The sequence below is a fragment of the Lytechinus pictus genome, chromosome 11, assembly GCF_037042905.1.
Source record: "Lytechinus pictus isolate F3 Inbred chromosome 11, Lp3.0, whole genome shotgun sequence".
Classification (NCBI taxonomy): Eukaryota; Metazoa; Echinodermata; class Echinoidea; order Temnopleuroida; family Toxopneustidae; genus Lytechinus; species Lytechinus pictus.
The window spans coordinates 15987907-16059995 of NC_087255.1; the positions used below are offsets into that span (position 1 = coordinate 15987907).

Below are 72089 nucleotides of genomic sequence, written 5' to 3' on the forward strand. Positions count from 1 at the left end.
TTGCGGCAATGAATATCCAATGCACTAAATCAGTTGTCAATCCAATAATTTTACTTCTTGGAGGAAAAAAAATAAACATTAAAAATTATATATAGAAGCTCCGGCTTTGCTGGCTCCCAGCAAGCTCGTCACCGCCTGGCATTTCAAGAACACTCACTCCAGAATGAATGATGATATTTATTAAGGTTTATTTTCAATAAACTTGTTACATCATCATACTTCGGTAACATGTATAAAATATCATGAATATTCATGATGATGTGCATAGAGCTGTTTTCACAGAATAATGCTAAACTTTTAAATTCAATATAACTTAATGAATAACGCTAAACTTTAAAATTGAATATAACTTCTATATTTGTGATTGAAATGCTCAAATTAACAGTGTGAATGGTGTGAGTGTGCTCAACATTGTGAACCCACCGTGGGACACTGCGTTCTTTCCAGTCGGAAAATTAAAATTATATATATTTGATTTTTATTTGATTTTATTTATTTCTGCATTCACATCAGTATCAGAATTACAAAATACATTGAATATACAAAGGTAATACATATAACAAATTAATAATAGTCGTATAGTGTAAATAAATATCAACAAGATGTAATTTATATTTAAAAAAAAAAGATTATTTAAAGGAATGCAGGAGACCGCCATCGTGAGCGATTAGGCTTGATGATGATGTAAAAGGTACATATGTAGTTCTTCATTGATCAAGTGGGTGCGGTGCAGGTGTAGGTGCGGTAGAGAGCTGTTGAGATATTAGCCGCCTTTCGCAATCCTCACGGACGCTAATATTAGGGTCCCCTAACACAAAAGTTAACGCTTAATCATACACTTTGTTTTTTAAGATTGATTGTACATTATGGTCAATAGAATCAAAAGTAGTTATAGGTGAGACCTCATCCTATTTGACCTTTGACCCATGCCCTTTGACATTTAGCCCGGTCAGCCTTTGACCTTTGGCCCGGTCAGCCATGACCTTTAGCCCGGTCAGCCATGACCTTTAGTCCAGTCAGCCTTTGACCACATGACCTTTAGGCGGTCAGCCTTTGACCTTTGGCCCGGTCAGCCGTGACCTTTAGTCCGGTCAGCCATGACCACATGACTTTTAGCCGGTCAGCCTTTGACCACATGACTTTTAGCCGGTCAGCCTTTGACCGCATGACCTTTACCCCGTTCAGCCTTTGACCACACGACCCAATGGTTGACCCAGACTTCCGGTCAGCCATGTCACCGTGAAATGGTATTACGACGCAGTTATGCAACCACCGTGATGTCATCCCAGGGAATTACCCTCATCGCACCGTCGGTATTGCACCACCGTTGCGTCATCGCCACGTATGGGTGACTTTCGGTCGACCTTATCACACGATGCAGCGACGTTGCACGGGCATACGATACGATGCACACAAAAAAACATTTGTACAGTTTCCTATATTGAAAAAGTTATCTTTCTCCGCCTACCAGCAGATATTTCAAGTGCCTCGCGGTTCACGAATCGATCACCCCATGCACGGCCAACGCGCGTCATTGAACTTGGGATATCCTATTGGAAAGGTGAAAGCCGACTCTCTCTCTGCCTCTTATTTCAACAATTATTGGTAATCCAACGTGTGATTATAATCATGATAATAGTGACATCTCAGGCTCTACTCCAGACTTTTCCCCATCAAAACTCTCTGACTTTTTCATACTGTTTTGTTCATACTTCCATACTTTTCATTTTAACTCACACGACCTGCCAGGCTCTCTGACTCGCAAAAAGTATATTAAAACCAGTAGATATGACTCCTTTAAATCAACTTCATTCATCCGCAGTACAGATGGTAATAACATGAAACACTATACAGTCAAGGATGATTCTTTATTCTTATCATTTATTCTATTCCATTTCAATGTAGATAGGTTCAGATAGTGTATGAACAGCAGATTTTGATACAAAGGTAAAATAATGTAAGTTATGTTCTCAAATTATGTTGTAATAACAAACTAATTGTTAACTGTTCATTGTTAATATTAAAGTGAAGTTCTCGTTTTTCTATTTCTTCGCTTAACTTAATGAATTGTAACACATGTCTATGGATGGCATTCAGAAACTATGAACAGAATGAAGTTCAAACTGTCATTTATGTTGACGGCGTTTTCTTGGATTATTATTATTCGACAAGCTAATGTTTGTGCCTTTAGTTGTAGACTCCATCTTCACCCTCCGTTTCTTCTCCACCATCATCATCGTCATCGTCACCTTGATACTGGAATAAACCATCGAATTGTGAACCATGCCTGGCTAACACTCTCTGTACGGCTTTCCGGAATTCCATGCCATTCTCTAATCTTTCCGAGAGATCGGACACGATTTCATGATTGATGTCAGCGTCTTCGAGGTACACGTTCTGCTGCAAGAACTGAGAGTAAAGATCGAAAGAGATGCGTTTGACTGCCCACATTAGTTTCACGTGAGCCTTTGCTTTAGCATCTTCTTCTTCCATTCCTTCTGAGATGTATTTCTGATATTTTTCGTCTCTCAAGTCCTTGGTGGCCGTCATGGCTTGCTCTAACCATCCGCGATAAGCGAGGTTGTCTTCAGTTTCTTCCATGTTTGCTTTCATTGACGATTCGTGTCCATCGCTTTCTGATACGCTCGTTTCGGAATCATCGTTGGATTCTTCAACTCTTTGCATTTGAGAGGATGGGTCGGAGTCTTCATCTTCACTCGTTTCTTGTCCAGTATCATGCTCGTTTTGTTCATGCCTCTGCATATCGTACCTCCTACTAAAGGTTTTATCGCATCGTGAACAAGCATAACGGTTGGACATATCCAACGTATTCATGTTGACTCGATGATTATTTGTTGGGAAATGAGGAAAATTAACGTTCAACCTTGTAATAATACGTAATCATGAAACGCGCGTGAAAGGACTTCGATTACTCACATAATTTTACGGATTCTTAAGGATTTTTACAGATTTTTACGGATCCTTACGGATTCTTACGGATTCTTACGTATTTTTACGGATTATTACGGATTATTACGGATTTTTACGGATTCTTACGGATTTTTACGGATTTTTACGGATTCTACGGATTTTTTACGGATTCTTACGGATTCTACGGATTAATTGATGCTTTCATATAATCTTTCATATATTCTCAAGGAAAATACATGTATGTTCATCCATGTTGGAATGACCCATGCAGCATCCGTAAAAATCCGTAAGAATCCGTAAAAATCCGTAAAAATACGCAGAATCCGTAAAAATCCGTACGGATCAGTAAAAATCCGTAAGAATCCGTAATAATCCGTAAAAATACGTAAGAATCCGTAAGAATCCGTAAAAATCCGTAATAATCCGTAAAAATCCGTAAGAATCCGTAAAGATCCGTAAGAATCCGTAAAAATCCGTAAGAATCCGTAAGAATCCGTAAGGATCCGTAAAAATCTGTAAAAATCCTTAAGAATCCGTAAAATTATGTGAGTAATCGAAGTCCTTTCACGCGCGTTTCATGATTACGTATTATTACAAGGTTGAACGTTAATTTTCCTCATTTCCCAACAAATAATCATCGAGTCAACATGAATACGTTGGATATGTCCAACCGTTATGCTTGTTCACGATGCGATAAAACCTTTAGTAGGAGGTACGATATGCAGAGGCATGAACAAAACGAGCATGATACTGGACAAGAAACGAGTCAAACGCATCTTTTTCGATCTTTACTCTCAGTTCTTGCAGCAGAACGTGTACCTCGAAGACGCTGACATCAATCATGAAATCGTGTCCGATCTCTCGGAAAGATTAGAGAATGGCATGGAATTCCGGAAAGCCGTACAGAGAGTGTTAGCCAGGCATGGTTCACAATTCGATGGTTTATTCCAGTATCAAGGTGACGATGACGATGATGATGGTGGAGAAGAAACGGAGGGTGAAGATGGAGTCTACAACTAAAGGCACAAACATTAGCTTGTCGAATAATAATAATCCAAGAAAACGCCGTCAACATAAATGACAGTTTGAACTTCATTCTGTTCATAGTTTCTGAATGCCATCCATAGACATGTGTTACAATTCATTAAGTTAAGCGAAGAAATAGAAAAACGAGAACTTCACTTTAATATTAACAATGAACAGTTAACAATTAGTTTGTTATTACAACATAATTTGAGAACATAACTTACATTATTTTACCTTTGTATCAAAATCTGCTGTTCATACACTATCTGAACCTATCTACATTGAAATGGAATAGAATAAATGATAAGAATAAAGAATCATCCTTGACTGTATAGTGTTTCATGTTATTACCATCTGTACTGCGGATGAATGAAGTTGATTTAAAGGAGTCATATCTACTGGTTTTAATATACTTTTTGCGAGTCAGAGAGCCTGGCAGGTCGTGTGAGTTAAAATGAAAAGTATGGAAGTATGAACAAAACAGTATGAAAAAGTCAGAGAGTTTTGATGGGGAAAAGTCTGGAGTAGAGCCTGAGATGTCACTATTATCATGATTATAATCACACGTTGGATTACCAATAATTGTTGAAATAAGAGGCAGAGAGAGAGTCGGCTTTCACCTTTCCAATAGGATATCCCAAGTTCAATGACGCGCGTTGGCCGTGCATGGGGTGATCGATTCGTGAACCGCGAGGCACTTGACATATCTGCTGGTAGGCGGAGAAAGATAACTTTTTCAATAGGAAACTGTACAAATGTTTTTTTTTTGTGCATCGTATCGTATGCCCGTGCAACGTCGCTGCATCGTGTGATAAGGTCGACCGAAAGTCACCCATACGTGGCGATGACGCAACGGTGGTGCAATACCGACGGTGCGATGAGGGTAATTCCCTGGGATGACATCACGGTGGTTGCATAACTGCGTCGTAATACCATTTCACGGTGACATGGCTGACCGGAAGTCTGGGTCAACCATTGGGTCGTGTGGTCAAAGGCTGAACGGGGTAAAGGTCATGCGGTCAAAGGCTGACCGGCTAAAAGTCATGTGGTCAAAGGCTGACCGGCTAAAAGTCATGTGGTCATGGCTGACCGGACTAAAGGTCACGGCTGACCGGGCCAAAGGTCAAAGGCTGACCGCCTAAAGGTCATGTGGTCAAAGGCTGACTGGACTAAAGGTCATGGCTGACCGGGCTAAAGGTCATGGCTGACCGGGCCAAAGGTCAAAGGCTGACCGGGCTAAATGTCAAAGGGCATGGGTCAAAGGTCAAAGGGCATTGGGTCAAAGGTCAAATAGGATGAGGTCTCACCTATAACTACTATCAAACGTAGAAAACTGCTCTACAATCAATGCTAAGCTTTGTGTTACAGGGGGGTTACAGGCCGTATATACAGATCTGTTTTTCGTGTGCAAAATTCTTTCCCGCGACACCCGCACCATGCATACATGCATGTACATTACGACTGATGGCTAGAGATATTCGAAATGCAGGACCTACAATAGATTATGACATGGATAAGAAAGTGGTTTTTTAAACATATCGAGTACATATTGAGTGAGGAAAAAGTTACTGAATTAAGGCTTAGATATAGATCATTACAGTCCATCGAATCGATATTGCATTTAATGTGGATTATTGGTGGATCTCTGGCAATTGATTCCATGGGTCAAATCACCTCTCCAGCCGAAACCATTTCGCATGCGTTGATTATGTACACAGCATGTATACGTCTGAACACGTACCAGTCGAATTTGCGGGTTTTTTTCTTTTGTTTACTCCTACACAAACGATATGCCTCTAGCACACAACGTAATGGGCATTATGTTTTACTTTCCCCAGAAATGGGGGATTAGATTCGAATTCCCGGGGACCACTTCCATTGATGAGTGGATACCAGGCACGACCATGCGGTTTCGAAAAGCACCCTAAACAAGGAAGGCAAGGCTTTTCCAGATTATGAAAATGCATCTCTTAACAAGTATTTAGCTTGTGAGACCCTACAAGTATTGAAAACATATCCTCCTTTTCAGTATTTAAAACATCGTTTTTGACACCATTTTAACGTTACATAGGCCTATACGTAACGTATTTGCCCACTCTTTCCCTTTTTACGCGTGGTCGCGCCTGGTATCCACTCTTCAATGGAAGTGGCCCCCCGGGCGGCCTCTCGAGCTCTGAGAGGAACCAAATGTGGCTTTGGAAAGTCGTCCTAAATCGGATATATCGCTGTTACCATAGTAGCAACCAGAATTTTGCACACTAAACGCAGATTGAATGTTTCCGTTCCAGATGCGAAACAAAAAAAAAATCTCATATCACACAATTTGCATTGCAGGACAGAGTTTTACGACCATGACGACGGGCCCAAAAGTCTCTTCCAAAATCAACTACCGTCGCAAATAAGCGTTCGCATTCTCCAACGAAAGGTAGGGATTAACTTGAAGAGGGGGCTGCATATAGAATAGGCTCCGACTTTGCTGGCTCCCATCAAGCTCGTCACCGCCTGGCATCATTATCCAAATCAGGCCCCCAAATGCATTGGAGTGAAGGGTGTTTAAAAAAATGAGGTAGGTAGGGCTGCATGAGGATGTGTGTGTATGTTTTAATCTGCATATGATACAAGTACCATTATATACACACCAACTATTAAAGGGGTATATACTTTAGGTTGAATTGAATTGAATTGAATTTATTAGAACGTCACTGGCATTCGCCAATATTTTGATGGTTGAAAATAGTATGATTTGAATAAATAAAGAAAAATCAGACAAACAAAACACTTAACACTATATAAAGAATAACAAAGCTATGGCATTTTAAAGATTTGCATTGTTCCGGTGAAGCGGTTCTAGGCACGTCTTCATGAATATTCAATGAGCAAACTGATGTCATATCCCCACTTGTTCTTTTCTATGTTCTTTTATATTAAATTATGTTTATTAATTTTTTTCCTCAAAGAAGTAAAAATATTGGATTGACAACTGATTTAGTGCATTGGATATCCATTGCCGCAACTTATTTTATTAGAAGGGAAACATTATCATTCATGCTTGAAAATGGAAGAATTATGATTTCAAGTAAATAACATAAGCAAAAGGAAAGTGGGGATGTGGCATCATCAGCCCACCTAATGAATATTCATGATGATGTGCATATAGCTGTTTTCACAGAATAATGCTAAACTTTAGAATTCAATATAACTTCTTTATTTGTTTAACTTATCAGATTTATTTTTTTAATGAAATTTTCAACAATTTGCTTTGTGAATCTTACTCTATTTATTTAGATATAGATATTTTCAGCCTGCATGGAGTACCTCTTTAATGCAGCATATTTAAGTCGTCGGCGGTCTTCCGAACCGTCGTATCACACGTACGACGGTGCAAACCCATTTCAGAGAAAATCGACTTCTAAGTTTACTATAATTTTCACATCTAGTTCCCCAGCCGTAAAACATATTCATTGCTCGAAAAATACATGGTTGGAAAGACCAAGACAATTATTTGACAATGGTATCCTTATTTTTACAGAAAAGCAAGGATCAGAGAAAATATCGCAAAAGAGCTACATGCTTGTAATTTCGGTTTGAGCGGTTTAGATTTCCCTCGTACAAAAACGCCATAGGGAATTCAACAACCCTGACCGCGATTTCAATGTGCGCGGTCAGTCAAAACGTCGTATCGCTTTTCACGTGCAAAGTCAATGCAGTGCAAGTGGCCGATACGACAGTTTGGCTGACCGCGCGCATTGAAATCGCGGTCAGTCAAAACGTCGTATCGCTCTGTTACGGTACACGTTTCCAATGGGATTTTTGCATTTTATTAAAAAAATGTATGGCATCGCTGTGAAAATCCTGTCATATCTCAGAAAATAAAATAAATTGCTGCCTAGAAATTTAGTTATGAATAGAGTAGGACTTGTACTTTAATTTTCTGCAAAAATCTCAAAATCTATTTTTTTTTAAACCAAAGTTGACTGATACGACGGTTCGGATGACCGCCGACGAAGTCATGATACTAACACAAACTCACTGAAGACAAGCCCCATTCTGGTTTCACATACCCCAACCTGATGCACCTCCTCATAATACATAACAAACCAAGTACCACTGAGTAAATAGTGACATACATTTTTTGTTTGTTTTTTTGGCAAATAGTTTCACAGTAAATATTCAAGCTTGGATAATTTTGAGAAATGCATGAAATGAGGGAAATTGATTTTCTGTCCAAAACACTTCCGTGTTGCAAAGTCAGCCCGATATGTGATATTATTACTATTGTTTTTTAACAAGTGCACATCTAGTTACCAATAATGCATATAGCATTTCCATTTATTTGAAAGCAGGATAAAAGAGCATTGTAGCTTAAGCATTTCTCACGGGCATAGTCGCCGCGGCCGGAGATCGATTGATTGATGTATAGCCAGGCGCCTTAGACCCCTCGGCCACGGCACCTCCCATATTGATATACATATCGATAACAGTGCAAATAAAAAAAAATAGGGTAGGGGGTCGATGCACTGTAAAAAAAATATTGGGTAAAACTTTTAAAACCACGAGGGTAATTATGTATCCACCCAATTTGGGGCAGTAATTTACCCCAAAATGAATGTGGGAAGCATATGCCTATTGTCCAATAAGGTTAAAAAATAAGCAGCAATTACTTTAGAATGGGCAAAATTTTCATCACACTGGATGCCCAATGTGGGTTGAACGCATAATTCCCCTCATGGAGTACTTTTACCCAATATTTTTAGAGTGTGTATTAAGGACTGAAGAGATGATTGGTCTTTGTTTTCTTTTATTTTTCTATATTTTTAAATTATCCCTTTTAATCACGAAAGTCTATACGTCATTATCTTAAGTATATATATATAGGCATACTAGTCATGTTTGCTACTTTTGTGAGGGTGCATTTCCTTTGCCAGATGAATAATAATTGTATGATTTTTTTTATTCCTGTGATTCTTTAGGTCATGATAATAGTTCATGATTTCATAAAGAGAAATTGAACTTGGACCCTCAATCTGTTTGCTCCTTTAGATCACGGAATTATTTCCCTCCCTTCCATGGTCAAGCGTATATAGAGGGAGGTGCACATTCTACACAGTTTTATTCGTTCAAAGTTTTTGGGCGCAGTAGCTATTATAGGCAACTGCTGTTCTACAAAACGAGTAGGCCCTATTCGGGCCCTATATACATGATAAAGGGCATCGAATTGTATCTCCCTCATAATAATCATCTAAGCTTATAGTTTCTCTTTTTCAATTGATGATTACAGGGTTAAATAAAGGTAAAGCCCGGACCTTTCCTTTTCACACTCTTCTTTCTCACGTTTCTTACTTCTTATTTCTTCTCTTTATAGGCTCTCTTCTCCCCGTTTCTCACTACTTGTAAAATATTAGGGCTGTCACCCTGCAACCCCTGCGCCTGGTGCCGCCTCTGCATGTATACGAGAGTGCACGAACTTTTTTTAAATGTATTATACAAGATATAGCACCCCATACTTCGTTAATTGGACAACTTCTATTTTAAGTGAAATTTACCATTCTCTATACATGTATTTTTAATTGAAAGTTTATTGAACCGACAACAGGAAATGGTTCACTATGATCATTCGTGGATGAAACGTGCAATTTTTGTTTTGTTTACGTAATGTAATGCTGCATATACCATGTAAAAAAATGCACGTTTCATCGAAGAATAGTGAACCATTTCCTGTTACTCCATATCGGACGCTGATGTAGATTAAGGGTTTCCTATCTCCCAACCTCTAACCATGGACCTACTACGCCTAGCCTGCTGGGCAAACCCTTCACTCGAGTTAAGGGTCTGAATGTGCAGCCTATATTACTCATGCCTTGTGTACTGAACAGCAAGTTTTGTATGTGCTAGTCTTTGCGTGGAGGCACACTTATTGATCAAAGTTCCAATCAGGGTCTGCAGGGGCCGCGGAACGGTTTTCAAAGCGGGGGGGGGGGGCTGAGCCAAAAGTGGGGGGGGGGCTGACCATGCAAAAAATCACAACCATATGGTAATTTTTACGTTTTTGTACACGGTTTTGGAAAAAAGTGGGGGGCTGAAGCCCCCCCCCCCCCCAGCCCCCCCGCTTCCGCGGCCCCTGGTCTGTGCCTGCAGACTATACTACCCCAGGACCAAATCCAATTGAAACCAGTTGGATTTCCAACTGGTTTCAATTGGTTTCAATTGGTTTCAACTGGTTTCAATTGGTTTTAACTGGAATATAACAATTTCCAGTTGAAACCAATTGAAACCTGTTGGGCAACTGGAAATCCTAACTGGAAATGACTTCCAACTGGAAATGATTTCTAACTGTAACCAGTTGGGTAACTGGAAATGACTTCCAACTGGAAATGATTTCTAACTGGAACCAGTTGGGTAACTGGAAATCCTAACTGGAACCAGTTGGGTAACTGGAAATGACTTTCACTGGAAATAATTTCTAACTGGAACCAGTTGGGTAACTGGAAATCCTAACTGGAACCAGTTGGTTAACTGGAAATCCTAACTGGAACCAGTTGGGCAACTGGAAATCCTAACTGGATCCAGTTGGGTAACTGGAAATGACTTCCAATTGGTTTCCAATTGGAAATTTTCCAGTTACCCAACTGGTTCCAATTGAAACCAGTTAATTTGCATATTATATGCCAGTGTGCACAGATTAATGTTTTATGTGATTCATCATCATTTAAAATGTATCTATTTAATTCTTTTCTATTTCAAGTACCATACTTGTTATGTTTCAGATAAGTGTTTAGAATGCTTAGCAGTGAAAACCATGTACATAAATGTTATAGATTATAATTAAAACATATTATAAGATAATTAGTACACCACTAACTGTTACCAAATTACATCAAATACAAATACATATATTTGAAGATCTTTCATGTATATATATACATTATGAAAGTCTATTTATCAATGCCCTTTACATTGGTATTATAGACATATAGCACTGCTTCTTTGTTGGCATAGTTAGTGCAAAATCTAATTAATTTGTAACTAATTAAGTCATTCCAACTGGAAGTTCCAATTGGATCCAGTTGGAAACCAATTAGTTTCAACTGGTTCCAGTTGAAACCAGTTGCCTCCAATTGGTTTCAACTGGAACCAATTGAAACCAGTTACCTCCAATTGGATTCAACTGGTTTTAATAGGGAAATTGGAACAACTGGAACCAATTGAAACCAGTTGCCAACTGGTTGCTTAATTGGTTTCAACTGGAACTGAAACCAATTGCCAACTGGTTCCAGTTGCCCAATTGGTTTTAAACTGGAACCAGTTGGCAACTGGTTTCAATTGGTTCCAGTTGTTCCAATTTCCCTATTGAAACCAGTTGGCCAACTGGTTTCAATTGGTTTTGCTCTAATTGGTTTCAACTGGATTTTGGTCCTGGGACGCCAGTGCCAATCCCCCATCTCCGTTCGCATCAAGGATGCGGATGGGAGATGAGATGAGGGGATTGACAGATTCAGAATAATTGATCAATCTTTAAAGGAGATTTGTTTTGTCGGTTTAGGTTGCGCGTTACAATATAAATATAATATGAAAACTTGCGAGGCAGACATAGAGAAATTTGATTCCTGGAACATTAAAGTAGGCATATGTCAACTTTCCATATATACCCTTCAACAGACGTGGATCCAGGATCTTTTTTAAGGGGGGCACTTTGTCCCAAAGTTTGAAAGCCCCCCCCCCAAAAAAAAAGAAAAAAAAATGTTTACTGAACCTGTGCATGATTTTGGAAAATAATTCAAAATTGTTGTTGTTATCAATGATGAATATAGACAATCAATAAACGTGATTATTATATAATAATCATGTTTGATTGTATGTATTCATCATCGATAACAAAAACAATTTTGAATCCTTTTCCAAGATCATGCACCACTGGATGTAAACTATTTTTTTATATAAGGTATAATCCGAAGATTCCAGCAAGATGATACTTGCATGCTGCATGATTTACTCATTTATAGCTAAACTTAAAGCATGAGGGAGAGCTCGAAGGAAGTGTCGGAGAGGGAGAGGGAGAGAGAGAGATTTTTTTTGCTTTAGAAATTGGGCCATTTTCAATTCTTTTGTTTTGAGTGATGGGGTCCGGCCACCCATAGGCGGCGGAAGCGGGGGGGGGGGACAGGGGGGACGTGTCCCCCCCCCCCTAAATTTTAGGTGGGGGACGATCCCCCCCTTAATTTTTTGTTGGTAACCTTTTTTTTTTTTTTGATTGTCAACAATTCTGTGGTGGTCCCCCCTAAAATTTTTGGCTTCCGCCGCCAATGGGTCCACCTGCGTCAAAACTGCGTCCACCTTGCCGTAATCATGTCAACGTTTTTTTTCCCCATAGGGTCATTTGCTGACCTGCATTAGCTCACCCTATCTTATCATGTTTTAGGCCTATAGCGCGTGCACACAAAAAATGCTATTAATGTGAAAATGAGGGCCTATAATCCCGAACAAGAGAACATCCTTGCAGATTTGAGCCAGTGGCTGAAAAGTACGTCAATAGACTGATACAGGCCCTAATTTGCACGATTAGTTATAAATAGAAAACAAATCTTTGAAGGTGATTCTAAAGCTAGACAAGACTTGGATGGAGATCGAGGCCTATATATCTAAAAAAAAAATGCTCATCGATTGGACCATCACTAAAGATTTTAACCAGTTGTCGAAGATGAATAGAAGTTTGCGGGTGTAAAGATATAATTTAAAATTATACCCATCGAAACACTTTTGGGGATACACTGTATACTCATGTTCTCTGCCTGATCGCCACCCCCCCCCCCCCCCCCCCTCTCCCCCTGGCCCTGGCGAGGTGAGAGGTGACATGACCTTTCATGGTCTTTGTTCAGTTTACAAGCGCAAGCTCGCGCTCACACATACGATGCGCGCGCATAATGATCAAAGGTCAATTTAACTGAGGTCATGACGTTTCGTAGTCGGTCAGACAATCACGAAGAAGAACATTTTGCCGCCGATTTTCCTTTCAGTTGGACGAATCTTGGTCTTCTTTCCACCTGATTAATGTCTGCTGCCTCTATCTATTAGATGATAAAACGATGGGCTGTTAAACATCCCGTGATATGTCAAAGTTCATCGCCGGAGTTGGGTGAGACTTTCTTTTCCCGATGTGTACCGGTACGGTACTGCATGCACACACTGACACAGACACAGTGCAGTGGACGTTTCAATATTCGTTCAGAATTGCCGTTCAACATGTTCAACAACATGTTCAGAATGCCAGTAACAGTATTACTCAATTCAATTGCAATGTCTGCATGCACGCACTTACGAATACTTTTTGGCATTCTGAACGGTTGACGTTGCACTGTTTGACTGTCTGTTTTTCATTTTTGTTTGTTTGTTTTTTGTTCGCTTGTTAATCATGTTTGTTACTGTTAATTGTTTTGGGTTTTTTTGGAGGGGGGGGGGGGGGCAGGGGGGCTTATGCTTGCCTTAGTAGGCTTAGCTAACTAATATTAATTATTGGCAAAGACGCCCAACCCAAGGCAAGAGTGTGTTCAATATTTTTATTGAAAGTCAAATGTGGATTTTCTTAAATTTAAACAGCAAAAAAATGAATCATGATTGAATTTTGTTACTGAGTTTTCAATTTGAAAACTCAACAAAATACAGAAGAGAAACACAAAAGACAGAGGTGCACTGTTCAGTGTTGAACATAAGCTTCTAAAGATGTAGATCTATGCCTTATTGTTTGTCGATTGTCTTTAAATTTCATGCTTTTGTTAGCGCAGCTTTGCCTTTGATGCAAAGTTTGACCCATCACAAGCATGACATTGACAAGAAAGGTTCAATTCTGGCACCTGCTTGTCCACTTCCATCACTTTGAGAGCAAATTTAAAGACGTTTCAACACTCAATTGTGTTCAATGCGGCATTCGCAAACGTTTAGATTTTCCCTCTGCACTCCGAATCATGATTTGAAAGACGTTTACTTTAACAACCAGGAATTGAGGACATTAAACAGACCCCTTGTTTCTCATTATACATGTACATTGTATATCTGCATTTTGCAATCACGTTTTCAGTCATGATTCATGTTGCTGTTTAAATTTGGAAACTGACATTGAACACCCTTGGCTTAGTTGCGGGTTTGACAGATTTAAATCGCGTTGATTTAAATGGCGATATAAATCACCATGATTTTTTTTTAATCATCGATTTAAATCACTTCCACTGAAACATGTACAAATGGTTGACAATTGTTTTTGTTGTGGCATTTTTTTATATATTTTTTACTCAAAAGGAAAAGATTTTATCAACATTTTATCATCAAAACATGAATACTGAAATCAAAATAAAATTAGGTTAATCTTGCAAAACCATGTAGCCTATATTATTGGTTTACACTTATATGTAGACCCCTACTAATTTTTTAAATGGACTTACAAAATTTTCACTGTAAAATTTTTCTTTGTTGATAGTAAACAAGGTTCTTGTTTCTTTACATGTATGTCAATATCCAAAGCGTTTTAGAGGACAGTTTTTATGAAAATATAAGAGTAAGTAAAGGGTTATTCATTGGCAGTTCTTCTATTCTGATCATTCACATGATCTAGTACATGTAGGCCTACATATTGCTCTCCAGCACCAACAATTGTTCATATCCATAGCAATGGCACTTCAGAACAAAAAATATGTAAAAATATAAATGAGTAATTTAATAAAGAAACCCTAAAGTTATGAGGCAGAATTGCATCAGAGATTTTTGCCAGTATAGGTTTGAACCAAGGCCTGTTCAGACTTTCTTTAAACGATTACAGTATGCTTCATTCAGCCGGTACACTGAGAAAGGTTCAGTAATCCATGCAACAAAAAATGTACATGTGTGCAAATATGTGTGCATGCTCTTGGTAAAGGGCAACAACCATACCTTTAGTGCCCTATGCCAAAATGGGCATATAGTTTTGTACATTTCTCAGTGAATGTGTTGAATTGAGTGCAATGATACATAAAGTCTGCATTGTCCTGGTAACCCATAGTTAAGCATTTTATTCTTTTACATAAAAATACAGTAACTGTAGTACATGTATGTTGTAGCTGTAGAACCCCTTTTCTCATTTTTAGCAATAATTGCTAAGAACTGCCAAATAATTAAAGGGGAATGAAACCCTTGGAACAAGTGGGCTTGTGTAGAAAGGGAAAAATCAGAGAATAAGATCGAAGAAAGTTTGAGAAAAAAATCAGACAAATAATGAGAAAGTTATGAGCATTTGAATATTGCGATCACTAGTGCTATGGAGATCCTCCCATTGGCAATGCGACAGATATGTACATGTATGATGTCACATGTGAACAACTTTCCCTTTGATGGACTATAAAATACCCAAAAAATGTCTCTTTTTGCTCAGATTATAAATGGTGAATCAAACACTTTATCCATAATATAATCTTTGAAAATCTGTATTACAAGCCCTCCTATAGAAATAATTAATGATCTACTGATAGAAGTGATAAAAGAGGAATTTGAAGTGAAATATATACAAAAGCAATGGGAAAGTTGTTCACATGTGATATCACACATCTTTGTTGCATTTCCAATAGGAAGTTCTACATTACAATAATGTAATCTAAACTTCAAATGCTCATAACTTTCTTATAATGCAGTTTTTCCTCAAACTTCCCTTGATCTGTTTCTTTGATTTTTCTGTTTTCACACAAGCGATCTTGTTCCAAAAATTTCATTTTCCTTTAAGGTACATGTATATTGTAAAAGAAATCATTCATATCAACTTGCAACTTTTTTCTTTTAAATTGAACAGAGCTTTGCAAGTCAATACTTTGAATTTTGAAACGGCTCAAAGAACGAAGGAGGTTAAAGACAAACAAAAATATAAATGCAGTTTTCCCTAACATACATGTATGATCTTTAGTCCTTGGCTGGAAAATAAAATAATGTTTCTCTTTGAAGAATGTGAGTCTTTTCATGGAATTCTTCCAAAGAATTTGATCATCCTTTCATGTTTGTTTATTAGCGTTGAATATGTGTAGTTCTGAACAGAACACCAACTATACAGCATTAGCTGTTCCGAGACAATTCATCAAATTGGATTTAACCAGTCAGTAGGAGCTCTCCACATCAGAGGGTGCAGGCACAGCGAAAATTGTCAACATCTTAATATGATGTTGATATTTCTTATAAATTCAATTTTGAGTTAATTTGATTATGAAATCGAAAGCTCAGAATGATTTTAGTACTGAAATGTATGATTAATTTAAAGTTTATGTCAGTGTAAAAGATATTTTTGGTGTTTGCATTTTAGGCCATGCGTTTTAAGTTGGACCCATTTCCGTTACAACTAAAAAATTTCTCCATAATCGCACAGTTTGACAAAGTTCTGAGAGTCAGGTTTAACATATTAATAGGAAAAATATGAATGCACAAATGCACAATGAGAACTTCTCACAACTGCTTTAGCTTAAACTTAGTGTGAACAAAACCAACTATGTTATAAAATAAATAAATCCATTTATCTTACACCTGGCAAAAATTCTTAGATTACGTTATTTTATATGGTTATCTTTTTTAATATACCCTCTTGCTCAACATTCTGCGGGACATGGTCTCTTGCTACTAGGTTGAATGTCAATGCCAATACAAAACACATTCTACAATGTATGGGTACAATTGCCTCTGTTTTTTAATAGTGTTAAGTAGTTTTTTGATAATTGGGAAAAACATTCTCCGAAGGGCAATTCCGAGTTACTCACATTACACAATTTAGGCACCTTAACATATTGTAATTGCCATATTTTGCTTTTAATACTGTGGGGTTTAACAATCTCTCTTTTCTGCACAAGGTTTATGATAACTTAATACACCTTGGTATTTTATCATAATTTAGTTTGACAATTCTATCCAGAAAATATAGGCAAGCAGATTCTTGTTAATACTCACGTTACATTTTTGGACCACATAAGTCAAGAACATGACTTTGTTCAAAAATTGTTCTCATACTGGGTGGAATAACAAGTAGTGGGTTTATGATTTTTATAACTGGCATAGAGGTTCACAAATGTAGATGCTCAGAATTTTTGAAACATTTCACATCTTTGACAAATTTATCAAAATTAGCTTTTATTGCCATGCTCCTGACCATAAATATTTGCTTGAAAGTGCATATTCAGATGTAATTAACTATCAAAATTATTTTAGGCATAAAATGGAACAGTTTTGTTAACCTCTTTTCTCAAGAATTACTGTATAGCCCATTTTATGTGGCTTATCAACATTTAAGCAAAATTACCACACATACACGTACGATGTTAATTTTAGTTTAATACAGTATGCATTTTGTAAGTGATGTGGAGTGAAATATATTCTCCTTTAATTCTATTCTCTTAAAATTAAATTCCTTTCAAGTTTCTCTGAATCACTGAGTCAGGAGACACTTGAATTTTATTTAGTCAGTCGTTTGAAGATTCTAATAATCGTGAAGTAACATAGCAACTGGCAGAATGAGTAAAAAAAAAATATTCCCCTAGACTCCACACCACATTTATGTGCAATCTGATCCAACCTAACGCATTAACTTACACTCTAAACACAGTAAACAGTGTACATGTATGTTTTTCTTTCATGAAATCCCATGAATGAATTAATTGTACTGTATGCAATATCAAGCAAACCTATCTGATAAAGTTAATGTGTTTGCTTAAAGATTAAGGGAGCAGAATTATGTGTTAAACAGATAATAGAGTAACTCTGTCCAAAACATTCTATCTATTGCATTACAAGGTTAAGAAATTATACATGTATATATCCCTTCCCCCTTCAAAACAAAATGCAAATTGTGAAAACAGAAATTGCCACCTTTATCAAAAATGAAATGAAGAAGTGTATTTATTTGTTATGCTTTATCAATCTGTAATTATCCAGGTTAATAATTTTTGTCTCACCTGCGTAGCAGAACGAGACTATAGGCGCCGCTTTTCCGACGGCGGCGGCGTCAACATCAAATCTTAACCTAAGGTTAAGTTTTTGAAATGACATAACTTAGAAAGTATATGGACCTAGTTCATGAAACTTGGACTAAGGTTATCAAGTATTACTGAACATCCTGCCTGAGTTTCAGGTCACATGACTAAGGTCAAACTCAAAGGTCATTTTGGGTCAATGAACTAAGACCATGTTGGGAGAATTATTTTCAAAATCTTAACCGAAGGTTAAGTTTTTGAAATGACATCATAACTTAGAAAGTATATGGACCTAGTTCATGAAACTTAGGCATAAGGTTAATCAAGTATTAGTGAACATCCTGCTCGAGTTTCAGGTCACATGACCAAGGTCAAAAGTCATTTAGGCCTTTTTAGGGTCAATGAACTTTGGTCAAGTTGGGGGTATTTGTTGAATTACTATCATTACTTTGAAAATTTATGGATCTAGTTCATGAAACTTAGACATAAGGTTAATCAAGTATTAGTGAATATCCTTCCTGAGTTTCAGGTCACATGACCAAGGTCAAAGGTCATTTAGGGTCAATGAACTTTGGCCAAGTTGGGGATATTTGTTGAATTACCTTCATAACTTCGAAAATTTATGGATCTAGTTTAGAAACTTGGACATTAGGTTAATCACATACCACTGAATACCCTGTGCGAGTTTCAGGTCACATGACCATGGTCAATGGTCATTTAAGGTCAATGAACTTTGGCCGTGTTGGGGGTCTTTGTTAAATTACCATCCTAACTCTGAAGGTTTATGGATCTACATGTAGTTCATAAAACTTGGACATAAGAGTAATCGAGTATCACTGAACATCCTGTACGAGTTTCAGGTCACATAACCATGGTCAAAGGTCATTTAAGGTAAATGAACTTTGGCCGTGTTGGGGGTATTTGTTGAATTACCATCCTAACTCTGAAGTTTATGGATCTATTTCATAAAACTTGGGATAAAAGAGTAATCAAGTATCACTTAACATCCCCTGTGAGATTCAGGTCACAAAACCAAGGTCAAAGGTCAGTTAAGGTCAATAAACTGAGGCCATGTTGGGGTAATTGTTGAATTGCCATCATGACTTTGAAAGTTTATGGATAGAGTGAATGAAATGTGGACATGGGTGTAGTTGACAAGTCTTATTAAAGTCACCGTTCAAATGTCATCTATGGCCAATGAACGTGGTATTATGTCATTATATGAATGGTGTTTTTGTGAATGATTATTTTATAGTAGTTTTCAAAGTTAGCACTGCTGCTATATTAAATTGCGTAATGCAGGCGAGACTGCCAGAGGCGTTCCACTTGTTATTCTTCTAACTTATTTCTAGTACATGAAAGCAATGCACCAAAGTTAAGTGTTGGTACATGTTTTTTAAACATTAGGCTATATATGCAAATCATGCAAACTCTTATTTAAGCAAAGATATGAATTTATTCATCTTTATTGATGAAAAGTCTGAGAAAGGCTTAAAACTGAACATTACACTTAAAAGGGCAACAAATATTAGCTACATTCGGTTTATCAATAGATGTTAATGGCAAAAGAATGTACAGTACATGTAGTTGCAGCAAACAAATATTTCAAGGGAAAGTCTTTAGAATTAATGTTGATTGTCATATTATCATAGATCTGGATATGCTACAATAACATAAACTTATCTTTGTGAAATCATGAAATCTTAGCTGAAAACTGACAACACTTATGATCACTAACACAGAAAAGCATATTTTGGACAGTGTATCAATATTGCTTGGAAAAATACCTGACATTTAATGGAATTTATTTTGCTAATTTCTCAGCAATTACAATGTACACATTTTCTTCAAGATCCATTAGGCACATTTTTATTTATTTTTTTTTAATATATATACAAACACTTGGTTGGTCATTTCATTTGATTCTGATTGAACTAATTTTGTGATCGTTACCACAACTGGCAAATTTCTCTTTAATGACAGTAATGACCACTTCAAAAGGTCCATGAAAGGTCATTAATGGACCAAACTCTTTGTTTTAACCCCTTAGTCATACAGCAAAAGGGTACTGTACCATAGCCTGTGAAAAACATATCAACCTCACAATTTTATGTCGTTACTCACGTTACACCATCGTTACTCACGTTACATTGTTACGTTAATTTTTTAGGGCCTCATTTATTGTAATACCATAACATGTTTACAGCTCCTACTTTATTTTTCTTTTTAATATCAGGTACAAGGAGTATGAAGAGAATTTCCATTGGCACATTTTGAATGGAAGGGAATATTTTAAAAATCAAACTTTTTCAGTTTGTTCGTTACTCACGTTACATTGTTTTAAGCGATGGGTGGCATGCTTTTTACCCACTCATGGGATTGGAAGACATTTTTGTGTCTTTGGCAACTCAAAACTAATGCTCCATACATTCTAAAAATCAACTAAACAACTGCTGACCATTCTTTAAAGATCCAGACCGGACCCGAAAATGAAATTGATAAATTATATACCAATCGAAAGCTTTTAAGCTACTAAATACACCAAGGTATGCTTTATGCATTTTCACCGCTTCCCAGCTGAGTATTTTGCTTAAGAATATTCCAATTATCGGGTTTCGAACCCCGCTTAGAAAATAGGCTTTATTGTGCTTTTCACCTGCCTCGAGACCGTGACGTCACGTTGTGTAAGAAGCGTCGTGATTCCATAGGTTTGTACACAGAAAAACTGGGTGATTTTTTTGCTTTCCAGATAACGCATTTCATTCTCTTCACTTCTATCACAGAGGGATATCACATATATTTTTACCCACAAGCTTGAATTTATGAAATCTGCAGTTTTGAACTAGTTTTTGCCATATTTTATTTCCTGCTTATTTGGCGCAGATTTCAATTCTATCTGCATTTAGATTATGTATAACAACTTTTCCTGACATAGCAATTTAGGCCCAATAAGAGCCAAACAAAGAAATCACAAAAAAGGTAGTGAATAGTTGTAGGTTTACAACAATTTGAAAAGTGAATAATTTTGAGTGCCATTTTCATCCGAAAACGAAAAAAAAAATGGATTCATAACATGGAAATGGAAGAAAATACCCAATGCTTTTGTACACAAACCTATGGAATCACAACCCTCCTGACATAACGTGACGTCATCATTTCCAGGCGACGTGGGGGTGCTCAATCGAAGCGTACTTTGGAGGAGCAGTTTCTTTGATTTTTATTTAATATTTTTAACTATTGGAAGGAGATAGTAATAGTTTTGGTATATTCGTATTGTATGAATCATTACCTTTATTTTGATATATGATTGTTTTTACACCGGTCAGGGTCTTTAATTATTTTTTTATTCAAATAAATTCTTTACGTAAATTTGTACTGTTTTTCTCAATAAAGTTTTAAGTTGAGTTCAAAGTTCAATATTTGCAATTCTTGATGAAATTTTTGGAAAAAAATTGCTGTTCCGAATGCCCAGAAGTATACTGAACAAAATTAAGTGGGTGACAAGTTCCAAAATATGAATTTATTTTTCACCCCATGACACCCATCTCATGGAATTGCCCTAAACACCTTTGTACCAGCCAAATGAGTATCGTAACATTGTACATAAGTAATGTGTCATCTACTGATTCATAGAAGCAGTGTGATGTAACATTTAGAAAAAAGAGTAAATGGCATCAGATGAGGGCTTTATTGCTACCAACAGATTTTCAGCAAAGTTGCATAAAAGGTGTACTGGCCATCTGTTATGTTACCAGAATAATCTGAAGATTTGGACACATCAAAGTCATCACTGTCATTCTACACTGTCAAAATTGAAACCATGAGGATTGATTTCTCTCTGAAGTCTTTAATTAGTTTGTGCTTTTCCTTTTGAAAATTTTGCAGCTTCTAAATTTTATTGAAGGTGTAACCCACAACCATAATTTATCCCTCCTCATTTTATTTACATCAGACAGCCACAATTTCAATCGTGTTAATTTCATGTTTTACATCAATTAATTATACTAATAATAATTAGGTATCCTTTCAACTTTAAAAAAGTTAGCATTTTCGCCAGTGAGCTCCAAAAACTATTACATATTTAGGTACTGTGGTATTTAGTTTCGTAATGAAGTAAAAATGTATGCTCTTTTTGTCATGCTCCCCTTGTCTACATGTACATGTACTCTACCACCATGCAATAAATGGCCAATTGATGTTACATAATTGCTTATTACTGGTAAATGAAGTAATCTCAGGTATTTCTTTTTCTTAAACGTAATTGGTATAAAGATACCCTTTAATGTGATACCAAATATACCCATGTAGCACATATGTATTTAAAATGTTATACCATTAATCATTTCTGTGCTTGTCACGCAAATATGAAAATAAAACCTATGTGTGGGCAAAACATAAAACGCATGGCCTTTAGAAAATTTATTGAAAAAGATTTACAAATCTGATTTAAGTCAAATCGCCAACCCTGCTTTAATACTTGAACCATTTGGCATAATACAAAATTTCATCAGAATCGGATTGTAATTAAAAAGGTATGACATGGTCAGGGCGCTCATGCAGTTTGGTACTGGCCGACTTCGAGCAAATTTTCTCAGCAGTAATTGTGACATACTGTAGCAAGTCCCTCAACCACATTTCAATGGCTGTATTTTAGCTTTGATCACAACGTCTTCGTTCAAATTCCCAGTCAGAAATTTCTACGCTTGGCTTCGCCGTAAAGACTGAAATTAGCGACCAAAGTCATGCAATCAAACGGGTGAGCTGCTGCAGGCAAATCTTCTTGTCGCTTACTTTAATAGTCCATATCAAAATTACATCGAAGCCAAGCCAAGCGATGTCTGAATGAGAATCAGGATGGTAACTTCGAGATCGGAGCCGAAATACAGCCGTTCCCGATAGCGATATTCAAAGGGATTGGGCATATTGACCTTTAAATGTGATTGAGGGTCTTGCTACATGTATGATATTCATGAACAATGACTGCTGAGGAAATTTGCCGGCCGGTGCGAAACTGCATTAGCGCTGTATGACATTTTAAGTTTCGCTTGCCTTTTCACATTATTTAGTTCACAAAACAGTATCACATCTTAGTCCGTATACAAGTGAGAGGGGACGTCACTCGCTCACTATTCTTTTTTATTATTATTATGAAATGTTGGTCTGTAAAACAAGTTTTCCTCCCTGAACATGTGGAATAATCATCATTTTAAGATTTTTAATTGGTTCAATGACTTATTCAAGCTACTGTCTAGTTCTATTGACTTGTAATTCAATCAATTAAAAAAAAAATGGTGAGTGACAGAGTGAGGGACATCATCAACTCTCATTTTATAATTGGGAGTATAGACTATAAAACTGTTCCATGAAAAATAAACTTTTCTAAAAAAATTGTTAGCATTTATGCTTGTTTGATTTTCTCTAACAATTTGAAATAACATTTTTCTGTGGTGGACTTGAGCTTTAATTTGAATTTTTAGCTCATCCGTCCACAATTTGAAAGTGTTCTTCTTCGTCATTTCAAGTCCGATTTCAATTCTGTTTTCTTTGTAAATATGATAGCACACAGAATTTTGAAACTCATTAAATATAATGCTAATTTATGTGAATTTTATTTATAAATCAAAGAAAATGCCTCTTTATTTCTTGACCGAATTTCAAAATGCTTGTTCTTTGTCATTTCAAGTCCGATTTTGATTCTGTTGATAAAACTGCCACTTAAGATAAAGTTTAAAAAAAAAAGAAATGTCAATCATTTGTACATATGTATATGTTCACATGGAAGTGATTTAAATCAGTGATTTTTGTATAAAAAAAATCATAGTGATTTAAATGTACATCCTTAGTTTTGCAAGATGAATCTGATTTTATTTACTTGATATCAATTTTTTGAGTAGATATGAAGGATTTATTCATATTCTAATAATATAAAGTTGATAAACCTTTCTCTTTTGAATGCAAAAAGTAAAACTGCCACAAACAAAATTAATATTTTGTACATGTTTCAATGGAAGTGATTTAAATCAATGACTATAAACAAAATCATAGTGATTTTAATAAATCTATGTGATTTAAATCAGCCAACCCTGAATTCCATACGAAAGTATACTATACTTTATCTGATTGGAATTTTCATGAGGATTCCAAAAATGTTATTAAAAAAGACATGTATACATCTACATGTAGGATGGACAACGCACATCTTATGAGTGAAAATGTTTGACTTATTATTAAAGGATCCCGAATATACTTCAATTCAAACATCTGGCTTTTTTTTCTTTGTCCATAAAAGTATACCATATACATGTACATGTAGTTACCATATTTAGATTGCTCATGAAATTTTCAGATGATACATAATTACACATGTGTATTATAACTTAAAGGGTTCATTCATTTCATAAGTCATAATTTTGATATGCAAATTAGTGTAGGCCTATATTTTGAATATCCAAAATTTCCCCTTTATAAGTTTTTACTTAACCCTAAGGCCGGGGGGGGGGGATTTTGCCCCCCCCCCCTCGACATTTTTCGCAATTAATCTATCACGCGAAATTTTTTGACCGTGCCGCTCGTTGACTTTTTACTCGCGCAACTTTTGAGACCACATTTGCGATGCCCAGGTAAGTGGTTACGAAATTACGCAACATTATAGTACATGTCAGACCCAAAATTGCTCAAAAACGTGAATTCATGTACAAATCCAATGCAAATTGTATTCCTTGGGAGGCACATTCTATTCCAGTAGACGGTCTCATAGCCATAGATCTCAGGGGGCCCCCCTCGGCTGTGAGATGGGTCCAAATAACCTGGCTCTTTTAGGGTTAATAAAATGTAAAAAAAAATCATAATTAATGATTTTGTGATGTGTGTAGAGGTATTTTGTTTTTACTGTTGTATGTACCTGTAAAATGGAACCAAAAACAACTTTTCCAGGTCTTGCACATGGCCTATGGCTATGAGACTTCAATCAAAGACGAGATGGGAGCTATCATAGTGGATTTAAAAAATATATAGAGTGGAATTCTTTTTGTGCACAATCACTAACCAATATTTTTTTAAATTTTATTTTATACTTAAATCTATGTAGTCATCACATTTACGCATTGCAAATTAATATACTTTTTTTTTTTTTTTACCGAACTACCGAACCAGGCCTTTGTGTTCGGTTCGGTTCGGTCCGGTTCGGAAGTGCCAAGTTCGGCGAACTTCCGTTCGGTTCGGCAGTTCGGCTACAGCACTATATGAGACCGTCTACTGGAATAGAATGTGCCTCCCAAGGAATAATTTTCCTGGTATCTCATCACAATTTGCTTCACATTTTTGAAAGACTGCTATGCAAAAAGTCTTGTAATTTTGTTGTATCCAGCATATTTTTACATAGGATTGTACATTACTTACATGTAGTTGACAGCTTTTCTCTTATGACCAAATACGCTATTCAAATTTGTAAAGCAAAATTATTCCCTGCATACAGTAGACGGCTTAAGTAGACCTTCAATAAGTCAAATAATTGTTTAACTCAGAATATGCTAAACAATAATAAATTTCTGAAATCTAAAGATATTTTACTTGGCAAAGTCTTGCCAAATCAACTTTTGTTTTGGGAACTTGTCTTGGCCTTTGATATTCTCAAGTTTGCCTTTCTTTTACTATTTTTCCATGAGAAATTAAGAAAAATTATATGCCCCTCTTTTTTTTTACTAAGTGCAATATAGCCTACTATCTTGAATGTGCACTATCACTAGAAATTGAAATGCTTTGTTCCTTCATTTTCATGTATTTTTTATTTTTAGCAAATCCATTCACATGCTTGTTTTATTCATTTCCAATAATGTTTGGCAATACCCTGTGCAATATTGATATTTGGACCCTGTCTTTTACAAAGACTCAAATCGCTGTTGATATAAATGTGTGTACTAGGAACTTCATATCGCAATTTGAGTTTGTTTTTAATCTACATGTATCTCGTCTCTTTGTCAGATGTGCCCCTGTATCAGGTTGAATGATTCCTTTAGCTCACTCTATTATTTTCTTCTATTTGTGTCTTGCAGATATTGATTGATAACATCCTAACAGCCATGGACAGTCCAAAGACCTTCGACATGGCGGAAGATGTCAGAATGTCTCCTAAACTCTCATCCAGAAGAAAAAGGAGTCGCCCTGTGAAGTTCAATCAAGATTATATCATGACAGACGACTTGCCCAACAACTCTGGCTACCTTTCACCAGGCTCTGCTGAGAAGGAGTCTTATGAGAATCCTGAGAGCTTTATGACAGCAGGCCCGGGCGATTTCCTAAAAGCTGATGATGTATCGCCTCCTTCCTCTCCAGAGAAAATCCACAGACAGGTCACTTCCATTCGAGATGTCTCCTTGATGAAGGGTACTGCTGCCAAGAGGGTCAAGTTAGAAGAAAACGGCCCTCAAGATTCCAGGACAATGGAAGGCAATACAGATGGACAGCAGACAACCTTCTCAAGTTTGTTACATACATTTGCATCTCAGGTGAATAATCGTGTTGAAAACAGTGAACGTCAGTCTCCTTACAGTGACTCTTCTGTTGCCCCTAAAACTATTTGGCCCGTGACAACTTCTATCTCTACTACGCCACAGGGCATGCATCAAAGAGCGCATTCAGACACTTCTGTGCAAAGGCATTCAAATTCACCATCATCTACTAACACCAGACAAGGCATGTCCTTCTCTGGCATGTTGCAAAACTTTGTATCTTGCGTGAATGACTCTCCTCCAACCACAAAGGCCGCTCCTCCACCTCTTTCATCCCTGAAATCCTTGCTTACTCCAAATCAACAACCCGTTGTTCCAGCGAGGTCAACTCCAAACAGCCCTTTCACAGGGAATCTGTCTGCACCTGCAGGCAAAGAGCAACAGTCCTTTGCAGGTCTCCTGCATAGCTTTGCATCTGTAGTGGACAAAGGTAACCAGGAGTCTCTTCAAGGTAGAAGGCATCGGCTAGGAAGTGATCATAGATCGAGTCCGGCTGGGCACGAGCATACGCAGAAAGGGCCAAAATCCCTTCTTGATGTTCTTCATGATACCATTTCAAGGAGAGTATTAGAAACTATCCCCTCGCCCCCGCAGGATGAATCAAGCCAACAAACAAAATATTCCCATTCTGCTCACAACACGCAGTTAGACAAGGTCATGCAATTCAACATGGACATTCCAGCTCAAGCAAAGGTACCACAAAGCCAAGAAGTGAGAAGGGGTAATATGGAAGATGGCATGTCTGTAAAGTCACTCCAAGTCAAAGGTGGTAGAGGTGAACCTGAAGAGGAACTGCATCCCAACAGTCACCAGTGGAGTCACATTAGGAATGTTCTTCCTCCTCTTGATGATAATGAGGAGGATACATACCTTGGAAATAGACAACAGTCTCAGTCAGATAATAGCATGTATGCTCTCCCAAATATCAAGACTGAACCTCCAGACGAAGAACCCAGTGTGGAGTCCAGTTTCAGTCAAGAAGATACCGACCAGCCGAGAGAGTATTTGCTAAGTGGCACAGCAAGCCAAGATGATGATTATGAACCAGAAGACAGTCCACTTCACATAACAATCAAACAAGAACCCCTTCAGAGCACATCAGGCAATGAGTGGGAAATGTCAAATAATGTGAATTCCACTTTGAGGGAAAGACTCCTTATGAGAATTGAATCAAGACAATCCCTTCATCAGTCTCCATCACAATCCAGTAGTTCCACACCACCAGCAGAGACACAGCAAACTCAGAAACAAGAGCAAAGAAATTCAAACCAATTGCCAGATGAGTCATCTGGGAATAGAGAACCGGTGGCAAATAGAGGATTAGTTTCACAGTTGTTGAGCAGTGAGAATTCTTCCACCTGGAGAAATAGGAGTTCTGGCTCCTTTGCTGATCTTCTGCACAATATAACATCTTCAATGCTGGAACAGGATTCTAAAGATGACAAGAAAGAATCATCCCAGAGTAATCAGAAATCAATAAAGCAAGAGCCAGTGATGAGTGATGAAGAACCTGAATCAGGATCTGTCCAAGACTTTCAGTCAGCCCAAGGGCAGGTTGGTTCTTTATCACTTACTTCTTTGCTACAAAAAGAGCGTACAAGCCATTTGCAAGAACCGGTGGAGAAGAAAAAAGTTCCACGTTGTATTTCCAGACTTCTCGTCGGTCCTTCGCATTCTTCTGGCCCCAGAGATCTTGAATTCTCAGATGGGAAAGGAACAAGAGCTCAAAAGAAGAAACTGGTATCCTATGTTGATCCCCCAAGTCTGTCTTCTTCAAGTTTGTCATCAGATGACGTAGATCAAAACAATACACCAGATGTCCACCCTCCTACTTCGAGACTTTTAATTTGTTCTCGCTCTGGAACGAAGCATTCAAATTCAATGAAGCATCGATGGAAGAGAGGTCAAAGATATGGCCTCAAAATCAAACAAGGATGGCCTAGCAAGAGGAGGGATGACCTTCAGAAGCGTAGTGAACTAAGAAGTGTGCATGCCACTCATAAGCCAAGTACTTTGAGACGTAATGAATCCAGCCGTCACAGTACCACCTCAACTGCTGATGGAAGAAATTTGGAAACTGATACAATGTCCTTCACAGATATCCTTCAGAAACTTGCTCAGAAATGCCAAGCTGGTGGTCAGGATCCTTCACTGCAAGGATCATTTGAGCAGCATGTGAATAATCCTGAATTCTGCTCAACTCCTAACCAGACAAATTCTTCTATGAGTAACAGACAACAAGTTAGTGGTGGAGGAATGTCTCCTCTCCACCCAGATGTGCTCTCCAATGTTCCTAGTTCTGCAAACCTTAAGAATCTCCTGCAAAAGAGCTCTCTGTCTCAGGTGCCTCCCAAAGTTCAGTCTCCTCCCTCAGGGGCTCCTTCTACTTCTGGTACATCAAGAGATGTCTCCTTTTCAGATATTATGCAGAACATGGCCTCCACAGTCACCAAGAAAAAAGGAACTTCTACCGTTTATGAAGATCTTCGCACCCTTAATCCCCCTGCCCCTTGGATCAAATCCATGTCAGGAAATTGGTTGCGTTTCATCCTCTTAGGTGAAGATGAAAACCCAAGAATCAACATGTCGGTTTCCATTAACTTATGGAACACTATCAATGAGGTCAAAATCCATTGCCACCATATAGAAGTCCCAGCCAATCACTGGATATTCCGAAGGTTTGGTAAACGCATTCATACTAAAGCTGCTCTCCAAGGTGTCCTACAGGCCATCTCTAATGGATGCTCTGTATGTGAGGGAACAACGCGGGGTGACCTTGTCCACATGTACCGCAATAAGCTGGCTTCGACTTCTAGATGGCAAGCAGCTGCGCTCCTGGAGGACAGCTTTGGAACAGCAACCATACGCTCCAGCCAGTGTGAGCTCCTTGTTTCTGGATTGAGGCGCTCCAGAGAAAAGAGGTGCTCAAAGTGCTCCAAGTTCGTGGATCGAAAGCTTAAGGCAGTTATGTACCACATGAAAAAGAAGCTTGGTATAAGTTAAGATCTGTTTCATCCCAACTATCTTGAAACAAAGCACTATATACGTCAAGTCTATTCAGTAAACAGTTGGATAGGTCCCATTTGCACAGGAATGGCAAAAAGTCTTTAATATTTGTTGGAGCCCAAAATACAAACCTATTTTACTCCTGTTTTATTTCAATTTTTTGCATTTGGATCCTTTGAGCATAGGTTGAGCATTGTGTAAAAGCAAGCATTTGCTGTAATATGTAAGTGGACTATAACATAACCCTTACTGATCTTGGCCATTTTAAGAATCTCTGATGGAAGGGGGGGGGGGGGCTATGATCTTGGCCATCGACCCACTTTGCGAAGAAAAGAAATCAAACATCAGCACGTATATCACCAGTGAAACACCAACCATGTGTTTGGTTTTGGCTAGTTCTTAGTAGTCAAGAATTCAGAATGTTGCCATAATTTTCAAGGGAACTTGGAGGTAGAAAGTTTTTAATTAAAAAAACCACCCCCTTAAAAAAGATTGAAATACTATTCCCTAAAATAAATTGTATGCACCATTTGAGCAGTACAATGTAAAAGGTCTATTGAAATAATAGAGAAAATTAAAATGAGCATACATTGAAAATTTCATCAAAATCGATAAAAAGAAAAAAAAAATTATGACATACTTTCTGCTTTTTAATTTTGCAAGACATTTATAACATGCACAACACAGGTTATATGTAAATGAGGGAGCCTTTTATTTCACACACAACCTACATGTATTTTGAATCTTATTGAAATATCTTAAAATTTCAGAATAAATGAGCTCTTTATGTAATTATAGCCAAAGATTCCAGATATTCAAGGTGGACTCGTGTTTCACATTTTAGGAGCCATTCATATTGCATTATAGAAATACATGTAGAGAGTGTGTGGTGTTAACCGTTTGTTTATTTACATACCCTCATGTTGTACGTAATATGTTCTGTAGAAATAAAGAAAACCTAAAAATGCTATGCTACCACTTTCTAACTTCACTTCCGATATTCAGTGTAAAGGTTGTATTTTATTTATGTTTTTTCAATTCAACTTTTTTCCAGGGGTTCACTTGGTTTTAACCGAGTCACTATTACTTGCAAAATTGTATCGGTTTAAAGATTCTGAATACAATGTGCTCTCAAGTGTGTTCTCATTGGCTATGAAATTACTTTATTTTCAAGTAATAACTCTTGTCACTTTTCCATGGATTTTCCCTTTGGACAAAACTCAAAAGTGAAACTGTCATAAAAATACATTTTGTCCTGTCTTCTAGCTTGACATATTAGGTATTGTTGTGTGAATACATGTACATTTAATCATGTATGTAAGGGGTTAGTGTGATATGTATATATCTGGATATTTATTTTGGTTCAATTTATTTTGTTAGAAAATGCTGTGCAAGTATAAATATACTATTGTAATTCAAAAGTCAGTTGAATAGTTGAATGAAATATTTTTTTTGGTTAACGAATGACTTGATTTTGTGCAATCATGTGTTGGAATTATTTTTTAAAGTATTGGATGAGTTGTTTAATAGAACATATGATATGAATTCTAGATGACATTGCCCTATTATTAGAGGGGTTTATTTTCATGTTTATGAGACCATGTTTAATTTTGGATCTCTGTTACGTTGTATCAACTTTGTTTAAAAAAAGAAACATTCTGTACATTATATGTGTGTAAAGTTTACCTACATATCTTGCTGTGTATATAACTTCATTGATATTTCATTCTTGAGGCCCCAGTGATCTGCTCCAACATTTTGATATGACTGACAAGCTGTTATTTGTAAGAACAAATCAAGTCTTGTTGGTATATTTGAATAAAATGTTTAAGCTTTTTAATTTTGAAAGGTGATTTGTACATTAAGGGTTATAAAGATCTATCAAAATTTATTTACATTAGCAGGGGTAAGTGGTGGATTGTGTTTGTTTATCCAGGAAAACATAGGTGTTCATTCTGATCGAGGCACCTTGACTTTTTTTTAAAGATAATTTCCATATGCCAGCCATGTATTTTTTTAAAGTAGAGAGTGGGGTCATTCTGTGTTACTTCCGGCAATGGGCTAAACCGTTCCGACTCTGATTTGGTATATTGGGTATAGTGCGCCTTGCAATTTTTGCGCCATGAACGATGATGCAACTCAAGGAATTCTTTAAACCCGCAAAAAAGTATTAGTGCAGTTTCGCATTCTCATCATGATCGATACTTTTTTCCTACCTGGAGCCCTGTTCGATATCAGTTGTTGAAGTAGACAAAGTATGATTATTCAGCTAATCTGCGTGTAAGATATCTGCTTCATCAGTAGTGGAGATGTTTAAGAACTTTAATCATGAAATGTACAAATGCTTTTTTAATTCGCATATATCTGAACTTATGACCGCATTGTAAATATTAGGAATGGGAATTCCTGTTGAGTGATGTGTATATAATGTAAGTTTGATTATAATTTAAGTGAATTATAATGTTTATTTCTAGTATTCATGGGTGCAAATAACAAGGCTTTGCTCTTTGTTATTGATACTGTAAATGTAGTTTGGTGCTGTATATTTTTTTCCTCTACTTTTTCATCCTCTTCCATTTTATCCAGAAATGACCGAGGGTGTAATTCCTGACGAATTGGGTGTGGCAAAAAGTGGCTCTAAAATACCAAAATGCATGCAGAATATAATGCATCACTGCATTAGTGAAATCATGCTTTAACCCTAAACAGGCCGGGGGGGTTGAATCAACCCCCCCTCAACATTTTCTGCGATCATTCCGCCGCGCGAAATATTTTGACCGCGCCACTTGCAGCGCTTATACTTTTAAGTCTCGCGCATCTTTTGAGACCAAATTTACGACGCCCGGGTACGTGGTTCCGAAATTACGCAACATTTCGTAAGTGCATGTCAGACCAAAAATTGTTCCAAAATGTGATTTTGTGTACAAAGTCAATGCAAATTGAGTTTTCTCATCTTATTCATAAAGATATGATTATTTTTACCTTAAACAGCTGAAATCAATTGATTTAAGCATAATTATACTTCAAAAATGTTGTGCAATAAATCTGGTGAAAAAAACAAAAGGTTGAAAAACAAAAAAATACATAAGAAATTCATTTAACAATAAAATACATAAGAAATTGATTTCCAAACCGAAGTTTTTTTCAATTGCGATTGTTAAAAATGCTCCAAAGAATATTTTTACCAAAAATTAGCATTCTAGGAGCTTTATTTAGTGAATTAGAGCAAAAAGTATGGTTTATGCATAAATTAGCATAATTAATTCATATACCGGTAAGATAAAATCTCACTATTTTGGAAAATTTTACCATACTGCCTTGTATATTACACCGCGCACTACCAGCGTGCAAATTTTTGTGGCGCTTGCGCGGTCGGCGGCCGAGATCTCAGGGGGGGGGGTTGAATCAACCCCCCCCCCCCCCCGGCCACAGAGCAGCCAAAAAAGCCCGGCCTACGTGTAGTTAGGGTTAATAGTAAGCCCTTGCTACTGCATTGTCATCATTAAAAGTTATTCCTTTCTGTGCGCTGGCAAGCATGACTTATGACCACTCTTGAATTCTTTATTTTTTGCATGCCCAATAAGCTTTTTCTAAAGACTGGATTTCTCAGATACTTAGAAAGAATGGAACATACTTCTTTTTAACCTTAAGAAGTTGGGAGGAAAGGGAAAGAACAAAAAAGGTACATAGCTACATGTATTTATTAGGATTTACCTAGCAAGTGAATTTTCCTTTTCTTTTTACCTATACCTAATTCTTGTGATCATTTTCATTTTTGTATATCAAGAAAGCTGCAATCTTGTACATATATTCTCTTTTTGACTCACTGATTTTACTCACGATAGACATATCTAAATAATTGATCTGTTGGACCTTTTCTTTGGTTAAGCCTTGTTGATATGCTCTGTGTATATTTTATGATTTATTCTTTGATACTAGTAAACTAGATGTTCTATTCGTTATCTCAATTAACATGTGCAATTATTTTTGATCAATTATTAATTTTTATGAAGAAAATGTTTATATTGGTTATGGGCTTGTTTCTCTATTAATAACCCTGTGTTTTATTTTGATTTTATTTGAAATTGTTGGGATTAATGTATAGGGTTACTTACAATGAAAAGCTCTACACATTTTGAATCAAATGCCTAAATCCAACTTAATTGAGATAATTTAGAATTGACTCGTTTGAATATTATGTATGACAATGAATATAAGGAAAATATGTAATTGATTGTACTTGTAGTCCTGGTGTGTGTTTCATAAAGCTGTTCGTAAGATAAGAGCGACTGTAAGAACGACCGGTGATCCTATCTTTTGGTAAATGCTATACACCATTGGCGATAGTTAAGCACGTAAGAAAGGTTCACCAGTCGTTCTTAAAGTCGCTCTTAACTTACAAACAGCTTTATGAAACGGCCCCCTGCAATTTCTAAGGGTCTTGTGGTTGCTCTTTTGACTGGCTTGATTTCTCAATATCTCAGTTAATTCAGTTTCATTATTTTTTAAGGTCATTTTTAACTCAATTACTCTAATTCATTGTTAATCTTAGTTTTTTTAACATATTTTTTCCCTTATTTATTAATGCTTTTATGTTCTCATGAGATACATCATACATGTAGTGTGTTGAATTTAGAACTATGCTGCATCTAAACACCTCAGTTTTATTACCGAGATATTATTTTTTAACGTTCATATCTATATAGCATTAGAAGAAGAAAAAGAGATAAAGTTACAAAGCATATAATGATGCTATTAAAAAACTTACTTTATTGTACCCATTTGTATTAATCTAAATTTGAATTGTTTTGTGGAATTCTCTTTTTAGTTGTGAATATTTTTTTACAATTGCAATCATTGAAAACGAAAGGGTGTTAACAATTGCTTTGACTGTGTTATGCTCAATTTAAAGTGCCCTGTACTTGTGCAGAAATGCAGCATATATGCAATTTGTCTTTGTGTCAGTTTCATGCACTAATGTTGAAAATAGAAAATAACCTCAGATCATGTTTGGTTGTATTTCTATCATTATAATCAAGAAATGATCAAAATTGTATTAACTTCCAAACAGCTAGTTATTGGGTTACTATATGAAATGTTCTTTGTCCAATATGTCGGGTTACTACTCAAATTTTCTATATCCCACAATTTTTACATTTGATAAGGTTCTGTAACCTTACGATCACAAGTGATGAAGTTGAATTCAAAGCTTTAATTTGTATATAAAAGATATCATCATTTAGGCAGCGAGGGGTGGAATTTGATAGATGTAATCACAGCTGCTTGATCATGATAATCAGAAGTTAAGGCTTTAGGCCTTATAATACCCAATAACTTATTTTGCGCATATACGCCTCCCTGAAACAGATACACATGTGAGCTCCCATAGTGAGCTAGCAAGAAGACTTCCACTGCCTATACAATTGCTATAGATGTGCATTCTTCTTGCTTCTCATCAAAAGTTCTTATTTTCTTTCACACTTTTTTTTGTCGACGTTTGAAAAGTCCTTTGAAAAGTTGTCAATATGTTGACAAATTCTTGTACCATGTCATACGTGTATGCAGGTATTTTGAAGTACATCGTGCTTTGCTCTACCCGGCATTTTTTCATGATCAGGCGATTGTGAACACTTCCATTGTGTGCTCAGAAGCCTGCCTTTAACCTTTATCTCAATCTGACCCCTTTGATTATCTAGCACAAAGTCATGTCAAAGGTCACACTGTACATTGATCTGATCAAGAAAACAATGGGTTCACCGCAGTGGCTGCTCAGCAACAGTGGTATGCATTGTCAATGGTAGAAGGGGATGAACTTTGATCCTCTTTCAGTGTACAGCTAGTCAGCTACATGTATCTAGCTATGATGCATCATATGCTGTGTGCATGAATGAGGAAGTGAGAAAAGATTAAGGATGGAAGAAATGCTTTATACAATACCACATTCATCAAAATATTGTATTTTCACAGGAATTTTGTTGAAAATTAACAAACAAGTGGTTGATTACCATTGTGATATCTGTCAATTATCCAAATGATGTAAAATGGCTCAGCTGAGTACAACTTTCCGTGCAATGTAGATTCAAATAACCTGGAAAACTCAAACTTCTAAATATGATACATTATCAAAAATTAAAAGTAAATTCATGTGCATTGAAACATGTTCATGTTAGGTTAAGCTTTGGCTTGTTACATGGTTAAACTATGATTGAATAGAAGTCTGCCATCCAGTCATTAAATTATTAAAGGCTTTAAGCAGTCTTTTTTTTCTCTCTTCTATTTATAAAGATTATGATAATTCCTCCATTACATTAATTCATAGCCCCAAGTCTACTATGCAGTTTATATGATTTTCTTACAAACTGCAATGTTTATAAAAATATGACCCCACAACTTTCCACACCAAGAAAGAAAAAAAGATTGTCATAAGATTGTCATTATTTGTTTTAAAAAAGTTTGTATTCTCAGTTTTATGGAACAATGTGTGGAAAATTAACAAAATATAAAATATCGAATTTGTGGTTATTTACATGTAGTTCAGGTGAATTAACGTTATTGCAGTTTAATTTTACAGAAAATATGAGATCATATCAGCTTGCAAAACTACAACAAGCAAGAATTTTGATCATGGAAGGCATTGGGATACATATGTACAAGTGATGTGATCTTACAGTATTTGCAAATAAATTGCAAGGGGAAATGTTAAACACTTGCCTCTTTGTCATTATTTACATGTTGAGATTCTGAGTGTCTGCACACAAGACTACAAGCTATGAACATACCAACCACATTGGTTTTACCGCAAATTATGCACACACAAATAGTCATACCTCAACGAAACGCACCGCTTAAACTAAAACAACAAGCTTTAGCATTTTGAGAGGTGTTCAAAACTAATCTCATATTTGAATCATTCAGAACTAGTCAACTTTTACAATTCTTGTCTGCAGATACCAATAATCATACATGTGCCACCTTATGTCTAGTCTACCAAAAATATGAGTTTGTTTGAATCATGTTGAATTCAAATGTTGTGAACTTGAAACAATTCATGTATATGGGATGATATTTTTAATGTCTTTTTACCAAAAATGTGTGTATGAGCTATGTTGAATCTGATGAATTCATATCTTGTAAAATTTTGATTCATTTTCTCATAGAGCATTTTATTTTAACAACACAATGTGTCTACTTGAATCTTTTTACCCAAAATATGAGTAAGGATGAATTCATATATCCTGAAATTTCAATTGATTTACTCAGAGATGCATTTGTTATAAGAAAAAATATATCTCTTTACCCAAAATGCATTCATGAGTTAGGTTCAACCAAGTTGAATTCATTCAGATATGACGTATCAATTGATTTACTTGGATCAGTTTTTAAAGAATCTCCTTTTTATCAGTAATAAGTAACAGTAAAATAAATATTGCATTTCATATTCAATGAGCAATCAAATCACATTTTACACATATTTGGAGCAAACCTAATCATTATTATCCTCTGTAAAAAAAAAATTGTCCCATAGTCAAATCCTTTGGGCCACATAATTATGTTTGTAATACTTGGTCATATTTTTCATATTAAATCTGGGGGGGGGGGGTGTTCCACAAAGATTTAAGTATGACTTAAGCCGCATTTAAATGGTGACCCGTACAAGACATGCATCGCGCAGTCTTATTGATCAATTAGCAGTAGTGTGCGTCCTCTTCGCATGATCTGACCAATGCTGTCGTGCCTTTTATACTGCAAGCAAATGGACATTAAGTACGACTCTAAGTCATACTTAAATCTTTGTGAAACACCCCCCTGGTCTAATAATTGCTCTTGGGCAAATATTTAATGCATGAATAGTTAATTTATACAAGTTTAGCTAGAGATAGGTTTTATATGGAACAGGCCGAATGCAAATAATTTCGTTGACGAGTAGTGAGATTATCTTTTCTAATATACACATAACTTTGCCAAGTCAAATCGATTGGGAGTGGGACCATAGAAATCTGTTAAGCTAGAGAGAAGTTCAACCTCAAAGAGGTATCTGGTGGGTGTTTCATAAAGCTGTTTGTAAGTTACGAACGACTTTAAGTACGACTGGTGATCCTTTTTTAATATAAATGATATTCACTGTAAAAATGTTCATTGGTATTTAGTGCGTAAGAAAGGTTCACCAGTCGTTCTCAACGTCAGAACAGCTTTATGAAACGGCCCCATGGTCTAAAGAATGGTCTTGAATCAGGCGAATATTAGACTTTGGGAATGACTTATGCAGGTTTGCCTGTACTTTAACATGAAAAGGTTAATTATTGGCAGTCACATTTCCCCTACGGCAGCCGTACGGCTAGTCAAAACAGCCTTATTATTTTCATTGGTACACATTTTAATAACACTTGATCCAATTTGTTAACTTCATCTCTCTTGATTCCTTCTTTCTGTTCATCATTACGCTTCTCCCCCCCCCCCCCCCTCATACCCTAGCCTCCACTACATGTACTTGTATATATATCTTTACCCACATTTTACATCCCTGCTGTCTACTTTCCACCCCTATATTGCTTTGAGATTTTCCCTCCCTGTATTTCCCTTGTAGTATCTGTGCCTTGCCCTCCCAATCACCGTTTGTTAATTCATCCTTTTTCTTTCTTTCTCTTTCTCCCCTTATTTCTTTCTCTCTTCCTCTTATTTTCTTTCTCTTTTTACTTACTTTTTCTTTATTTCTTTTTTTCTCTCTCTTCCTCTCATTTTCTTTCCCTTTTTTTTCTTTGTTTCTTTCTTTCCTTCATTCTCTATCTTCCTCCCTCTTTCTTTCTTTCTTCCTTTCTTTTTTCATTCCCTTTTAATACCCAAATACAGATTTATTAATTTCTTATCATTCTCCCTATAATTCTTTCTTACTCCCCTCTTTCTTAATACCTGTCTCTCTATCGATCTATCTCTCATTAGATGCTTTCTCTACACCCCCTTTATTTAAACATAAGTATGCTTGTCATATTTTTCTTCACTTTTTCCAGTCTACACAAGGTGAATGTTCACATTACAATTAACTATTATACAAAATATATTGTTACTTTATTTCACCATTAACATCGTAAGCAACACTGCCTGCAGAATTTCGAAAATAATATGACTTTTATAGATTTTCAAACACTATCATCAGCCAAGATGGTAATGAAGACAATTATTAAAAAAGTGTACATGTATTCTTTTACAAATGAATTTTGTGGAGAAAGCCTGGAATTTAGCAAATCAATGCAAGGCACAATCAAATCACCAATGCCAAGTAATTAATTCAATAATAATCTAAAAACAATTCTCCCCTTCTGGTAAATCATAATTTAAATACATTCAGCATTTTGACAATTTAGGAGGGGCCACAATATTCCTTTTCATTATCCATCATCATCGACATCACATTCTTTTTCAATCTCTCCGAAATGGGCACTGTGCAAAAAATTTCAAATAATGACAAAAATAGAATTTCTTTCTTGGTACGATTGCATCCAGTCATACATGTAACCTATAGAATTGCACCTACCAGGAAGGTGTTTCACGAATATATTCACACCAAAGTGCAAGAGTAATAATAATCATTATACTTGCAAATACAGCACTTAACAATTACTTTGTCTGAAGTCATTTAATGCTCTACAGTAATGCAGCATAATTACCCTGGCTTTAGCAAAGCAGCTGTTATGAGCCCTACTTCTCAAGAAATAAATTCCTGCCAGGTACCCATTCAGTTCAGCAAAAAGTGGATTGATTTTCTTGCAGAAGGAAATCACACGAGCTGGAATTTGAACCCATGGCCTTCTGTTTAAAAGTCTACAGACTAATCAACTGGGCCATAACACTCCACTGTGCAAAGCACAAGGACTTGGAAGGACAATTAATGTTATACATCCCCATTTATCTTGAAATATTTCATTCAGAGATGGAAAATCATTATAAGCCTGGGTTGATATATAATAAATGTAACAGCTATAATCAATAGACTTACCGGGGTACTTAATAATTGGAAAAAATTAGGCATATTGGTGATATTTAATCAAAATCAGATGTTAAATAAGGAAAATATGTCCTGTAAAAATTGTGTTTTTTTTTCACAAACCGATCATATTCACATCACGAGTGGTATGCAAATGATGAAATTGATGATATCACACACTCATTATTTGTTATTCATTATATCAAATATGGAATACTCCAATTGTTGCCTCTTGACAAAAATGAAGCTTTTCATTAAATTGCAATCTGTTAGAACAAAGGCAAGTCTGGAGGAATCAATCCTTGTTTCATATTATAATGAGGAGCACATTAAAATAAATAATAGAATAGGAAATCAATAGTAAGGAGGCAACGCCATCAATTCCCTCATACTGACCAGGATGTGTTTTTTTTTTTAGGTTACAAAAAATAGAATTTGAAAACTTTACTATTTTATATCTGATCAAAAAGAGGAATTTTACAGCATTAGGCTTTTCTGATTTTTCTTTTATTAATTCGAAATATCTTTAATCAAGGTTTCTGTAATATCTAACATAAGGGCAACTTTGAGATGAACTTTCTTTGAATGCAACATGGTTTCTTATTGTATTACTAGCAAATGTTTTTAATATTTGCATTGTTTGACTTTTGTTTAATTTGCAGGTTTTAAAAGATGTTAATACTTTATGGCTGATCAATAAATAAAAGAAGTTGCTGAGCTAGTGCCATAAGCATCTTTGAATGGTATGTACGCTTTATAAGCCCACACCACTATTATCATAACATATACATATTTTTATGTTACTATAGTTTTACATTACACTACCCTGCCCAGATATATTGCCTTTGGGTATTTTTCCTTGAGTGAAGGCCATTGGACAATAAGGTGATCAGCAAAGTAGTACATTATGAGACCCGACAGAGATAGATGTTTAACCCTGCAGATACTTTCTACATAGACTTGAACAACAGGCTTTACACCAAGAAACTGGGGGATGAAAATAGAGAAGGCCAAAGTTAGATATGACAGTATGGCAATTAAAGGGTACAATCACCCCATAAAAAATTTTTGACTTGAATCACATAATTACACAATTTGAATCAAAAGAGAAAATCAACAAGCATTAACAGTAAAAACTTCATCAAAATTCAATTTAATTTCATTTTATTGTCAACATTCAAATTTATTTTGCTCACATTATAAAAATTTGTAATCAAATATTAAATATTACATGTACATGTACATATAACACACACATCTAATACAAAGTCCAATGTAAAATTAAAAAAAGTTGTGACATTTTATTCAAAGTTTCGCTTATTTTTCACAAAAGTGGCACAGTTCAGTGACATGCAAATGAGAGTCGATGATGTCCCTCACTCACTCACTCACCTTTTCTTTTGTTTTTATTGTTTGAATTATACAATATTTTAATTTTTACAAATTTTACAATAAGGAACAACATAAAATGTTGTAAAAACAATGGTAATTCCACATGTTTACGGAGGAATAAAACTGTTTCACAGGACAATGAGGAGAACATTAGAATATTTCATATTCGGATAATAAAATAAAAAAGAAAAAGTGAATGAGTGATGTAATGAGTCCCCTTATTTGCATACAGACCAGGATGTGTACATAAATGTTATGTGAAATTAGGCAAAACTTTAAAATGTCATAACTTCCTGTATTTCACATCTGATTTTGATGAAATTTTGAAAATTTCAGCGTTATGTTTGTTGGATTTTCCTCTTTTTATTCAAATCAACTTTTTGTTGAGGGGGGGGGGGACTTGTCCTTGAAACTATCATGTGAAAAAAATGCTTACAGAAACAGCCTAGGCCCATGGAACCGAGAGGTTTGTGATCAAATGAAGATCTATATCAAACAACAGATTTGATTGCCAATGTTGATCAACATTCATATGGAATTATGATGTTGATTGGCCTTTTTTTGTAACTGATTGCAAATCACTGTGCCATACATACCCATAACACTTTGTCAAGTACACATTCTTTTCTGAATACTTAATAATATTATTTCATAGTGCAAAAGAAATTGCCCATATAAAGGATAATTCATGCAATACAAGCCTATCCAGCAAAGTATAACATTTACAAATTCAAATGATTCAAAACATTTATATTAGGAACTAATCAATTATTCATTATTATAATGTTCTATTGCCTGTTTTAAGTTTAAAGATAAATTCCAGTTCTGGTAACGATCTCAAAATGACTTTTTACAGAATCTAATATAATGACCACCCAAGTATCTGTTTGTATGAATAAAAAATATGTGCCAAAGGATTCTGGAAGAAATTGTGTAATTGCTGATAAATAGGCAAAATAAGCGCGGATTCGGTCACTTCCGTCGGGTCTTTATTCCAGCAATAATAATACACTGTCCCACATGTGCCTATCTGTGTTGGTGATCTTCAGCGTGAACATTTTTCAGCGTAGATTTCAAGATTTCACAAAGTTCAGTTTATGTAACTGTACCAGATCTAGATCCTCGATGATATACTGACAATTAAGCCTGGTTTTACAGACTTTCTCATGAAATCAGTGTTTACTGCAACTACTGGCATTTCTCTTTAATGTTGTACCAATGGGAAGAAAGTAATTTAATTCATAACATAACAAAATTATCACTATCACAAATACATGTATGAAACAAAACTTGTGATTGGGGAATAGAAACAGTCAAACAGATACAATTTGATATTACATTTAATCTCATAAACCCTAAAAGGACCGAGGAGGGGGCCATGATGCCCCCCCTCCACGCTTCGCGTGATATTTCCGAAACGCAAAAAGATAGCACTGCCCAATTTTATGACTTATTTCTTTGAAGTCTCGCGCAACTTTTGAGACCAAATTCGCGACATACGGGTACATACCATCACAATGTCACATGACTTTTTACGAGACAATATCATGCCGAAAATGGCTAATTTTTATACTTTGTGTACAAAGTCTATGGGAGATGAAATTCATAAAAGGGTTATTATTTTTCGTTCTAATTGGTCTGCTTGATTAATTTAGGGTTCAATTTAGCTGTTCAATGGTCTGTAATAATTTAATTCGAAAAAAAAAACAATGAAAAACAAAAGATGAAAACACAAAGAAATACATAAGAAATTATAAAACAAAGAAAAAATGAAAAAATTGGCTTTCGCAATTTTTCTTTGTGGAAACCTTTAAATTAGATTACAAAGATGACATCTGCAAAAACAGAAGAAAATTTGAAGTGAAATAGGGTGTTACATATGCAAATAATGCTTTTCATGAATAAATTTGCATATTTTATTCATAATAATTAAAAAAGAATTGTTTCAAATTTTTTTAAATAGTAGCTTATAGTTTATGTGGTCATGAATGTGCTTGCCAAATTTCGGCGCGATCGCGCGAACGGCGGCCAAGATCAAAAGGGGGGGTCCATGATGGCCCTCCCTGTCCTAAATACATTTCAAATAGCCCAGTCCTTTTAGGGTTAATCTGAACATAAACATCTCCATAAACCATGATCTTTGTAACCTTACAATGTATTCTAATTATATTTCATTTTCATTCTGTAGGATAATCCTACTCTAGAAACTCACCCTCATAACAAATGCTGCAGCACACAGTGGTATACAGGTTCCAGGGCCATTCACAAGTAACTGTTTCAAAAATATAAATCAATTACAAGTTTCAGTTGATTCTGACTGCTATTCTCAAGTTATCAACACAAAAAAATTATTCACAGCCAACTATATATATATATATGTATAAATATATATATTGTGAAAGAAATGGATTAAGAGAACAATGGTAGGCGTAGCTTAAATCAAGGTTCCCCAGAGCTATATATACCCTTTGGAAAAATTGGTGATGCCAAAAAATGGTCTCTGCCGGGAATCAAACCCAGGCCCCCAGCTTTGAACGCCGGTGCCTTAACCACTAGACCACAGAGACGCGTTAGTGGCTAGGGCGACCCCGATCCGATTGACCATCAGATACACAGATTTTCGACACTATACCAATCATAATTTCCTTTGTCGGGTGAAGGTGGGTTTTGAACAATGACAAGCCGCCATGCCTCAGCTGGATCAAAGCTATTGCTTTGATACAGTACACGTATGGGAGAAAGTATACAAATGTGTGAAGTTATACATGTACAACAGCTTGGGCAACTCTTTTATTTAAATATTTTGTGAAAGAAGTGGATGAAGAGACCAATGGTAGGTACTTTCTCCCATACGTGTACTGTATCAAAGCAATAGCTTTGATCCAGCTGAGGCATGGCGGCTTGTCATTGTTCAAAACCCATCTTCACCCGACAAAGGAAATTATAATTGGTATAGTGTCGAAAATCTGTCTATCTGACGGTCAATTGGATCGGGGTCGCCCTAGCCACTACCCGTCTCTGTGGTCTAGTGGTTAAGGCACCGGCGTTCAAAGCTTGGGGCCCGGGTTCGATTCCCGGCAGAGACATTTTTTCGGCATCATCAATTTTTCCAAAGGGTAGATAGCTCTGGGGAACCTTGATTTAAGCTACGCCTACCATTGTTCTCTTCATCCATTTCTTTCACAAAATATTTAAATAAAAGAGTTGCCCAAGCTGTTGTACATGTATAACTTCACACATATATGTATATATATATATATATATATATTTGCATACATCCTACGTAAGGGCGAAGTCTATGAATGGGTTTATTCCGTTATAATACACATTAATAGACGTTAAGTCGAAGGTAGAGGGCATTGAAAGAAGACAAAGAAATTCGCCCTTACTATATGTTTTTATTCAATCACAGGGAAAATGTTATTAATCAAATCTAACATATTCTCACAATCAATATCATCCCTATTCTTTCTGCATAGGTTACCGGACCAAACTTTCGTCCTTAAAAATAAAATGACATTTTTCTTTTCCATTGCTTTCCCATTTCCCTCTGATTATGCAGGGTATCATTCCATGAATATTCCTGTTTTGTACGTTTCTATAATTCGTCTGATATGGCTAGGCCTTCAAAAATTGTTATGTCGCCCTCATAAGCCCAAAACTGTAAAGTTGGGTTGGTCAGTCCTTTTTATATATAACTTCACTGCTATGCTCCCCAAAGATAATGACACATGGAGAAATCTCCTTATGCAGTCAAAACACATATTCCATTGTTTTTTTAAGTCCTTTAAATAATACACATTTGAGCAAAAATTTTCACCCAAATCTGATATTTTCTTACAAAAACATTTTATTTGTAGGATGGGGCGTTGGGTGTCCGGACACGTAACAGAAATGAAGCCTTGTTTTTATCTCAGGAATAAACCAAAAATATAGGTTGAATAGTTTTTTTTCACCATCAATATTTGTTCTTTATAATATTTTCTTATATTCTGTGCTAAAAAGAATTAAAGACATTGCTCGTAAACTTTTCAAAATTGAGAGTAAAAGTCATGTGTCCGGACACCCAACCCGTCCGGACACACAACCACTGGGTATATTACCCGTAATTACAAAAAAAATATTCTAAATTTTTTTTTTTTAAGAGAGACCTTGTTTTTTTTTCCAATTTAGTCAGTCGGATGAGGGCACTATAATAACTTTTCTTAGGCCTTATAGATGAGATGCTTACCAAATCTGGAGAATGTTTGAATACGATGAAGAAGGCAAATAAGGTGGCATAAAGAGTCGAGACAATGCTGGTGAGATAGGACTGCCGAACCTCTCTGCTCCTAGGAATCTTCTCTATTATGTACTGTCAAAGAAAATAAAAAATATATATATATACATATACATGTATATCTTGAGATGACTCACTCACAGCTAGAAACAGGGCCATCTACATGTATGTTCAAAACCATCAATCATTGTCAAACAATCTTGATCATTAGGGATTGGAGAAGGGGAAGGGCATCAGGAAGTTGTACATTCTCTCAACCACAAGATCCTGGATTCAATTCCAACTGCAGCACTCAAATCCTTTGCCACTCTCCACCCAGGTGTAGTTAGAAAAATGGGTAGCAAATAGGAAAGAATTTGTTGAATGTTCAAGCATCAAATAAGGGTAGCCATAACAGAGCTTAGTAATTGTGCGCATCACAACATTGTATAAAGCGCTTGTGCATATTAATTATATAATTATTATTATTACTAACTTGGACACAACTAGAGTAAAAAAGTGCCCAACTGTTAGAAAAAAGTATTTCATAATACATCAATGAACCTACACATGCAAATCCAATTATTCCAATAGGCTCTTTACATATGTTAAGAATGCCTTTATTGTACAACTGTTGTGATTAAAATGAATAGGAAACAGATTTGTAGTTCATTTGTTACTCCACACTGTTCATACAGCTTGATATGAAATGCCCCAACCTACATGTATGATCGATTTGAACAATATATTCAGTTGAAAGCAGCTTGCCCGTGAACTTTACAGTATCAACATTTAAGATGAGATCAACCACCTGTGATCATGTGAACATTCTAATACGAATGTGGATATGGCAGTTTAAAGGTAAATGCTAGTTTTGGTAACGATATCAAAATGAGTTCGTACAGAATCCAATGAAATGACCACCAAAGTATCTGTTTGTATAAATAAAACGCATGTGCCAAAGGATTCCGGAAGAAATTGTGTAATTGCTGAGAAATCAGCAAATAAGCACAGGATTCGGGTAGAGCGTCGGGGCCCAACGCTCAAAGCAATAATTATACACTGTCCCACGTGCGCTTATCTGTGTTGGGGAAGTTCAGTCTGAACATTTTTCAGCGTAGATTTCAAGATTTCACAAAGTTCAGTTTATGTAACTGTACCAGATCTAGATCCTCAATGATATACTGACAATTAAGCCTGGTTTTACAGACTTTCTCATGAAATCAGTGTTTACTGCAACTACTGGAATTTCTCTTTAAAATCATAAGTTTGCATTAAAACAGTCAGCTAGATTCTTGTTTCTAATTGATCATACTACAGTATACCTCACTGCTCTCTCCTTCTGTCATCTTGTTCTCTTCAAACGTCCGGATTTTATCCTCGCTCATTTTGTCTGTATTGGCATAAACATAGACTCGTGGAGAATAGACATTTGACATGCTACCTAGGAGGCGGATGACTTCAGTGGTGTGGCCCCCTATTTTCAAATTTAAAAAAATATATATTAAAAATATAGACAAATGTGAATAACCAAAAACAATGTGAAAACAAAACGTGGGAGATACATGTGGAAGAGAATGAGAGGGAGGGATATGTTCACACTTCACAAAACTCCGGGTAGCATTCCCAATATCAATGCCAAAATAGCTTTAATAAAATCAAGTCCTACGAAACTTAACGAACGATGTAAAGTCAATTCCACCTAATATCATGAATATCCCTCAAAGAGCGTTATTTAAGCCCTGATTTTTCTTCTCATTGACAAAATATGGAGCTTTCTTCTATTTCCGAAATTTTTCTAAAAAATTAGCTGAAGAGGGCGCGCGATTAATCTTCATATCAAAGACACTACAAGGGAAAGACTAGGCACAAAAACTATTTTACGAGTAAATTGATGCAAAGAGTTATGCGAAGTAGGCTAAGTGTCCAATCTTTTGATTGTAAAGACTTTGGTGGAACGTTTGTTGACAAACAAACGGTAGCACTGCTGGCTTCATTCAAGGCACGTAGAATTTTATATATTTTTGTTAAATTTGTCATCACTTTGTATTATCGTCAGCAAAAATAATCTAAAAAAAATGTTTTTTAAGTTATTGCATTTATTGGTGTCAATAATTTACCAAACAATCGTAGGAATTGCGCATAGATCTACAATGAATCTAGAAATCTAACTTTGTTATAAAATACCAACGAGCTGAATTAAGGTTGTGAATTGTATTAGCGCCACCAACGACCTTCCTTTTGTTTTATTTCCGTGGAAGAGACATGCGAAACCACTTTCCAGGCCGAGGTAAGCAATTTTGCTCTTTTTTACATGCTTTTTAGTTTAGACTACACTAGACCTAGGCCCTATATCAAAAAATAATTTAAAAATTGAAAATGGATAGCCCGTCACCAGAAAGAGCCCTTGTGAGAAGCGGAATGAGTTTCGGCTAACATTATTATTCCTGTTATGAAGCGATCAGTATGACCAGACGTCCCGTATTTCCCAGGATCGTTCCGTATTTTGCTCCTTTGTCCTGACGTCCCGACAAACCCTTCCCGGGATGCCTATTTGTCCCGTATTTCAGAATATTGAAAAAAATATATAAATAAAAGTGACGAATTTTCATCAAATAACCAACAGATGACGAAGCAGAGACAACAATAAAATCGATAACTGTAAACTTTTGCAAGTTCTGCGGTGATTTTCTTAGTAACCCAATACATTGCAAACAAACTGGCCTCCTGCCTGTGTGTGGCAGGCTACTACATGTAGCTAGCATGGGCGGAAATCCCAGGGGGGACATGTCCCCCCTACTCAAAATAGTAGGGGGGACACAATATTAAATGTCCCCCCTACTATTTGTGGTCTTTCATGATGGTAAGACATACATGTACATCATTCAAAATCGTAATAAAACATGTATTTTAAGACGAGATGACGTTACTTTTGTGATGATACCTTTTTTTTTTTTTTGCTTGTCAAATTTTCCAGCCCTTTGACCCCCTACCTTTTGGGAGAGATTTCCACCCCTGCTAGCTAGGCATGTAGGATCGGAGCAGATTCTCAATGGTGCAAACAATCTCACATGAAACAAACAGTTTTTCCACAAAAATAATCACAAAATTGTCAGGAAATTTTTATAATCATATTACGGATTCTCAGATTACTGATTTGGAGATGTAATCGGAGGAACAAGTTATTGAGTTTTCATAACTAGATCTAGTTGTTTCAGCTGCGAACTTGTAATGAGATGGGAGAGATGCCTGTGTATGATGCCGCGATGTCATCTAGTTTTTAAGTCATTTCTAAAACATTTTAGTTCTTTAAAATTTTAAGAATATAATGATGATGCACAGCATTTGTATAGCGCCACTAGCGTACCTACGGGGGGGGGGGGGGGGCAGAGTGCCCCCCCTGACGAGTCACAACCATGCAAGGGACATACTGTATCCCTGCCCCCCCCCCCCTGACGAGTCTTGAAGACCTTTTTTTTTGGCGGACGAATTTGCCCCCCCTGTGGAAAATCCTAGGTACGCCACTGTATAGCGCGCACGATATATCTGTCAAAGACATTCAAAGGCGCATTGGAGGAACCAGCCAATCTGGGTCACCTAGAAGGGCGCGCACACAGAACTGTGACCCGCAGGTCTCTCCTCCCGATATAACTGGTTGGGGGAATGCAGGTGAACCACTACCCCGGGGTTTCCCCCTACTCTCATACGAATAGTGCAGTGGTTCTTAACGTGCAAAGGTGGTGATTCTCCTCTACACGGGGCCTTCATTTAACATCATATCCGAGGGACGAAGTGTTTCCACTGTAACATAGCCTGCATCTATGAAACAGGGGAGAGACGTTTACACACAACACACTGGCTTCAGTCATCCGCCCGGGGTGGACTCGAACCCACAATCTTTGGTTCGACGGGCAGACGCTTTACCGACTGTGCCAACTTCGCTCTCTGATATATTAAAAAACACTAAATATCATTATGATTTTAGTTAGATGATTGGATTTTTTTTTTGCTTGAAGTTTGAACTTATTTCCTCTTTCTTTCTTTTCAATCCTTCTTCTTTCATCCTTCTTCCCTTCCTGCTTGCCATTTTTTGTTCCATCTACCTCTATTTCCTATCTTTCTTTCCTGATCCTTTCTATTTCTCTCTGTTCATTTTCTTTCCTTCTTTCTCTTGCTTTCCTTCTTTTTAAAATTTCCTTTTTATTTCCTTCATTTTTTCTTTCCTTAAACTTTTCTTTGCTTCCTTCTCCCTTCCTCTCCTTATTCTTTTCGTTCTTTCTCTCCTTCCTTTATTTTCTCTTTTTTTCATTCTCTCCTCCCTTCATTCCTTCTCTTTCATCCTTTCTTTCATTCTTTATTTTATTTTTTCCTTCTACTTCTTTTCCCTTATTCTTTCTATCCCTTAATTTCTTCCTTCCTCCCTCCCTGTTTTTCTTTGTTTTTCTTTCAAAGAATGAAGGAAACATTTTTTTTCCTTCATTCTTTCTTTCCTCCTTTTTTCTTACTTTTTTTCCTTTCTCTCCTTTATTTTTCTTTCACACATTTATTCATCTTCCCTTCCTTTCTTTTTTGATGGAAACCTTTTTCCTCTTTTATTCTTTCTTTCATCCTTCTTTTATTCTAACGCGATCGATCAGCGACCAATCGCATGCGATGTTTTGAAATCGGCCATGAATAATACGTGTGAGGAAAAAGATACTGGCCCAAAATCACAAATTTTGAGGATAACCGGAGGATGGACACGGAGTGAAATACGGGTGTAGAGTAAGATATTTGATTCATATCCCTCGTTATATTTTTTTATTTTATTTTTTTACGATAACCATATGACCTAGGTCCTAGGGCTAGGCCAGGCCTACTAGTTAGACTTTTGTCTTTAGTGAGTCGGTCTCAGAACTCAGATTCAAGAATCAATATTAAAATAGGCCCCGATTTTTTAAATAAAGACTATTATAGAGAAATCCATATTCGTATGTTCATTCTTAAAATAAGTTTAATTTCAGATGCGCACACATGCCCCCTTCGTAATCTACCTGGCGACTTAGCTCATGTGCAATTTGAACTACTTTATCACAAAACTGTGTTTTACCTATTGCACATGTGTGCATAAAAATTGCATGCAACGGTAATGGGATTGATTAGGAATTGACACTGCCAACAGGAGTATGAAACTCACCTGAACCTGCGACGATCAAAGTTTTTACTTTATGCCGATGTTTTGTTTTGATTTTTCCGAGATTATTTGTGATATATAACAACCTACATAAGCAAATCACGACAAATATGCACATGAATCCGAGGAGGAAAATTGGTGACGAAAGGATCATGGGCGCCGCCATATTTGTTTTTACTATAAAGGCTCGTTCGCAAGCTGCTGATAGTTAAAATAATAATGTAATAAAAAATAAATAGAAAAAATATTGTTATTATCATTTTTTTAATGAACGGCATTGATTGTGAAATAAGAATATGGAGAGCTTTTCTGCTTCAAATGTTTCAGGAAAAAATGTACTTTCCAAGCAAGCAAGCGGAAATAAAAAAAGCCCTTAATAATTATAATGTATGATTTTTTTTTTCATTTTCCTTTTTCACAATAACAAATCCGAAATTGAAAAAGAAATCAAATTAAGTTGCAAATAAGCAAAGGCTAGACAAAATAAAACATAAACACAAACGAACATAAATGAAGAGATTAACTCCAATTAAAAGAGGCTAAATCATAATTAATTGATTTACAAAATATATGCCATGCATATGGTATAAAAAAAAAAATTTGGTCAAAAGTGGAAATCAAATATATCGCATTTGAAAAAAAATTGAGAGGTTGGTAAAAAATTGATTGCCAATTAGAGTTTTTTTCCAAATACGTCCAAATCAGCCTTTGTTCCAAAAGGAGGCTAAATCCATGCGGTTATTTAAATTGGTTATCTTTCCTATTTTACATGAAGTTATGAAATTAAATTCAATTTTTTAGGTACATATACAAGTTTACACCATCACTGCAAATTTTGCTGAAAATAACCTAATTTTACAATTTTGTATGAATAATTTTGGATTTAGCTCCTTTTTTAATTATAGATTTCGAAAAGTCGCCGCCCTTAGAACGAAGATGAATTTATATTTTCTTTTTGTAATTGCAATGGATAGACATGAGAAAAGATGTGAAATGTAGGCCTATTCTACGTACTGGCCATATAGATGTGTTTCGTGTTAAATTTCTAATATAAAACGTGTTTAAATTGGCCAAAATTGACATTTACCAAAATTTTGTTCCAAAAGGGGCGTAATCCATAAACAATAACATTTCAAAAATTCTTTAAAAATCGAAAGTACTACCACAACATATCAGAATAAAACAACAGGCTATGGGGAAATGGTGAAATAAAAAAAACTTGATTTAGAGAAAAATACCATGTTGATTTTGTCCTTTTTAGAACAAAACTTTTCTAAGCCTACATTATATATTTTATAGGGCTCAAAGTGCCTTATTAACATGAATAATCGGGCAAGTTTATATTGGGTCCGGTATTGGGTGTAATAGTTAAAACCCCTTTTTTTTCAGTTTCTTATGGGGGTACGTGTGTCGTTTTTAATGGCACAAACTTTTCCATCATGAGGTCTTTCTTTTCCTGTGCATTCATCTGCTTATTTCATTTCCTTTCCACTTCTTTTCTTTCTCTCTTTCTGTGTCCCCTCCCCCCTCCCCTGCATGAGAGGTGTCTTCTGGGTCTAATTCTTGATCTTCTTCCTCCTCCTCTTCTTCTTCTTTTTCTTCTCTTCCTTCTTCTTCTCTTTCTTCTCTTCCTTCTTCTTCTTCTCCTCCTCCTCCTCTAGCTTCTCTTCTTTTTACTCTTCTTCTTCTTTTTCTTCTCCTCCTTCTTTTTCTTCTTCGTCTGCTGCTTCATCTTCTCCTCCTCTTCTTCTTCTTCTCTTCTTCTTCTTCTTCTTCTTCTTCTCCTTCTTCTTCTTCTTCTCATTTGATCTACCTATAGCTGTTCATAACCCATCTTCTACCCACGCTATTGCCTTTTCTTATTGTATCTTCAGATCTGAAAAGTTTCACATCATTGTTTTTTCTGCTTGTAATTGTTTCTTTCAACTATACTCTTCTTATTTAATGTTTTCACATCATCCTTTATGCTTGTTTTTTTTAATCCAGTCAGTCTGCAAGCCCCTGTGTTATAATGAGCAAATGAGCAAGATTTATCCAAGTCCTCTCGTGGCTGAATTTATGTCCCTGCAAAATCTCGTGAATTGTGAGACTTTGTTTCTCAAAAAATTTAACCACTTTTTCCTTGAGTAAAATTGATTATTTTTGTACCATATGAAAGAGTAAATGTTACTCTTTTATACTGATTATTTCATTTTGAATAAAATATTTTGATAAATAAGTTAATTTTAGGCATGAAAAGATGCCTCAAACGGAATTTTCTTCTTCTTTTTCTCTTGCAAATTGTGCAAAATTTTGTGTTTTAGGCACAAACAATATTTATTTATATCATCAGAAAGCTCAAACTCTATACTTTCTTACTATGTCACTCTTGATATGTGGCACCTTTTAGATGGGTCAGCAGCCAGCTTTTTCGACCAAAATGCAAGACGAGATTTCTGAAATTTCTGAGTAGCATAAAATCCAGAGTTCTGATTGGTTGAATAGTGTTTTCAAAACAACAGGCGCGGGTAATTTGAAGAGATTACCACATGGTGAGTGTGACCTTGCAGAGGCCCAGAGTGGGAACATTGGAATTGGCGTGGGTGTGTGGTCTCTGTGACCAATCAGAGCGCAGTATTCTTGTTTTTAAACTGCTAAATGTACTTGGCCTATATGAAATGCTGACTGCTTACCCATCTATACCTCTTCTTATAAAAATTATATCATATTAAAGCTTAGATCTCCAGCTTTATCATATAATCTAACAATATTATTTGGGCCCAACCACGTGAATTAGAGAAAATGATGTATATATTTATTTTGGGCTCGAAAAAAGAAAAGATAAAACGAAATGTTTGTATTAATTCATTCAATAAAGGAGGATTAGATATGATAGACTTAAATTCAAAATTATCTTCATTAAAACTTTCATGGATTTCAAAATATTTAAAATATGATGATCAACCATGGATGTACTTGTTCAAATTTTGGACAGCAAAGATAGGACCGATGCCCTTGTATCTCCATTTCAATTGTTCGAAAAAAAATATGTTAATTGTATGTATGAAAAAGCAAATTCCATCCTTTTATACAGATCTATTATGCTCTTGGTATGACATACGATTTACTGAATATCACAATATTAATAGTATAAAACACGAAATTTTATGGTATAACAGTCATATAAAATTTGAAAGAAACCTTTTATATTTCAACAGATGGTCCGACCACAATATCTTTTATGTTCACCAATTATTACGTAATCATGCCTGGAAACCTTCCGAAGAAATTTTTGAAATAGTAGCATGTAAATCACTTTTAGTCGAGTTTGAATATTCAAAGCTAAAAAGAGCTGTCCCAGCTGAATGGACTGACAAAAGTGACACCTTATCTTCAAAGCTTCCAGAAGATCTTTTTGAAATTAGTGGAGGAGATATTGTAAACTTAAAGAACATGAAATCAAAAGATTTTTATGTTTTACTTGTAACCAAAAAAAAGTCTGATCCACACATTATACAATACTGGCAATCTAAATTAGAATTACCAGTAAACTTTGAATGGCAAAATGTTTTTAATTTCAAACTAAAGAATTTAAAGTATAACAAGATTCGACAATACAACTTGAAAATGCTTCACAATTTATTACCCTTTAAATTCAATTTATGTCGTTGGAAATTAGCTAATGACACATCTAGTATGTTTTGTGAAGCAGAAGAAACTTTTGTTCATATTATGTTAGAATGTAATCCTGTTGCCAATTTTTGGATAAAGATAAAGAATTCTCTGCAATTTATGTTTAAAATTGCAATTCCTTTTAACGAAACGACGTTGTTCATTGGATACAAAATTCACGATCGCAAGTTTACGTTGGTTAACTTGTTTATGATATTTGCACAGTATGCAATATACAAATCTTATGTCATGTATAAGATGCAAGGAAGAGCTTTTAATATATATTCAATTTGGTATGAGTTCAAGAAAGAGATACTTTTTTATGTAAAATGGCGATTTAAATCCAATGTTCATTTAATTCAAATGTTCAAAGAGCTTTAACCCTATAGAGAAATTTCATCTTTATCACATTTTAGATTAAATTGTTGATGTCTATAACATGTTTATATGTAACTTGTTTTGTAACTCTACACCCACTGTGCCTCGAAAGAAATTGTTAAAATGAGAAAAGAATATGAAGAATAAAGTACCTCTGAACGAGGAAAAGAAAAAAAAAATTGGGCCCAACCAGAAATCAAGTGTAAAAACAACAAGTTTTGTTGCATGAAAATAATTATTTTGTTTCATGTTTTAGATCAAAAGTTTCACCTATGTTACAAAATCTTTTTAAAAATCCAGACGCATGACCTAAAAGAATTATATTTCTTCTTTATATAAAGATACCAAAAACATGAAATTTGGTCAATATTTAGAGCAGCAATGGCCAAATAAAAAGAGGTGTTTTCGTCCGCACCAAGCTCATTAACAATGCAAAAACCCTCTATAGTCATGAATATCACTTGGATAAAAGAAGCTACTTTTTGAGGGCTTGCCGACTGACTGAATCACTTTTTTTTTCGTTATCCTATACCGCTGCAAGGAAATCCTGAAAGATAGGCCTATATATAGGGTGTGGGTTGCTATACTTGCAGAGTTTAAAGCAAATAATTTTACACTAATTTCATGAAGAAAAAGTAGGATGAATATGTGATATTATCTATTTCCTTGTATTTATATTAAGAAGAGTAATTGCTATACTTTCACAATTTTCAAATAAAATACTTAAATATTTTTTTTCTTTCCCTTCTCGTATAATAGGCCTACTTTATCTTTCTCCTTAATTTATTGTTTTCCCCCTCTATCTTATTCTCTTACACAGCAAAAACTGTGGTGTTAACCGGTGTACATAGAGGACCACACCAGTTATTTTTCACCGGTGTTGAATTGGTAGTGTTAGTTTTACACCTATAGGTGTCATTACAACACCTTTGGTTGTTATATTTACACGCTTTGGTGTTATCTTTAATCTCTATAAGGTGTAATTTTAACACCTCGGGGTGTGGTCCTCGATCTATTAACACCAACTGGTGTCAGTTTTAACACCGCAGTTTTTACAGTGTATAGTCTTTCTTTCCTATACCTATATGGTCCGCTCTTCTGCTCTATCATGTTCTTTGATATTGGCCAAGTATTGTTTGTTTTTGTTGATCTATACATAGATTGGGCCCAAGTACAAGGAAATCCTGAATGATACTGAAATTTCAGTTCACGAAAGATGATATATCAAGAAAGAAACTGGAAAATATAGGTCTACAATGTCATATCCTATAGAAAGAATATTTGTCATGTGCGGGGTCATGTGATCTAATCTGTTTTCTTGTATTATGTTTATTCATTCATAAAAAAGCTCTTTACTAGGTTGGTTTATAAAAGGGTCATTCAAGAACAAAACGTAAAACATACTCGCACGCGATATAGGCCTATACAGCTTATTAAAATATTACCGAAAACACAAAATGAACTGAAAAAAATACAGTACAAAATCATATTGTGTAAGTTCAAAATCATAATTTAAAATTATAAAATACGTTTTATAAAAAAGTAAATAAGTTTCAACATTGCTAAAAATGATAGAAATACTGTCAAACAAAACATAATATGGTAAGATAGCAGTGGGGGATCCAGGTATAGGGGCACAGGTGAATTGCCAATTCGTCTATTGCCAACTCGTCCACTCATCACATGCATGGTCTACCTTCATTATATTCTAATGCCATTCCATCCATCACCATTTCGTCTATAACAACCATGCATTGGTCCAATAACCATTTGGTCCAATCAGGCCCTTCGTATACTGACCAGTTCGCCTATGACCATTTCGTCCCATAACCAGTTGGTCTAAATTATCTATTGGCTTTATTTCATTAATTTCGCCAAATTAACACAGTCCATCCAATAGACCAAATGGTGTAAGGACTAAATGGCTACTGGACAATTGGTTATTAGACGAAATGGGGAGTGTACGAAATGGCAATTAGACCATATGGATATATAGTGGACGAACTGAAAGTAGACCAAAATGATAGTAGACGAGTTCATAATTGGACGAATTAGCATTATAGACCAATTTAAAATAAACCGGGACACAGCCTGGATCCGCCCCCTGAAGTATAGCATACGTGTACGTCATTATCATAATTATAACATAACATTATATAGTGAAATAAAATTACATATCCTTTATCCCTTTTTTGACCGAGAAATCTGCCAAGCAAGAAAAAAAGGGCTTCGATCACTACAAAATGAAGGTCATATCGGTACCGAAAATCTTTTACACGCAATAAAATGAGGATTGGTTCCAAAATGTAGGTCATTACTTTTTTTTTACTTTGCAGCCCACGGGGGGGGGGGGTTAAAACGCCTACCCCCCGTAGATCCGCCACTATAAAGTTATTTTATAAATTACAAATAACACTGATTGAACCCAGGAAAACTAAGTAGAATTGATTTATTCCAGCAAAATGAAATGCATGATTCATTATATGCCCATGTGAAAAATTGCTGAGATATGCACCGTTGATTTTACATGAATATTTTTCCAACCATTACGGGACGGTCATTTTAGGTACGTCTTAAGGGGATTCCCGAAATTGCCGGATGGTGTGCGTCCTTCACTCTTCCTTGGCATGCTGAGACGTAGACATGTATTTTATGTGCGCACACAGTGATAACTACAGTGCGTCCCACAAAAAACGAAACCGAGATTTAAACGATGAATTATCATAACTTAATCACAAATACAATAGACAAATGACCTACCATTGTAAAGCTTAGAATCTCCTCTCTCCTCTGAAATTACTTAGATTATATCTCATTCACGCATGATTGAGCAAAAATAATTTGAAGAGGTCACGACCAAAATGTCACTTGGCAGGCTGTATCTGGGTTTCAAAGAGAAAACCACATTTTTGAAAAGTTCAATATCTGCTCTTTAATTGATACCTCAACTACAGAAAATGGTCAAGAAATAACAAAGTTCTGGTTATTTGAAATAAGGCTTGAATTTTAATAATTTCATAAAATGAAGAGGTTTTTCAGGCTAGCGTTCAAACTCACTGGACACTCCGTTTTGTTGACGATCAGCCATGGGTGTCGATCACGGGGAATGGGGGGGGGTATATATCCCCCCCCCCAATATTTCAAGTGGGGGGGGGGGATGGCCTGTATTATCATCCCCCCCCAATAATTTAGGGTAGAAAATTTATAATAATGATGATGAAAAAATGAAAAGTTTGATCATGATGATTATAGTGATGATTATAGTATGCCATCAATCAGTTCGTTTCCCTCGCAATTTGTGTATATTGTTATTAAATAAAAACATTCTTTTCCAGGACTTTTAAACAGATGGGTGGAGGTTCAAGATGAAAAAGAATAAAATGTTTATGTATATGATATTTTTTAGCACATGACATAAAAGGACCCCGACGAAAAACAATTTTTGTTGATAGGGTGTTTCATCCCACCAGTGGTAATATGATCATATATTTACAATTTTATAATAAGTGAAATCGATTAATGGTTTCAGAAAGAATAATCATTCATTTCTCTCTAAAGCGTATCTTTGGATATGAACATCGGATGTTTTTTTTTCATGTTATTCTTGTTATTGTTATGGACTTGAATAACTAAACTTGATTGATTTTTTCTTATTTTGGCAAAAAGAAATCTCTTTTGAGTTTGGAAAGGGATGACAGTTTTTGCATTCTATATGAGCACACTCATGCGGTACGTAAATTTCATTTTAACACATATATTACCTGATATTAAACACTGATGGTTCAAGAAAATGTTGGAGAAATATCATAACATGACAGTTGAGTTTTGATTTTTTAATGTTTGTTTTTGTTTCATGCACTTATAAAGCATTTAAAACATGTTAAAATCCAGGGTTAAAATCGTCTAAGGAATGACGGTAAGCCCGATGGCGCACGAGAAGCCACACAGTTTGTAATTTGTGCTAGTCTTAATTTGTCCGAATCTGCATTTTATCATCATGCATTAAGAAGAAAAAAGATATTGCCAGTCGGGTTAGATTTAAGAGAGAAGCTGTATACATCATGCTCAATAAACAGATCACTTTGTACATGGTCCAGACAATTTTTGTCATTTTTTCTTTCGTATGAGTTTAGAATAGGCTTACTTGTAACACAAATTGAATTTTCAAAAAAATTATATAAGTATAATACACTGCAACAATGAAGGAATTTCCAAGAACACAGTGGCGTAACTACGGGGGGGGGGCACGTGCCCCCCCCCCCCCCCCCCATCGGCTGGCCAAAAAAAAAACGGGGAAGAGGAGAAAAAGAGGGAGAAAGGAAAAGAAACGTAGTGGGAATTAAGAAATTATTGTTCATTATAATGTTATATTATAATTATGATAATGTTATGTCATAATACATAAGAAACATTTTTTCATAACTTTATTTAGCTCAGGCCTAGAGGTATTCATTGTTCCCGGTACTCGCATTGTCTGTTTAACGTTTTTAAGTCAATATACACCAAATATATTTCCTCGCACTTCGACTTATCATTGTTTTATGTAGTGACATATGGTTCTTTTTCATGACTACTTAAAGTGATTGCCCCATTTTAAGGTGTTGATATAAAACATTTCCTGTCCGTGCTTACGTTCGCACTAGTAGATTGGTGAGATATGTCTGCTCTTCATGAATTCCTAAAAATCAGTCCTTGAAATGTCCCTTTTTCTGATCTGAATATCCAAAACTTTCAGCTCGCGCTTCGCGCTCGCATCATTTGTTTAGTGAAATACGTATCGTATGATCTTAGTGAATTCTTACAAACAGGCCTTAGAATGCCTATCTTCAGGTCTGAATATCCTAAATTTTCAGCTCGCGCTTCGCGCTCGCAATATTTGATGAGTGAGATGCGTATTATCATGATTACAATGACTACAAAAAGTGCTTCATGTGTTTAGATGTAGTAGCAAAATCAGCAAGCGCTTTGCACTCGCATCCCAGGACCAAAATCCAGTTGAAACCAATTAGAGCAAAACCAATTGAAACCAGTTGGCCAACTGGTTTCAATAGGGAAATTGGAACAACTGGAACCAATTGAAACCAGTTGCCAACTGGTTCCAGTTAAAACCAATTGGGCAACTGGAACCAGTTGGCAATTGGTTTCAATTGGTTCCAGTTGAAAACAATTAAGCAACCAGTTGGCAATGGTTTCAATTGGTTCCAGTTGTTCCAATTTCCCTATTAAAACCAGTTGAATCCAATTGGATGTAACTGGTTTCAATTGGTTCCAGTTGAAACCAATTGGAGGCAACTGGTTTCAACTGGAACCAGTTGAATCTAATTGGTTTCCAACTGGATCCAATTGGAACTTCCAGTTGGAATGACTTAATTATAGTTACAAATTGATTAGATTTTGCACTAACTATATTGCTCATGCCAACAAAGAAGCAGTGCTATATGTCTATAATACCAATGTAAAGGGCATTGATAAATAGACTTTCATAATGTATATATATATTTCATGAAAGATCTTCAAATATATGTATTTGATGTAATTTGGTAACAGTTAGTGGTGTACTAATTATCTTATAATCTGTTTTAATTATAATCTATGACATTTATGAACATGGTTTTCACTGCTAAGCATTCTAAACACTTATCTGAAACAAGTATGGTACTTGAAATAGAAAATAATTAAATAGATACATTTTAAATGATGATGAATCACATAAAACATTAATCTGTGCACATTGGCAGATAATATGCAAATCAACTGGTTTCAATTGGAACCAGTTGGGTAACTGGAAAATTTCCAATTGGAAACCAATTGGAAGTCATTTCCAGTTACCCAACTGGATCCAGTTAGGATTTCCAGTTACCCAACTGGTTCCAGTTAGGATTTCCAGTTACCCAACTGGTTCCAGTTAGAAATCATTTCCAGTTGGAAGTCATTTCCAGTTACCCAACTGGTTCCAGTTAGGATTTCCAGTTACCCAACTGGTTCTAGTTAGAAATCATTTCCAGTTGGAAGTCATTTCCAGTTACCAAACTGGTTCCAGTTAGGATTTCCAGTTACCCAACTGGTTCCAGTTAGAAATCATTTCCAGTTGGAAGTCATTTCCAGTTACCCAACTGGTTCCAGTTAGGATTTCCAGTTACCCAACTGGTTCCAGTTAGAAATCATTTCCAGTTGGAAGTCATTTCCAGTTACCCAACTGGTTCCAGTTAGGATTTTCAGTTACCCAACTGGTTCCAGTTAGGATTTTCAGTTACCCAACTGGTTCCAGTTAGAAATCATTTCCAGTTGGAAGTCATTTCCAGTTACCCAACTGGTTCCAGTTAGGATTTCCAGTTACCCAACTGGTTCCAGTTAGAAATCATTTCCAGTTGGAAGTCATTTCCAGTTACCAAACTGGTTCCAGTTAGGATTTCCAGTTACCCAACTGGTTCCAGTTAGAAATCATTTCCAGTTGGAAGTCATTTCCAGTTACCCAACTGGTTCCAGTTAGGATTTCCAGTTACCCAACTGGTTCCAGTTAGGATTTCCAGTTACCCAACTGGTTCCAGTTAGGATTTCCAGTTACCCAACTGGTTCCAGTTAGAAATCATTTCCAGTTGGAAGTCATTTCCAGTTACCCAACTGGTTCCAGTTAGGATTTCCAGTTACCCAACTGGTTCCAGTTAGAAATCATTTCCAGTTGGAAGTCATTTCCAGTTACCCAAAGTCTGGTTCCAGTTAGGATTTCCAGTTGCCCAACGGGTTCCAGTTAGGATTTCCAGTTGCCCAACTGGTTTCAATTGGTTTCAACTGGAAATTGTTATATTCCAGTTAAAACCAATTGAAACCAGTTGAAACCAATTGAAACCAATTGAAACCAGTTGGAAATCCAACTGGTTTCAATTGGATTTTGGTCCTGGGATTAGATGACTATGGTGAGATATGTATACTCTTAATGGATTCCTAAAATATAGTCCTTAACATGTCCTTGTTTGGGGTCAATATTTACGAAAATTTCAGCTCGCGCTTCGCGCTCGCATTGTTTGTTTAGCGAGACAGGTATATGTATCATGATTACAAAAATTTGCTTATAATGTCCTTTTTTGGTCTGCATATCAAAAATTTTCAGCTCGCGCTTCGCGCTCGCATTATTTGAGCAGTGAGATTCATATCCGTTTAATGGCACTGTCCTTAAAATGTCCCTATTAGGTCAGTATTCCTGGCTAATGAGCGCGCCTCGCGCGCTAAGTGACTCAAAAATTTTGCTGGTGCCCCCCCAATGCCGTGACTCACGGTACGCCACTGCAAGAAAACCATGCAGATCAACCACTACCAAATGTCCTAACTTGTGATTTTAGTGGGGGTAATCTTGAAAAATCCCCATCCACAAGAACATTTGTGTCAATCATCCCCCCCAACCAAGAATACCGATCGACACCCATGCGATCAGCCATGCATAATTAAGTCTTTAATTTGTAAACCATGCGATAGCTTCTGTGGGAAACGGGTGAAAACACGTTTATTTCATGAAATTATGGAAATACAAGCATTGTTTCGAGGGAACATAACTTTTTTAATTCTTGACCATTTTCTGTGATTAAGGTAGCAAATAAAAGAGCAGATATTGAACTTTTTAGGCACTGATTTTCTTTTTTGAAATTCAGATACCCCCCGCCAAATGAGTTTTTGGTATCCTTTCTTCAAATTGTTTTGCTCACTCATGCGTGAATGAGGAATAATCGAAGTAATATCAGATGAAAGAAGAGATTCTAAGCTTACATTTACATTGGTAGCTAGTAATTTGTCTGTTGTATAAATGATTATGATAAATCATCGCTAAATCTCGGTTTCGTTTTTTGTGGGATGCACTGTATAGCTACCTGTCTATGGTGCCGGAGTAGAGTCAGCCAACAATAAGCTAGCCAACAGCAAGCCAGCCAACAGTTCCAGCCAACAATATCGCGATGTAAGATAGATAAGATACAGGATTTTGCGCACGAAGAGAAGCGTGCATTCTTGTACAAATCAAACAAACGGGGTCAGGTGGGGTTTCCCTTCTTTCAATTTGTAAAGAAAAACAACGGGCTAGTGCTTAAATTTTAGTAGCCCACACCCCTATATACTCTATGTGTTTTCGTATATTGAGGAGCAAATTTCAACTAAAAGTCCTATCTATAAAATACAATTGGAAGATTGCTCCTGAAATATATTTTGGGTGATTTATGGAGGGGGATTTCCCTTCTTTCAATTTGTAAAGAAAAACAACGGGCTAGTGCTTTAGTTTTAGTAGCCCACACCCCTATATATTCTAGGTTTTTTCGTGTATTGAGGAGTAAATTTCAACTAAACGTCCTCTCTATAAAACACAATTCGAAGATTGCTCCTGAAATATATTTTTGGTGTGTGGAGGGGGGTTTCCCTTCTTTCAATTTGTAAAGAAAAACAAGGGGCTATAGTGCCTTTGTTTTAGTAGCCCACACTCATATACATTCCTATATATTCCACGTTTTTATATATATTGAGGAATAAATTTGAACTAAAAGTCCTCTTTATAAAATACAATTGGAAGATTGCTCCTGAAATTTATTTTGGGTGTGTGTAGGGGGTTTCCCTTCTTTCAATTTGTAAAGAAACACAACGGGCTAGTGCTTTAATTTTAGTAGCCCACACCCCTATATACTCTATGTTTTTTCGTATATTGAGGAGTAAATTTCAACAAAAAGTCCTCTTTATAAAATACAATTGGAAGATTGCTCCTGAAATATATTTTGGGTGTGTGTAGGGGGGTTTCCCTTCTTTCAATTTGTAAAGAAAAACAACGGGCTAGTGCTTTAGTTTTAGTAGCCCACACCCCTATATACTCTAGGTTTTTTCGTATATTGAGGAGTAAATTTGAACTAAAAGTGCTCTTTATTAAATACAATTGGAAGATTGCTCCTGAAATATATTTTGGGTGTGAAGAGGGGGGTTTCCCTTCTTTCAATTTGTAAAGAAAAACAAGGGGCTAGTGCCTTCGTTTTAGTAGCCCACACTCATATACATTCCTATATATTCCACGTTTTTATATATATTGAGGAGTAAATTTCAACTAAAAGTCCTCTTTATAAAATAAAATTGTCAGATTGCTCCTGAAATATATTTTGGGTGTGTGTAGGGGGGTTTCCCTTCTTTCAATTTGTAAAGAAAAACAATGGGCTAGTGCTTTAGTTTTAGTAGCCCACACCCCTATATACTCTAGGTTTTTTCGTATATTGAGGAGTAAATTTGAACTAAAAGTGCTCTTTATTAAATACAATTGGAAGATTGCTCCTGAAATATATTTTGGGTGTGTGGAGGGGGGTTTCCCTTCTTTCAATTCGTAAAGAAACACAACGGGCTAGTGCTTTAATTTTAGTAGCCCACACCCCTATATACTCTATGTTTTTTTCATATATTGAGGAGTAAATTTCAACTAAAAGTCCTCTTTATAAAATACAATTGGAAGATTGCTCCTGAAATATATTTTGGGTGTGTGTAGGGGGGTTTCCCTTCTTTCAATTTGTAAAGAAAAACAACAGGCTAGTGCTTTAGTTTTAGTAGCCCACACCCCTAAATACTCTATGTTTTTTCGTATATTGAGGAGTAAATTTGAACTAAAAGTGCTCTTTATTAAATACAATTGGAAGATTGCTCCTGAAATATATTTTGGTTGATTGGAGCGGGATTTCCCTTCTTTCAATTTGTAAAGAAAAACAACGGGCTAGTGCTTTAGTTTTAGTAGCCCACACCCCTATATATTCTAGGTTTTTTCGTGTATTGAGGAGTAAATTTCAACTAAACGTCCTCTCTATAAAACACAATTCGAAGATTGCTCCTGAAATATATTTTTGGTGTGTGGAGGGGGGTTTCCCTTCTTTCAATTTGTAAAGAAAAACAAGGGGCTAGTGCCTTCGTTTTAGTAGCCCACACTCATATACATTCCTATATATTCCACGTTTTTATATATATTGAGGAATAAATTTGAACTAAAAGTCCTCTTTATAAAATACAATTGGAAGATTGCTCCTGAAATTTATTTTGGGTGTGTGTAGGGGGGTTTCCCTTCTTTCAATTTGTAAAGAAAAACAACGGGCTAGTGCTTTAGTTTTAGTAGCCCACACCCCTATATACTCTATGTTTTTTCGTATATTGAGGTGTAAATTTGAACTAAAAGTGCTCTTTATTAAATACAATTGGAAGATTGCTCCTGAAATATATTTTGGGTGTGAAGAGGGGGGTTTCCCTTCTTTCAATTTGTAAAGAAAAACAAGGGGCTAGTGCCTTCGTTTTAGTAGCCCACACTCATATACATTCCTATATATTCCACGTTTTTATATATATTGAGGAGTAAATTTCAACTTAAACTCCTCTTTATAAAATACAATTGGAAGATTGCTCCTGAAATATATTTTGGGTGTGTGTAGGGGGGTTTCCCTTCTTTCAATTTGTAAAGAAAAACAACGGGCTAGTGCTTTAATTTTAGTAGCCCACACCCCTATATACTCTATGTTTTTTCATATATTGAGGAGTAAATTTCAACTAAAAGTCCTCTTTATAAAATACAATTGGAAGATTGCTCCTGAAATATATTTTGGGTGTGTGTAGGGGGGTTTCCCTTCTTTCAATTTGTAAAGAAAAACAACAGGCTAGTGCTTTAGTTTTAGTAGCCCACACCCCTAAATACTCTAGGTTTTTTCGTATATTGAGGAGTAAATTTGAACTAAAAGTGCTCTTTATTAAATACAATTGGAAGATTGCTCCTGAAATATATTTTGGGTGTGAAGAGGGGGGTTTCCCTTCTTTCAATTCGTAAAGAAACACAACGGGCTAGTGCTTTAATTTTAGTAGCCCACACCCCTATATACTCTATGTTTTTTCATATATTGAGGAGTAAATTTCAACTAAAAGTCCTCTTTATAAAATACAATTGGAAGATTGCTCCTGAAATATATTTTGGGTGTGTGTAGGGGGGTTTCCCTTCTTTCAATTTGTAAAGAAAAACAATGGGCTAGTGCTTTAGTTTTAGTAGCCCACACCCCTATATACTCTAGGTTTTTTCGTATATTGAGGAGTAAATTTCAACTAAAAGTCCTCTTTATAAAATACAATTGGAAGATTGCTCCTGAAATATATTTTGGGTGATTGGAGGGGGGTTTCCCTTTTTTCAATTCGTAAAGAAAAACAACGGGCTAGTGCTTTAGTTTTAGTAGCCCACACCCCTATATATTCTAGGTTTTTTCGTGTATTGAGGAGTAAATTTCAACTAAACGTCCTCTCTATAAAACACAATTCGAAGATTGCTCCTGAAATATATTTTTGGTGTGTGGAGGGGGGTTTCCCTTCTTTCAATTTGTAAAAAAAACAACGGGCTAGTGCCTTCGTTTTAGTAGCCCACACTCATATACATTCCTATATATTCCACGTTTTTATATATATTGAGGAGTAAATTTCAACTAAAAGTCCTCTTTATAACATACAAGTGGAAGATTGCTCCTTAAATATATTTTGGGTGTGTGTAGGGGGGTTTCCCTTCTTTCAATTTGTAAAGAAACACAACGGGCTAGTGCTTTAATTTTAGTAGCCCTTACCCCTATATACTCTATGTTTTTTCATATATTGAGGAGTAAATTTCAACTAAAAGTCCTCTTTATAAAATACAATTGGAAGATTGCTCCTGAAATATATTTTTGGTGTGTGGAGGGGGTTTCCCTTCTTTCGATTTGTAAAGAAAAACAATGGGCTAGTGCTTTAGTTTTAGTAGCCCACACCCCTATATACTCTAGGTTTTTTCGTATATTGAGGAGTAAATTTGAACTAAAAGTGCTCTTTATTAAATACAATTGGAAGATTGCTCCTGAAATATATTTTGGGTGTGTGGAGGGGGGTTTCCCTTCTTTCAATTCGTAAAGAAACACAACGGGCTAGTGCTTTAATTTTAGTAGCCCACACCCCTATATACTCTATGTTTTTTTCATATATTGAGGAGTAAATTTCAACTAAAAGTCCTCTTTATAAAATACAATTGGAAGATTGCTCCTGAAATATATTTTGGGTGTGTGTAGGGGGGTTTCCCTTCTTTCAATTTGTAAAGAAAAACAACAGGCTAGTGCTTTAGTTTTAGTAGCCCACACCCCTAAATACTCTATGTTTTTTCATATATTGAGGAGTAAATTTCAACTAAAAGTCCTCTTTATAAAATACAATTGGAAGATTGCTCCTGAAATATATTTTGGGTGTGTGTAGGGGGGTTTCCCTTCTTTCAATTTGTAAAGAAAAACAATGGGCTAGTGCTTTAGTTTTAGTAGCCCACACCCCTATATACTCTAGGTTTTTTCGTATATTGAGGAGTAAATTTCAACTAAAAGTCCTCTTTATAAAATACAATTGGAAGATTGCTCCTGAAATATATTTTGGGTGATTGGAGGGGGGTTTCCCTTCTTTCAATTCGTAAAGAAAAACAACGGGCTAGTGCTTTAGTTTTAGTAGCCCACACCCCTATATATTCTAGGTTTTTTCGTGTATTGAGGAGTAAATTTTAACTAAACGTCCTCTCTATAAAACACAATTCGAAGATTGCTCCTGAAATATATTTTTGGTGTGTGGAGGGGGGTTTCCCTTCTTTCAATTCGTAAAGAAACACAACGGGCTAGTGCTTTAATTTTAGTAGCCCACACCCCTATATACTCTATGTTTTTTCGTATATTGAGGAGTAAATTTGAACTAAAAGTGCTCTTTATTAAATACAATTGGAAGATTGCTCCTGAAATATATTTTGGGTGTGAAGAGGGGGGTTTCCCTTCTTTCAATTCGTAAAGAAACACAACGGGCTAGTGCTTTAATTTTTGTAGCCCACACCCCTATATACTCTATGTTTTTTCATATATTGAGGAGTAAATTTCAACTAAAAGTCCTCTTTATAAAATACAATTGGAAGATTGCTCCTGAAATATATTTTGGGTGTGTGTAGGGGGGTTTCCCTTCTTTCAATTTGTAAAGAAAAACAATGGGCTAGTGCTTTAGTTTTAGTAGCCCACACCCCTATATACTCTAGGTTTTTTCGTATATTGAGGAGTAAATTTCAACTAAAAGTCCTCTTTATAAAATACAATTGGAAGATTGCTCCTGAAATATATTTTGGGTGATTGGAGGGGGGTTTCCCTTCTTTCAATTCGTAAAGAAAAACAACGGGCTAGTGCTTTAGTTTTAGTAGCCCACACCCCTATATATTCTAGGTTTTTTCGTGTATTGAGGAGTAAATTTTAACTAAACGTCCTCTCTATAAAACACAATTCGAAGATTGCTCCTGAAATATATTTTTGGTGTGTGGAGGGGGGTTTCCCTTCTTTCAATTTGTAAAAAAAACAACGGGCTAGTGCCTTCGTTTTAGTAGCCCACACTCATATACATTCCTATATATTCCACGTTTTTATATATATTGAGGAGTAAATTTCAACTAAAAGTCCTCTTTATAACATACAAGTGGAAGATTGCTCCTTAAATATATTTTGGGTGTGTGTAGGGGGGTTTCCCCTCTTTCAATTTGTAAAGAAACACAACGGGCTAGTGCTTTAATTTTAGTAGCCCTTACCCCTATATACTCTATGTTTTTTCACATATTGAGGAGTAAATTTCAACTAAAAGTCCTCTTTATAAAATACAATTGGAAGATTGCTCCTGAAATATATTTTTGGTGTGTGGAGGGGGGTTTCCCTTCTTTCAATTTGTAAAGAAAAACAAGGGGCTAGTGCCTTCGTTTTAGTAGCCCACACTCATATACATTCCTATATATTCCACGTTTTTATATATATTGAGGAGTAAATTTCAACTAAAAGTCCTCTTTATAAAATACAAGTGGAAGATTGCTCCTGAAATATATTTTGGGTGTGTGTAGGGGGGTTTCCCTTCTTTCAATTTGTAAAGAAAAACAACGGGCTAGTGCTTTAGTTTTAGTAGCCCTTACCCCTATATACTCTATGTTTTTTCGTGTATTGAGGAGTAAATTTGAACTAAAAGTGCTCTTTATTAAATACAATTGGAAGATTGCTCCTGAAATATATTTTGGGTGTGTGGAGGGGGGTTTCCCTTCTTTCAATTTGTAAAGAAAAACGACGGGCTAGTGCCTTAGTTTTGTAGCCCACACTCATATACATTCCTATATATTCCACGTTTTTATATATATTGAGGAGTAAATTTGAACTAAAAGTGCTCTTTATTAAATACAATTGGAAGATTGCTCCTGAAATATATTTTGGGTGTGAAGAGGGGGGTTTCCCTTCTTTCAATTCGTAAAGAAACACAACGGGCTAGTGCTTTAATTTTAGTAGCCCACACCCCTATATACTCTATGTTTTTTCATATATTGAGGAGTAAATTTCAACTAAAAGTCCTCTTTATAAAATACAATTGGAAGATTGCTCCTGAAATATATTTTGGGTGTGTGTAGGGGGGTTTCCCTTCTTTCAATTTGTAAAGAAAAACAATGGGCTAGTGCTTTAGTTTTAGTAGCCCACACCCCTATATACTCTAGGTTTTTTCGTATATTGAGGAGTAAATTTCAACTAAAAGTCCTCTTTATAAAATACAATTGGAAGATTGCTCCTGAAATATATTTTGGGTGATTGGAGGGGGGTTTCCCTTTTTTCAATTCGTAAAGAAAAACAACGGGCTAGTGCTTTAGTTTTAGTAGCCCACACCCCTATATATTCTAGGTTTTTTCGTGTATTGAGGAGTAAATTTCAACTAAACGTCCTCTCTATAAAACACAATTCGAAGATTGCTCCTGAAATATATTTTTGGTGTGTGGAGGGGGGTTTCCCTTCTTTCAATTTGTAAAAAAAACAACGGGCTAGTGCCTTCGTTTTAGTAGCCCACACTCATATACATTCCTATATATTCCACGTTTTTATATATATTGAGGAGTAAATTTCAACTAAAAGTCCTCTTTATAACATACAAGTGGAAGATTGCTCCTTAAATATATTTTGGGTGTGTGTAGGGGGGTTTCCCTTCTTTCAATTTGTAAAGAAACACAACGGGCTAGTGCTTTAATTTTAGTAGCCCTTACCCCTATATACTCTATGTTTTTTCATATATTGAGGAGTAAATTTCAACTAAAAGTCCTCTTTATAAAATACAATTGGAAGATTGCTCCTGAAATATATTTTTGGTGTGTGGAGGGGGTTTCCCTTCTTTCGATTTGTAAAGAAAAACAATGGGCTAGTGCTTTAGTTTTAGTAGCCCACACCCCTATATACTCTAGGTTTTTTCGTATATTGAGGAGTAAATTTGAACTAAAAGTGCTCTTTATTAAATACAATTGGAAGATTGCTCCTGAAATATATTTTGGGTGTGTGGAGGGGGGTTTCCCTTCTTTCAATTCGTAAAGAAACACAACGGGCTAGTGCTTTAATTTTAGTAGCCCACACCCCTATATACTCTATGTTTTTTTCATATATTGAGGAGTAAATTTCAACTAAAAGTCCTCTTTATAAAATACAATTGGAAGATTGCTCCTGAAATATATTTTGGGTGTGTGTAGGGGGGTTTCCCTTCTTTCAATTTGTAAAGAAAAACAACAGGCTAGTGCTTTAGTTTTAGTAGCCCACACCCCTAAATACTCTATGTTTTTTCATATATTGAGGAGTAAATTTCAACTAAAAGTCCTCTTTATAAAATACAATTGGAAGATTGCTCCTGAAATATATTTTGGGTGTGTGTAGGGGGGTTTCCCTTCTTTCAATTTGTAAAGAAAAACAATGGGCTAGTGCTTTAGTTTTAGTAGCCCACACCCCTATATACTCTAGGTTTTTTCGTATATTGAGGAGTAAATTTCAACTAAAAGTCCTCTTTATAAAATACAATTGGAAGATTGCTCCTGAAATATATTTTGGGTGATTGGAGGGGGGTTTCCCTTCTTTCAATTCGTAAAGAAAAACAACGGGCTAGTGCTTTAGTTTTAGTAGCCCACACCCCTATATATTCTAGGTTTTTTCGTGTATTGAGGAGTAAATTTTAACTAAACGTCCTCTCTATAAAACACAATTCGAAGATTGCTCCTGAAATATATTTTTGGTGTGTGGAGGGGGGTTTCCCTTCTTTCAATTCGTAAAGAAACACAACGGGCTAGTGCTTTAATTTTAGTAGCCCACACCCCTATATACTCTATGTTTTTTCGTATATTGAGGAGTAAATTTGAACTAAAAGTGCTCTTTATTAAATACAATTGGAAGATTGCTCCTGAAATATATTTTGGGTGTGAAGAGGGGGGTTTCCCTTCTTTCAATTCGTAAAGAAACACAACGGGCTAGTGCTTTAATTTTTGTAGCCCACACCCCTATATACTCTATGTTTTTTCATATATTGAGGAGTAAATTTCAACTAAAAGTCCTCTTTATAAAATACAATTGGAAGATTGCTCCTGAAATATATTTTGGGTGTGTGTAGGGGGGTTTCCCTTCTTTCAATTTGTAAAGAAAAACAATGGGCTAGTGCTTTAGTTTTAGTAGCCCACACCCCTATATACTCTAGGTTTTTTCGTATATTGAGGAGTAAATTTCAACTAAAAGTCCTCTTTATAAAATACAATTGGAAGATTGCTCCTGAAATATATTTTGGGTGATTGGAGGGGGGTTTCCCTTCTTTCAATTCGTAAAGAAAAACAACGGGCTAGTGCTTTAGTTTTAGTAGCCCACACCCCTATATATTCTAGGTTTTTTCGTGTATTGAGGAGTAAATTTTAACTAAACGTCCTCTCTATAAAACACAATTCGAAGATTGCTCCTGAAATATATTTTTGGTGTGTGGAGGGGGGTTTCCCTTCTTTCAATTTGTAAAAAAAACAACGGGCTAGTGCCTTCGTTTTAGTAGCCCACACTCATATACATTCCTATATATTCCACGTTTTTATATATATTGAGGAGTAAATTTCAACTAAAAGTCCTCTTTATAACATACAAGTGGAAGATTGCTCCTTAAATATATTTTGGGTGTGTGTAGGGGGGTTTCCCCTCTTTCAATTTGTAAAGAAACACAACGGGCTAGTGCTTTAATTTTAGTAGCCCTTACCCCTATATACTCTATGTTTTTTCACATATTGAGGAGTAAATTTCAACTAAAAGTCCTCTTTATAAAATACAATTGGAAGATTGCTCCTGAAATATATTTTTGGTGTGTGGAGGGGGGTTTCCCTTCTTTCAATTTGTAAAGAAAAACAAGGGGCTAGTGCCTTCGTTTTAGTAGCCCACACTCATATACATTCCTATATATTCCACGTTTTTATATATATTGAGGAGTAAATTTCAACTAAAAGTCCTCTTTATAAAATACAAGTGGAAGATTGCTCCTGAAATATATTTTGGGTGTGTGTAGGGGGGTTTCCCTTCTTTCAATTTGTAAAGAAAAACAACGGGCTAGTGCTTTAGTTTTAGTAGCCCTTACCCCTATATACTCTATGTTTTTTCGTGTATTGAGGAGTAAATTTGAACTAAAAGTGCTCTTTATTAAATACAATTGGAAGATTGCTCCTGAAATATATTTTGGGTGTGTGGAGGGGGGTTTCCCTTCTTTCAATTTGTAAAGAAAAACGACGGGCTAGTGCCTTAGTTTTGTAGCCCACACTCATATACATTCCTATATATTCCACGTTTTTATATATATTGAGGAGTAAATTTGAACTAAAAGTGCTCTTTATTAAATACAATTGGAAGATTGCTCCTGAAATATATTTTGGGTTTGTGGAGGGGGGGGGGGGGGGTTAATATCTCTCAATTTTCAAACAAAAAGAAAGGGCTAGTACTTTAGTTTTAGTAGCCCACACTCCTATATACTCCAGGGG

At 35.9% G+C, this 72089-nt stretch overlaps 2 protein-coding genes across 2 annotated transcripts; one reads left to right on the top strand and one right to left on the bottom strand.

Moving 5' to 3' along the window:
• The first annotated feature begins 25825 nt into the window (after positions 1–25825).
• LOC129270883 (uncharacterized) lies at positions 25826–36132 on the top strand. The gene has a single exon (XM_064106863.1). It carries the CDS (start codon positions 25994–25996, stop codon positions 29423–29425), a length of 3432 nt encoding a protein of 1143 aa, XP_063962933.1. The 5' UTR covers positions 25826–25993; the 3' UTR covers positions 29426–36132.
• A 2330-nt stretch (positions 36133–38462) lies between these two features.
• Positions 38463–50421, bottom strand: LOC129271514 (UDP-N-acetylglucosamine transferase subunit ALG14 homolog). The gene is made up of 5 exons (XM_054908844.2): positions 50234–50421; positions 46383–46534; positions 45031–45153; positions 43012–43071; positions 38463–40394 (listed from the first exon to the last, which is right to left on the bottom strand). The coding sequence occupies exons 1-5, from the start codon at positions 50394–50396 to the stop codon at positions 40224–40226; spliced, it is 669 nt and encodes a 222-aa protein (XP_054764819.2). The 5' UTR covers positions 50397–50421; the 3' UTR covers positions 38463–40223.
• Between the last annotated feature and the right edge of the window lie 21668 nt (positions 50422–72089).

Bases quoted from the DNA above. Each gene is read 5' to 3' on its own strand.
- LOC129270883 (XM_064106863.1), top strand. From the start codon at position 25,994: ATGGACAGTCCAAAGACCTTCGACATGGCGGAAGATGTCAGAATGTCT.
- LOC129271514 (XM_054908844.2), bottom strand. From the start codon at position 50,396: ATGGCGGCGCCCATGATCCTTTCGTCACCAATTTTCCTCCTCGGATTC. The intron at 46,535-50,233 runs GTGAGTTTCATA...ATTTGAAAATAG, and splicing joins TTTGATCGTCGCAGGTTCAG to GGGGCCACACCACTGAAGTC. The intron at 43,072-45,030 runs GTAAGCATCTCA...TTTTTGAAACAG, and splicing joins TCAAACATTCTCCAGATTTG to TTACTTGTGAATGGCCCTGG.